Genomic DNA, 72,089 nt, shown 5'->3' with positions numbered 1-72,089 from the left:
TTACAGCTAGCCATCATGGCTGAACACACCACTGTGTGTCACTGAGGATCATTCAAAAAATAAGAATTCAGTCACTATCTGTCTCTGTAGTTAAAGTCACCTCGGCCTTTATTATAATGCTGTTTCACCAAACATTTTACAAAACAAATGAAATTCAAATATGTTAAACAATGTACTTATGTTTTCACCTACAAACTGTTATGCTCCTTCAGTTGCCCTTGTTTATCTACAACAGATGGCTGGCAGAGACCTCTGTCATGAATTCTTGGTATTTGAAGGTAGATGACCTCACATTGCATACACAAAAATAGATTACCAATGCAAAGAGGGAACCTTGAAATATTGAATCTGGAATACCCCCCAAACACAATGACAGTGAAAGGAATGAACATCTCTAAACGAGACAGTCAAGTACACACACACACACACACACACACACACACACACACACACACACACACACACACACACACACACACACACACACACACAACATAACTGGCCATGTAGCCCTGACATTCTCTACATTGTGCAACCTTTCTGAACATTTCTATTCCTTATCTTTAATGTCATCTATACTGTGGACATTAACACTTTATTAAACTGACTTTTTATGACAGACGTATTTGGGATGTCCTTGAGTGGTCATCATCTCTCTGATATTGCTGGATAGGTAAACACAACAAATGCTTCTTGCTTATCAAATTTTAAATAAAAAATCAGTGTATGCCAAGATTATATAATTCTTGTTCTAGAGGACGTATGGGTCTTCTCAAAATTGATTACATGTACAGAACTGCAGCTGTGGGACTGCATATATATCTATTGACCTCATCAGATTCAAACATAGCAAAAGTTTAAAAACATGAGCAGAAGTCATCTACAATTACCTCTCTGCATAGTATACCAGAAACATTCCAGTAACAAGCGGGAACTGACATCAGACCAGAAGTAGATAACAATCAGACAGCAACTGAATGTGCCATAAAACAAAAGAAAGAAAATAAGGAGAATGATCAAATGAGAAGAAAAGAAATGTGGAAAAGGCATAGATATTGCAGCAAGTACAGAGATCTCCTGGAATAACCTCACGTCGATCAGGATTTGACACAGGAATGGTAAGAAGAGGTGAACTGAAACCAAAAGATGAACGCTTAATAACGGTGACCCAGTATCGTGGACTACATGCACATTGGTTTGCAAAATCCACAGAACATGTAGGAGAAATAAACAAATGCAGGTTCTATAACAAAAAAGAACGGGAAGCAGTCGCACATCTTGTTGCTGAGTGTAATACACTATTCACAGTGAGCCTATATACTGAAAGTTTGTATCACATGGATCACCTATTACCAACAGTTAAAAAAATAGATGTGAGAAAACCAAATACAGGACTAAAAAAAAAATAAATAAAAAAGAAACAAAAAGACAAAAGTAGCACTGATCATTGAAATTGCTACACCCCATGACTGCAGTGTTGTATATATACAGACATGCACAGAGTCATAAAATACCAGGATTTGCATGGAGAAATAAGAGCAATGTGGAAGAAAGATACCTTGGCAGTTCCAATAGTAGTAGGAGCAATAGGTCTAATAAAGAATTTACAATCATACTATGATAATGACATGTACCTCTGTATGAATTGCAGGAGTCGTCAATTCTGATCACATAGCAGGTGCTGCAAAGAGCACCTTTGTCTAATATCAAATACTGAAATAATACTAACTTTGTGAACTTTTTATCACACCCTAACTTAGGAACAGGGTGAATTTCCAACATGGTATTAGAAACCCAAAAGACATGGAGGAATGAAACCTACAACTTGTACATACTGTAAATTATGTAACATCTTTTCAACTGGTCATCCTGTCTGCTACAGTATTTAATCTAAGCAGCTAATTTTGTATCAGTTCACTTCATTTACTCTCCTATGTAGCTGCATGACTTACTGACTTCTCATTCACTGTTTGGTTTGTAAATTGTATTTTATTATCATTTCTTTGCTTTGCCTGAAGTATTTATACCTGCAATTACAGTTGGAATGCGACTTGCTATTTGTATATTCCTGGTTAACAAATGCAGTAAAAAAAAAGTACACAAATTCTTCACCTTTTGAGTTCCTTGTCGGACTGCATCTGGAACATTGTACCAAGTTCTGGTGGCTTAATACAATAATGGATGTTTGACTAAAAATGGCTTAATGATGGACCACCGTGATGGCATGAGACTACAGAAGATAAATATATGGTTGTTCTTCTTTCAGCTTTTCCTGGTTAGGGGTCGCCAGAGTGGAACTCCAGTCCGCTAATGATTGGCAGTAGATTTTTATGGTGCTGAGGTGCCAGCCCGACGCCCAACCTTCAACGAAGGCACGCCCATTCACGCATGCCTTTTGAATGCCACTCGACCGTGGGGAGGACATGCAGACTCCACACAGAAGGCGCTCCAGCCGAGAATCGAACGGGAGAACCTCTTGTTGTGAGGCAACAATGCTACCTCTGCACCACCGCGGCTTAAGATAAATATATGGTGTGAGGTTCATTTTCTCAACATCTGCCCCTCGAAAAAACCAAAGGAATGCAAAAACACTGACTGAAATGCACAGTTATGTCCAATGCTTCATTTTCTCAACATCTGCCCCTCGAAAAACCAAAGGAATTCAAAAACACTGACTGAAATGCACAATTTATGTCCAGTGTTTGAATGGTAGCCACTTTTGTAATTTGCACAGCTGGCACTAATATTTTTATGCATGATTTTAGAAATTAAAGTCATCTCAGTGGCACAGCTTTGAAACAGCCCTCTTATCTCAGGTGAGGCTCTGGAGTGAAATGCCGCCAACGTCATGATGCCTAGAAGTGATGTCAGCAGACATGATCATTACAAGCCATTGACAGGTATATCTCAACTGTTTGGTTCACCTTCCAAGTTTGTTGACTTAACGGCTACAAAAGGTGAAACAGAAGAGAAAATTCACAAGATTAAAGTTAAACGTGAGAATTTTGAACAGAACATTAAGAAAAGAAAAGAACAAAATGTTGAGAGGGACTGAAAAGTTTATGTTGTTTAAAAGGATAATTCCAGCTTAATCGAGAAGGAGAGGAATGTGATTACATCAGATGTTTCAGAAGGAACAGCTGAGGTGAAAAGATGAGCATTTTTGGCAGAAGTGAACAGTGTTTTTTTTCAAGGGCAAGAAATCACTGATACAGAAGGATCGCAGAGAGAGAAAGGAGCAAGAAAAAAGGATACATGATAGAACAAAATCCATAAAAGGGAAGTCACCCCTGATCATTATTAGTAAAAAAATACGAGCACTCATAAAATCAACTAAGGCCAATTTTGAGAGAAAAATTGCCATGGATTCAAAGGACAATCATAAGGCCTTTTTCAGCTATGTTAGGAACCTGGGTGGAAACTCCCAGATATGCTCAGAATTAGTCCAAAATGATACAAAAATCACTGAACCCACAGACATTGCCAACATACTGGCAGACAGGTCCAATGCAAACTTCACCCCCATCTCCCCCCCTAAAGGAGAGATAACTATCCCAGCCGAGTGTAGCCTCCCGGACATCTCAAATGCGCAGGTGAAAGCTGCTCTCTCTAAAGCTAAAAACACAGCATCAGTGGGACCGGATGGTGTCCCCGGCTGTGTGCTACACGAGCTAAATGAGGAATTAAACCCGCACATAAGGCAGCTGTTTAATCTCAGCCTTACCACAGGATACGTGCCCAAGGAGTGGCGTACGGCAACTGTGGTCCCACTCCACAAAGGCGGCCTCTACGGACCCTGGTAATTACCGCCCCATAAGCTTAACAAGTCTAGTCTGCAAAGCTATGGAGAGGATCATAATGGAGCTCATAAACAAAGATATAGGGACTTGCAGACATTGGACCCGACCCAGGTTGGCTTTGACAAGGGAAGACCCTGCCTTTTGAACCTGGTCGACTTCTTCGAAACAGTCACCAAGGCCATTGATGAGGGAAAGGCAGTCCATACAGCCTACCTTGACCTTGCAAAGGCTTTCGACACAATACCCCACTCGGGTATTGTAGAAAAACTTACCATCTTAAATGTAAACCCATATGTCACAAGATGGGTTGCAAACTGGCTTAAGGACAGAACCCACAGGGTTAGAGTTGCTGGCGCTGTGTCAGACTCCAAGCCGGTCACAAGTGGTGTCCCACAGGGCTCGGTCCTTGGCCCCTATTGTTTGGCATCTACTTCTCAGAAGTACAGGCCAACATGGGAGGACTTTGGCTGACAAAGTTTGCAGACGACTGCAAACTGGGCGCCATAGTGGAAAGTGCATCGGACACGGATATCCTTCAGAAGGGACTCACGGAAACAGATAGCTGGTGCCAGAGCCATGGCCTGAAGTTAAACGCCAAAAATGTATAGTCATACCCTTCGGGAAAAACAAGGTAACCCCAAGCTACCATATAGGTGGCAATCCACTAAGCACAGAAGAGGTTATCAGGGACCTGGGGACCCAGGTTGACAGTGGCCTTTCTTTGACACTCACATTGCTAAAGTGGTTAGAAAGACCTTCTACATTGCCCACCTGATCATGAAGGGATTCACATCCAGATCTAGTGAGGTCATTGTTCCCCTGTACTCTTCACTTATCAGACCAATGATCGAGTACAATGCCCCATTCGGGATGTATCTCACCCATCTGCAGCAATTGGAGAGACCCCAAAAGTTCCTCACCAAAAGGATAAAGGGACTCCAAAATCTGTCATATGCTGCCAGATTGAAGAAACTCCAGCTCTATTCAGTCGCATACCGTCTGCTCAGAGGTGACATGTGCCTGACATAAAAGGCCATGTCCAACCCGGAATTAATGGACATGCTCCATCTCAAAAAATCCAAATCCACCAAAACCACTAGAGCAAGCGACTTAAACCTTAGCACGGATATAAATAGGACGTGCTGGAGGGATAGATTTATCACTCAGAGACTCCCTATGCTGTGGAATAAAATCCCGGTCCATATGAGGCAGAGCACCTCGCTGACTCTGTTCAAGAGAAATCTAGACCTGTGGATGGGAGATCGTAGGTTTACCTCGGGAATCATATCTGTGTCACTGCTGGACAGAGGCACAACAAACTAATGGGCACAGTATTTTTTCATATAAGGGGTGGCGTAAGCCACAAAAATTTGGGCTAGGCTTATAAATGCCTTAGGGCAGATAGCCTAGTATAAACCTATGAACCTATGAACCTATAACAGTTCCATGGTGCCATATGAAATCAGAAGGTGAACCAATCGGTCGCGATATAACAGTCAACGGCACCAGAGCACCTGAAACCTTGGGCGGAAGTGGTTGTTTGTATATTCAGTGATATAGAGATAAACAGAGAAATTACAACATACGAAAGGGGAATTACAGATAACACAGGTAACTCCCTTGAACTTTAATATATATTTTATCAGACAGAATGTTAAATGATAGTGACATCAAATTACTGCAAAAGGGTTTTTCTTTTATTCCAGCAGCAAGACCTGAAGTATGTCAAACTGTCATTGATTTAAAGGGTTATACACAGAAGCATAACTCTCAACATCTGAGAGCAAGAAATCTGGACAAAGCCATAAATAATTGGGGGGGGGGGCACAAGCTCCAAAATAGGGACACTTTTTAAATACTGCTCTTACACACGTAGAAAGTTGATAAAAATAACAGGTTTTGCATTAGCATGTATTTTCTGAATTATATGAATTCTGAAACGCAATTGTCTGTCATCATTTTCTGACTTTAACCTTCAAGGATTTGCCAGTTATTTGCTAAAAAAACAAAATTGTTTGAGAAACAGGCAAAAAATATGAGGAAAAATTTGGGCATTCTGCAAAAATCTGTACAGTTGAGAGGTATGCATAGAAGGTAAATTTAAATGTGTTATGTAATGGGAAATGTAACACTAATAAGGGGGATTCTGTTGTGCCTAGCATTTTTAATCCCCCATTACATCCAGTGACTAAGGCATTTGAAGAAATTTGTGATAGGGATATCTGAGAAGTATTATCTAATCCAGTAAAAAAGAAGTACTTTAATTTAACAATGAATGAAAGGAAGGCTTTAAATAAATTGATCAATGACACCACTATACAAATCATGAAAGCAAATAAATGGAGTTGTGGGGTTATTATGATCACAAATGATAACACTGCATTATGCAATAGGTTAGAACACATACATTTTTATGAAAAAGTCAGTTTGAGTAAAGTTAAAAAATCTTACAGCTGTATCGATGGTTCTATGAAGTTTTTGTAATGGTGTTATCACTGACACAGTGTACAAGTTTTTCGGTATAGAAATGCCACGTAGAGGCAAGTTTTTCAGGATACTGAAAATTCATAAAAATCAAGAATGTCCTCCTTTTAGACCTATAGTTTCAGCATCAGCATCCAAGACAAAATCCATTTCCAAATTTGTGGACAGGGCATTATTTAAGTTAGCAGAAAGTTATCCTTCCTTTAGCAGAGATGCATTTATTTATTTATTTATTTTAGAGAAAATTGAAGGGGATGCAGTAGGAGAAGAGGAATGGTTAGTCACTGCTGATGTTCAATCTCTCTATACGGTTATTTCTCATGATGTTGGAATTGAATGGGTAGCACATATTCTATATAGGAATGAAGAGTATACGGTGGGAGAAGTCAAATTTACAATAGAAAGTATTGAACAGGTGTCATACAATATATTTTTAAATTGTTTAGAACAACATTAGAAACAAAAGAAGAGTGTGGCAATGGGTACTGGGATGGCACCGAATTTTGCATCTTGATCATGTCATATTGAGAAACATTTATTTTGAGAGAAATTCCTGGGTATGTTTATATATTAATGCTTTTATTGACTATATATTTTTATTTGGGCAGGAGATGAAGACAGTTTGAGATCATTTATTAATCAGATGTACACTAGTTCAACATTTTTGAAATTTACATGTTATAACAATGTTAGTAAAGTATGCTTTCTGATGTGGAGATTTTTAAGAAAGAGGAAAATGTAAGAACACAGCAAGTAACACTATTTTGCACTATAACAGTATGCATCCTACTTATTTAAAAATAATTTAACTAAGGGGCAAATGCAAGAATAAAAAAACTTAGTACTGATCTTGATATGGTAGGCAGTGTGATACAGAATTTGCATGAATGAGTTTTTATTAAGAGGGTACCCAAAAAAAGTGAAACTCAGGTATTAATTGAATTTGAAAATAAAGATAGTTGGATATAAAAGGGTAGCTGAACATGTGCATAGAGAATGATCTGTCACTATGCCATTAGTTTTGTGATAGACAATCAGGTATAAGAAACATCAAGATAAATAATTGCCATACTTTAGTTGGGAATGAAGAGGTAGCCAGTTTAGTTGTGAAGGAACTATTCCTTATAAAAAAGGAAGAAATATAAAAATATGTTTGAATATAAAGAACTCTGGCAATATTAGTAATAATATAAATAAAATAGGGACATATAAATGTTTGAACTGTTCTATATGTAGATATATATCTGACAGTCCTGGTTTTTATTGTGAGGCAACAAACAGTTCTTATGGTATACCTGGATGTTTCACTTGTAATGCTGTTTTTGTGGTATATTATGCACAGTGTCTTTCTTGTAATTTGTTTTATATTCATAAAACAGGCAGCTTAAAAAGAGAATATATGAACATCAATATGCCATTAAAAAAATTAAACGGCAAGAATACATTGAAGCACTCTATGGAATGTGAATATTTTAAAAGGTTTATTTTTTTATGTAACACACTTTGTTCCTAATAATGTTAATGGTAACAAAGATGATGAACTTGATTTTCTGGAAATGAAATGCCAAACTGTGTTAAATGCTTATGTTAGTCCAGGACTAAATGAAGTAGTAAATCATGTAAATGTTTTAAAGAGGAACAGAAATAAGAAAAAGTATAAATAATGTAGTCACATGATAGCATCATGTGATAATGGTCAAGTGTTTTAAAAATTTTGATTGTGTTCAATTAGTTTATTCTGATGAAGACCTATTCAAGGTCAAAAGCACTAAATTCTTGTGAAGAGAGGTTTTAATAAATTTTGATTCCAAGTGCACTGGGTGTCTTATGCTTCATGTTTGTTTTTACAACCTTTAAGCCTTTTTTTGGACTTTGCAAAGGTTTTACAATTACATGTAGGCCACTTCATCAGCTAATGAAACAAATATGGAGGCTACACAGTCACCACCTTTTTTTAAAAGAACAAACCTTGGCCACAATAGTCCTCCCATTTAGAAAAATGTGACATAGGGTAGGTAGTAAACACAGAAAAAGGGCCAGAAGTGGCACAGTTGTTCCAGCAACTGATGAGTCTAGAAAAGTAATTTGTATACCTCAAATTGTCCATTTCTCATTCTGACAGAGCTCTACCAAAGTGCTGCAACATAAAGATGTGCAGCACTGTGGTGGGCTGTCTCTGCAGCCATGCTAATGCTAATGAGGTATTCCAGGGGATAGGCATATGCTAATTGGCCATGTGGTCTCCCTTGAAACGACCTGTAGGAAGGCATTTATGCTGCTGAATGATTTACAGAATTATTTGGCTGTGTACGGTTGTATGCTGTGTGTTAACGAACACAGCCAAAAGCTTGTGTTCATCCATAGCAGCAGAAATAATTGCCGGTGAGTTTAATGGATAGGTATCTAAGCCTCTTGAGAATTGTATTCATTCTCAAGTCATGCAATACCTGAACACACACAATCTTTTCTCCCCCACCCAACATGGTTTCAGTCCACAGCACAGCACAACTACTGCTCTTCTCTCTTTTACAGATCAGGTTAATCATCATAGAAAGAATAACAACTTAATGTCTGCTATTTTCTTAGATCTCGCCAAAGCATTTGATATGGTCTCACACCCAAAACTAATAGATGCTCTAACCTCCCGATCCTTTGCCCCCTCTACTATATCCTGGTTTAACAGTTACCTACAGGACAGACCGCAATCAGTCCAATGGCAAGATGTACTATCTCTACTACTTCCCAATTCCACTGGCGTACCTCAAGGCTCAATACTGGGCCCACTACTTTTCTCTATCTTCACAAACAACCTGCATACTTCCACCCAACAAGCCACGCTCTTACAGTACGCAAATGACTCAACACTCATCTGCACAGCCCCATCTCTTCCTACCCTACAGCAGTTAGCCCAAGAAACTTTTTCTGCTGTTGAAAACTGAGTCACTGACATCCAACTCATTCTTAACCCCAACAAAACTAAATTACTCTTGTTCACCCCAAATAAATCTAAATCCACTCCCCTAACTTTCTCTATCTCATCCAGAAATGGCACTCTAATCACTCCTTCAACCCATACTAAACTCCTTGGGGTAGAAATAGACATAAATCTCTTCTTTGATGTCCATATAGCCCAAACAATCCAAAAGGTACACAAAAAATAGGTACACATTATAGACACAAGAATTTTCTCACCGATAAAACAAGAATTTTCTTACCAATAAAGCAAGAATCACTCTAGCCCAAACTCACCTTCTATCCGCACTTATGTACGCAGCCCCACTATTCATCCATATTAGAAAAAACTGATCTTGACAAAATTGAATCATGCTACAACAAAATTGCTAAATTTGCCAACACTTCTACCTTCAAACCCCATCATTTCCAAGTACTAAGAAATATTGAATGGCTTGAATTTCCCCAATTACTCACCTACCAACAGCTAACAACTGCTTTTAATATCCTGAACTACCCTGCAAAAACACCATCTCTAAAACAACTTCTCACTCACTACTCTACTAGTCGTCCCCTCCGTTCAACCACTACATTTCTCCATTGTACCACTAGGGCAAACAATACTGCAGGCAAATCTGTATACTCTCATATCATAGCTAAAACCTGGAATATCCTCCCCCCTCCATAACCTCCACAACAAATACCACACAATTCAAACAATTACTCAGATCACATCTTATGAAAACCTGGATCTGCCCATGTATAATATGACTAACACCTCATTACTAATCCACCCTGTTTCTCTTTCCTTTGCCACTTATAATTAATCCAATACACAATATAGGTCTTGACCTGTACACAGATAACCTGGTAGACATAATATCTCATCTCTCTATACCAAGCATCTCTTCTATTTTTCTTTTAAAACCTTATCTGTAGTTTTTTATATTGTTTCCCCCACAAAAACTGCTGTTCAGCATTTCGATTGTTTGTTTCTACTTTGAAAATATGTGTTAAAATGTGTTTAAATATGTTTTTATACTATTGTACTATTATAATGCTGATTTATTGTTGTTTCTTGTGGAGCTTTTCTCCACGGGCCTCCACTGAAAATGGACCCAGTCCAGTTGGATTATCCCGGTTAACAAATGTAAAATAAATAAAATATTGTTGGAGGGTGTCCACACACACATACACACACACACACACACACACACACATATATATATATGTGTATACATATATATATATATATATATATATATATATATATATATATATATACACACACACACACACACACACACACACACACACACACACACACACACACACACACGTGTGTGAGGGGCTGTATGTGTGAGTGTATGTGTAAGTGTGTACCTGTCTGAGAGGTTACATTAGGAGGGGGTTGCTGAGGGGGGTAGAGGGCATATGTGTGTGTGTGTGTGTGTGCTTGTACATTAGGTTGGGGTCACCACAATACACCAGGGCTAACACTTTCATCCAATGCCTTAACGACACTTAAAGATGTGGATGGGAAGGAAACCACCAGACACCAGCGATTACACTTAAAGTTGTGGCTGAATGGCATTTAGGGGGTGGGGAGCCTCTAGATACGAGGAATACTTTATATGTCATGCCTTAAAGGCACTTAATACAAAAAGAAGCACAATACTGATCGGCAGGAACGCTTTACTAGCATTGCCATAATGACACAGTGTTGGAAGGTAACACTAACCACCAGGGATAAATATTTAACAAAGGCACTTGTTAACAAAAATTGTGGGTCAGAGGGACTACAAGACATCAGGGATACTACAAACACCGTAATTTAAAAGCACTAAAAAGGATTCAAACGCTGTACCCTTCCACCCATCACAAGGAATATTAGTCCTCTGCGGCTCTCACTAGACACCACAGATAAAAATGGAAACAAAAAACAAAACTAAAAAAAAAACTGAAATTACAAAGGAGGAGGAAATGCTTCAACCCCTGCACCTTCCAAATGTAAACAGCAGCATTAACCTGCTGCACTAACTGATACACTTGTGCAGTAATTTTTTTTACCATAGAATTACACAGTTCATGAGGTATGAGGTAGAGGGGAAGGCCACATCTAAGCATATCTCTCAACCTCATTATGCAAGAAATCTAGATAAAGACAAACAGGGATGATTTTTATCATTCCAGTTATAAACTTAGAAAGTCACTGGAACAACAGCTTTTGCATTAGCATGCAGTTACTGAAGGTTATCAATACTGAAACTGTTATGTCTGGCATTAATGACTGAGTATAGTGATCCATGATTTACAGCAGCAGTGAAAGCATAGGAAGAGACAATGGGGATGCTGTGTCAACTCTGGAACAAATACGGGGTATGTGCTCTGTGTGTGTGTGTGTGTGTGTGTGTGTGTGTGTGTGTGTGTGTGTGTGTGTGTGTGAGTGAGTGAATTGGAGTAGCTGCCTGTGCCAATGCGCTGCATAGGCCATGTGTGTTAACTACCTTCAGGAAAGTGCTGTGTGTGTGTGTCTGTGAGCGAGTGAATTGGAGTAGCTGCCTGTGCCAATGCGCTGCACAGGCCATGTGTGTTAACTACCTTCAGGAAAGTGCTGATCTGCACTTACAGTAAACAGCTGGTAATGAGGTCTTTCCTCATTGAGACTAATGTGTCTCTGAATCACAAAATATCTCATCCATGAAATAGCCCTTATCATAGCTCTTAACATGTCCTGTGCTATTGTTTTTGAATCCTTAAGACTGTGCTGATATGTTTTGGAGGGATTTAAAAAAATAACATTTTGTCTCAGAGCAAATCAGTTTGGTAATTTTGATTAATTTCCAATGTGTTTGACACTGCAGCAATAAGCTGGTATATAAGATATCAGAATGGCTGCATCAAAGACTTAGAACATTACACTGTTACAATTTAGTTAATATTGCACTGTTACAATGTAATCCATTCAACAATAAGCTGCTATAAAAGACATCACAGTGCACTTCAGAAAATGACTGCATCAGAAACTTAAAACATTACACTGTTACAATGTTGTCCGTTTCAGATTTTGCATACAGTTTAAGTAGCATGTCAACAATGCAACAAAACCTAAACATCTTAAAAAGGAAGACTGGCCATTCAAATACAGTACTTTACAAAACAGTCCATAACACAGAGGAATGCAAACACAAGTCATGAAAGTGTAGTATTAAACAGAGTAATTACCTTGCCAGAGCTGGAGTAGACATGCTAGATTGCACACCAATTCCCATAGGAACACCTCCACAATGGATATTGCCTAGTTCTTCTGCAATAGCCACAGTATATGTGAAATCCAGGCCAAGTCCTCCATATTCTGCAATTAAAATATATAATTAAGCTTCATTTATATTTTCTAGAAAATATGATTTGCTTTTCGTTAGAAAAATACACTACTGAAAGAGATAAGTCCTCGCAACATCAAGCAGTTTGCTAAACCTTCTTCATAAAAGTGCATAAAAAATTAATTTACAGTGCCATTTCCACTCATATAAAGGGACAAAGTTGGAGGCTGGCATACTGGTTATGGTGTTTACCTTGCAGACACAGGGTGCATGGTTTGATTCTTGCATGGGGTAATTGACTAGGCTTAAAATGGCCCATAGGGGCAGTTAGCTTAGTACTAATCTATGAACCTATGACTATGATCCATGTCCATTAAGACTGATTAGCAGATTGGTCCTCTCCTGGACTTGGCAGGGGCACATGTTTCTCCTATAATTCCTCAGACTAGTATTTACTTATTTATCCTGTGTTGACCAGGTTTGTCCATCTAGGCCAGTAGCCTCTTTTCATGGGAGACCCAAGGTTTTATTAAACTGCTTGGGGAAATTTGACCAGGGTATTGGGGAACTTCCCCAACTCTCAGTAACAGGTGTCCTGGGATCATTAACATCCACCTGCACTACCATCAACTCAAAGAGATGGGACCTTGGTTTAACATGTCAGTCAAAGCATGATAAACTCAGGAGTATAGCACCCCCTTATGCTGCACTGCAGTATCAGCAATCAATCTGCCCAGTGCGGGAATAGAACCCAAAGCCTACTGCACCAAAGGTGAGTATGCCATCTGTTGCACTGCTGACACCACTAATAACTTTTCTCCTAATTGTACTCTTTACATCCTGCTAACATCCACTGCCCTTACAATTCCAATAAAACTCTTTTATGCTATATCCTCCAAGCAAAACACTTCTGAACCTCATGTTCCATTCATAGGTTCATACTAGGCTATCTGCCCTAGGGCATTTATAAGCCTAGCCAGAGTGTGTGTGGCTTTCACCACCCCTTAGGATGAGAATACTATACCCATTAATTTGCTGTGCCTCTGTCCAGCAGTGATACAGAGATGATTCCCGGGGTAAACCTACGATCTCCCATCCACTCGTCAAGATTTCTCTTGAACAGAGTCAGTGAGGGGCTCTGCCTCACATGGACTGGGATTCTGTTCCATAGTGTAGGGAGTCTCTGGGTGATGAATCTGTCCCTCCAGCACGTCCTATTTATATCCGTGTTGAGGTTTAAGTCTCTTGCTCGTGGCTCTGGTGGACTTGGATATTTTGAGGTGGAGCATGTCCATTAATTCCGGGTTGGACATGGCCTTGTATGTCAGGCACAGATCACCTCTGAGCAGACGGTATGCGACTGAATAGAGCTGGAGTTTCTTCAGTTGGGCATCGTATGACATATGTTTGAGCCCCTTTATCCTTTTGGTGAGGAACTTTTGGGGTCTTTCCAACTGCTGCAGGTGTCGGGTAAGGTAAATTCCGAATGGGGCGTTGTACTCAATCATTGGTCTGATAAGTGAAGAGTACAGGGGTACAATGACCTCTCCTGATCTGGATGTGAATCCCTTCATGATCAGGTGGGCAATGTAGAAGGTCTTCCTAACCACTTTGGCAATGTGAGTGTCAAAAGAGAGGTTACTGTCAACTTGGGTCCCCAGGTCCCTGATAACTTCTTCCATGTTTAATGGATTACCACCTATGTGGTAATTAGGGGTTACCTTGTTTTTCCCAAAGGGTATGACTATACATTTTTTGGCATTTAGCTTAAGGCCATGGCTCTGGCACCAGTTATCCATTTCTATGAGACCTTTCTGGAGGATGTCTGTGTCTGATGGAGTGTCAATTATGGTGCCCAGTTTGCAGTCATCTGCAAATTTTGTCAATCACAATCCCCCTATGTTTGCCTGCACTTCAGAAAAATAAATGCCGAACAAGAGGGGGCCCAGGACTGAGCCCTGTGGGACACCGCTCGTGACCGGCTTAGAGTCTGACATGGCACCAGCAACTCTAACCCTGTGTGTTCTGTCCTTGAGCCAGTTTGCAACCCATCTTGTGACATATGGGTTTACATCTAAGCTGGTGAGCTTTTCTATGATGCCCGAGTGGGGTATTGTGTCGAACGCTTTTGCTAGGCCAAGGTAGGCTGTGTGAACTGCCTTATCCTCATCAATGGCCTTAGTGACTGTTTCGAAAAAGTCGACCAAGTTCAAGAGGCAGGATCTGCCCTTGACAAAGCCAAATTGGGTAGGATCCAGTGTCTGTAGGTCCCCAATGTCTTTATTTATGAGTTCCATTATGATCCTCTCCATAGCTTTGCAGACAAGGCTCGTCAAGCTTATGGGGCAGTAATTTCCAGGGTCCGTAGAAGCACCGCCTTTGTGGAGTGGGACCACAGTTGCCGTACGCCATTCTTTGGGTACGTATCCTGTAGTAAGGCTAAGATTAAACAGCAGCCTTATGTGTGGGTTTAGTTCCTCATTGAGTTCGTGTAGCACACATCTGGGGACACCGTCCGGTCCCATTGATGCTGTGTTTTTTGCTTTAGAGAGAGCAGCTCTCACCTGGGCATCTGAGATGTTTGGGAGGCTAGACTCTGGTGGGATAGATATTTCTCCTTTGTGGGGAGGGAGGGAGAAATTTGCACTGAACCTGTCTGCCAGTATGTTGGCAATGTCTGTGGGTTCAGTGATTTTTTTTATCATTTTGGACTAATTCTGAGCATATCTGGGAGTTTCCACCCAGGTTTCTAACATAGCTAAAGGCGGCTTTATGATTGTCTTTTGTGTCAAGAGCGATTTTTCTCTCAAAGTTGGCCTTGGATGATTTTATGAGTGATCGTAGTTTTTTGCTAGTATTGATCAGAGATGCCTTCCCATTTAAGGATTTTGCTCTGTCATGTAGTAGCTTTCTCCTCTTGTTGTAGAGTTTGTTTATGTCTGGAGTCCACCAGACCGGGCGCCTGCCTTTGGTGGAAAGGGTCTTGATTTTATTAGGGATTGCTTGATCCATACATTCCTGGAGGTGCTCGTAGAAGGCATTTGTAAGGGTTTCAGCAGCGTGGGTTGTGGTTTCCACCGGCTCGGGGGCCTTGAAGGATACCACTCCAGTCTTAAGAAGTGTGAAGTTTGCTTTTGAGAAGTTCTTCACTGTGGTCTTTTTTGCTGGGGGTGGGGGCGGGATGTGGATCTCCAGTGAGATTAATTTATGGTCTGATCTCACCAATGAGGGATATACTTCCGGTGTGGAGCATTTTGTCCCCATGTTTGTGATGATCAGGTCTAGTATATTTTCTCCTCTTGTGGGAATGGTGACTAGTTGTTCCATAGCATTTGAGTTTATGAACTCAAGGAACCTTTGGGCTAGGGTGTTGGGTCCTGAGTAATGTTCCCAGTCTATGTTTGGGTAGTTGAAGTCACCCAATATGATGGTGTTTGGAGAGACATTTATACTCTCCAGTGTCTTCAGGAAGGCTGTGTGGGTTTCCTGAGTTTGAGAAGGTGGTCTGTAGCATGTTACAAACTGTAGGGCAGTTTCACCTATGGTTAATTGCACCTGGATGGTCTCCGATGCTTCGTGCATTGCCACTAACCTGGAGGTGTGGGTATCCTTTATGAATATGGATACTCCCCCTCCTTTTGTGGTTCGGTCCGGATTTTGGGGCCGGAACGCATGATATGAGGTATAACCTGATAGTGCTGGGGTGCACTCAGGAGCCTTGAACCAGGTTTCAGTCACAGCACAAACATCGATGTTCTCCATACTGAGGAGGGCTTTGAGGGCGTGCAACTTGAGGTTTAGACTTCTGGCATTGAGCAGTATTACCCTTAGTTTTTCTCCATTTTTGTTTTCCAGGGCGGTAGGTTTATCATTTGAGCCTTGCCTAAAAAAGGCACTATGGGGGTGGCAAGAGCCTTTGCCAATATCCGGAAGCCCAGGGGTGACAGGTGCAAGCCGTCCCTTGCGAAGCAGCGTGGCTTGTCAAGCATGTCATCCCAGGCAGACAGACATTGGATCCCCTTAGAATGACACCAGTAATTAAGCCAATTATTAAAGTTGATCATTTTGTCTCTGTATTGTGGCATCATTCTTGGTGAGGGTAGGATACTGCTCAGGGTCAGGGTCATACCGGCCTGGGCTACATAATCTGAGAGCTCCTCTATGTCTCTTTTCATGTAGTCCAGGGAGGTATGCGTCTCAGGTCGTTCACACCGGCATGGACAATGACTGAGTCATACTTGTACTTGCTGTGGAGTGACCTGAGTGCTTGTGTTATGTGGCGGATTCTAGCGCCTGACAGGCAGCTAACTGTGATCTTTTCCTTGTTCAGTCTGGTGAGAGGGACGTCAGTGTGTCTGACTATGGAGTCACCTATAACAAGTGTGTCTGGCATTGTGTTTGGCCTTAAGGGCTGTGACTGTTTAGCACACTGACTTTGAGAACTATGTGTTGCATGTCTTATGTCTTGAGGTGCCAGTTGCTTGGGTGTCTGCTTTGGAGGCCTCTGTAGTTTTGGTAGATTTTTGATCAGTGCCTCCGAGTATGTCTTTGTGTGTTTATGTGTTTGTTTTGCAGTTGTGATAGTTCTATGTGAAACTGGGTTTGTGGTGTGCGTGGTTTCCTTCTCCTCCTGTCTGGTCTTGCCAGTCCTGAGTTGAGAGAGCTCATACCCTAACTATATCAGCACTCAATCATCCAAAGCAAGAGCAAACTGTGTATTAAACAAAAATCAAGGAAAAATGCCTCTACTCATATTATTATACTTCACAAGCATAAAACTTAGTGATCACATCTACCCAAACCCCGGCCCAGCTCAGCATATTCAAGCATCACTCAACATATTTCCATCAGCTCCTTTATGACTACCATCTTATTCACAGTCCCACCCTGGCCTTCATACATATCTTTCCAATTTATTAAGTTCTTAGAACAAACTCCCTGAAGTGCATGCATGGATAGCACTACACACTGCAGACTTCTTAGCTGCCAGAGAAACCTGGCTCCACCAAGAAGCAAAAATGAGGAAATTGCCAAGCTAGACTATAATATTATCAGACTAGAAAGAGTAAAAAACTGTCAATGTTGCTATTTTCTACAAAAGCACACCAGAAATTGCCCTTCCCCCACATCCTGCTAACATTCTCTATCTTAGTAATCCTACTAATCATACCAAAAGGAAACATTCATAAGACAATCGCAATCACAGGCATATAGACACTCCCCAGGTTTGTTTGTTTGTCTTTCGGCTTTTTCCCGGTAAGGGGTCGCCACAGTGGAACTCTGGTCCGCTAATGATTGGCAGTAGATTTTTATGAAATGCTGAGGTACCAGCTCAATGCCCAACCTTCAATGAAGGCACGCCCATTTACGCATGCATGTCTTTCGAAGACTACCCAACCGCAGGAAGGACATGCAGACTCCACACAGAAGGCACTCCCAAGCTCAGCGGAGAATCGAACGGGAGAACCTCTTGCTGTGAGGTAACAATGCTACCGCCATACCACCGCATATGATACAATGCTTAAACACACAGGAAGATATTCTCTGGTGGGTCTCCTCAAAAATCCCTCATGAAACCATAATATTGGTTGATGTTAGTACAGATTGGCAAGCCATACAGTCTGAAAATTCGACCATCTTATAATCATACCAACTAGATACAACAAAGCCACAGCCAGATGAGCAACCCTTGACTGGATCCTAACATACTCTCCAAATATATTTCATAGGTTCATAGGTAGGTTACTAGACTATTGGCCCTAGGGCATAATTAACCCTAGCCAAAATGTTTTGGCTTGCGCCTCCCATGTGATTTAGTTACCTGCGCCTCTGTCGAGCAGGGCCACAGAAGTGATTCCCGGGGTGAATTTCCTGTTCCCCATCCACTAATTAAGATTCTTCTTGAAGAGCGCTAATGAAGAGCTCTGCCTCACATATATGGGGACCTTATTCTAGAGCAAGGGGAGTCTCTGGGACATGAATCTGTCCCTCCAACAAGTCCTGTTTATTGTAGAGGTCAGGTTAAGGCCCCTAGAGTGTGTAGCTTGGGTGATTGGGTTTTCCTTAGGTGGAGCATTTCCAGCAATTCGGGGTTTGACGTAGCCTTGTATGTCAGGCAGAGATCACCTCTGAGTAGCCAGTATGCAACTGAGTACAGTTGAAGGTTTTTTAGTCTGGTGGCATAGGCCATCTGTTTTAGGCCCGTTATCCTCTTGGTGAGGTATTTTTGAGGCCTCTCTAGTTGTTGCAGGTGTCTAGTAAAGTACATCCCAAATGGGGCATTCTACTCAATAATGGGTCTAATGAGTGATGAGTAGAGGGGGACAATAACTTCCTTTTTTCTAGATGCAAACCCCTTTGTGATAATGTGGGCCATGTAGAAGGCTTTTCTAAACACCTTAGTGATGTGGTTATCGAAGGAGAGGTTGCTGTCTACCTGGGTCCCTAGGTCTCTTATCACACTCTCTGTGCTGAGTGAGCTGCCACCTATGTGGTAATTTGTAGGTACTTGTTTTTTTCCGAAGGGGATGACAATGCACTTTTTGGCATTTAGCTTGAGGCCATGATTTTGGCACCATGTATCTGTTTCAGTGAGACCCTTTTGAAGGATGTCTACGTCAGTAGGAGTCGTGACTTTGGCACCCAGTTTGCAGTTGTCTGTGAACTTTGTTAGCCGTAGTCCCCCTGTGTTTGCTTGTACCTCGGATAAGTAAATACCAAACAGGAGAGGTCCCAAGACTGAGCCCTGGGGTACTCCACTTGTCACCGGTTTGAAGTCAGACCTAGCATTTCCTATTTTCACTATATACATATATATATTTATATATATTTATATATATATATATATATATATATATATATATATATATATATATATATATATATATATATATATATATATATCAACAGCTTCTGTGCTCAACCCAGCATGGCTTCCGTCCTCATCAGAACACAACTGCTGCTTTGCTGAATTTTATTAATACTTTCAACACCCATGTAAATGTCAAGCATAATCTTCACTATCTTTCTAGACTTATCAAAAGCTTTTGATACTGTCTCTCCCCAGAAACCCTTAGATAAACTTTCATCTTTAGGGCTCCATAGCTACCTCTCAAACAAGAGTACAAGCAGTGAAATGGAAAAATGATTTTTCTACAGTCTTGCAAGTACTGATGCCGCACAAGGTTCTAGGCTAGGCCCCATACATTTCAACATATTCATTAATGACCTCTACACTGCTACAAAAATGCTATCCTAATTCAGAACGTTGATGATTTAACCTTAAGTCACTCTACCAAATGACTCTAAACTCCAAGATCTTTCCCAGCTGTCCTTACTGAGTGAAACTCAGTCCTTCTTATGGACTAAAACATGGCTAAATAACTCACAACTACTTGTAAACCCTAAAAAAAGAACATTACTGCTCTTTGTCCTAAAATACATATGTACCAAGAGAACAATACTCACTATTGTCTTTGTCAACAAAAGAAGAAGTACACCACACAAAATTACCGCGTGTCATCACAGATTACCAGTTGAAATTTAACCATGTATCATATACACAGTTAAAAGAACTACAGAAAGCCAAAAACTACATACATTATACAAAGTAAACACCTGTCTCACTGACACTGCCAGAAGATGTACAGCTTCTACTTTCATATTACCATCTCTCCTCTATGCTTCATTAACCTTCAAGTCTCACAACTGTCCAAAATTGAATAAAGTTTTAACAGCCAAACTTGCAGTAAACTATAACAGAGCACCCCACTGCCGAGCCCTCAGACAATTAAACTGGTTAAAACTACCACATCACCTAGCCCTCTCTCGGCTAACTACAATTCACAGATTTCTCTATAAGCCAGAAAACTGTCCAGTCCTAAGCAATTTAATACAGTCATTAACCTTTATATTCAAACAGTGTAGGTAAACTATGGAACCCAATCTGACTACCACTGAAATGTATTTAGAATGCAAACTCACTTAAAACACAACTAAAACTTCACCTATCAAATCAACGGATCTGCTCATGCATATCTCCAGGATAAATGCCTCTGTTATCTTTAGTTTACCGTATCATCAAATCATTTCTCTCCATTCAGAATCCTATTCTCCACAAACAGTTCCCACCAATACCTGAACACTTCAACTAGCATCTCCCAGCCATGAATATACTTTTGTGACAGTGCTCACCCCCATCTCTGTACTTCTAATATAAAGTAAATCAGTCCAGTAAATACAGCTAAGAGGCAAACACGGCACACCTGAGAATCCAGTACAGGCAAGGATAATCCAAATACAATGTGTTTCCGTTAGGAAATACAAAATATTCTGTTTGCAAATGATACTCCGTTCATAAAAAAATCTGGTTTATTAGCATGCAAAAAGTAAGCGGTTTCACATAAGCTTCATCAGACCATTAAAATTCAAATGCTTGTCAATTACAACGCTTTTATGAAACAACCTTCAATTAATTATTTAAAGGTATATATGCATCAGTACACTGAACCACCTTCTATTATTTTAAATATAAACATTCAACATCAATTCATGTAAATGTATATAAACTACTCACATACAAGGAATAATTTAAAATACTAATCATATTACTATCAAGTTTATAGTATATGTTAAAAATGATTGCGGGTAATTGTACATACCTAATGACACAATGTGCTGTGCTTATAACTTACTAATTGCTGCTCAGGGCTCTAATAATTGCATATGATTTATCAATTATAAATCTATATAAGTTACCTAATACCTAAGCACGCCCAGCATCTAAAACTTTTGGTACCAGCTAAAACTGCTCGACTATGCATGCCTAAAAACAAACTTATTAGGTGCTTAATCCTATGCTTACGTACATGCTGCTATCTAAATTGTATAGCATCCCGATGCAGTGAAAATGTCTTTTTAAAACTGCTATATACTTCTGTTGACAAACCATTATGTACAATGTATACCTAATGCATTCCACACAGCTTAGCATTTATTCTCATAATAATGATCTTGCTGTGACTTATAAAAGACTTTTCCATTGCTTGCTATTAGGGGCTACATGTACAAGAGCTAGAATGTACACTAGCTGATAATAGCCTGATAAAAATTTTTTTTAAGATACAGGTGCACGAAAATGATCAAGCATTCCTACCTAATATAGCACTACTGAAGCATAACAACATTCCAATAATGGGAGCATTTCAGACGTAAAATCAATACGCCGGCATTAGCCGATTATCACGGCATTAATGCTGGTTATAGTATGTTATGACATAGAATCCTACAATCAATATGAATTCCGATCTGAAATGTTTTTAAACTTCTTCTTGATAAATTCATTATGGTACAGTAAAAACTAAATCAAGAATCAAAATTCAAGCACTGATTATTACCGCTGCACTAAACATACATATAGAGACCTGCCACGAAGTCCACCACACTGACTACAGGGTATCTTCTCAAATGTATATGAAACCTAGCATAAAACATGAACTTAATTGATAACTAAAATTAATATGCATAGAACCGACTCTAAACAGAAACAACTCAATCGTCGAACTGATGTTCCAGCATAAGCCGATTTTCACAGCACTACTACTAATTAAGGAATACTGCTACACTTTGCTCCTATGATTTAAAAAAAAAAATTTAAGACTATAAAAGTCTTCAGACTCACTTTAGTAAGATAAAAACTTAACAGATAACAAAATTCAAGCACTAGTTAATGTCACAGCACTAGAACTAAATAGAGAATATTATAGAATCCACAATAACAATGGATTATGTCTCAAGTGTATCTAATACCTTATATAGAACACAGACTTAGTAAATAACTAGATGTAAAGGCTATGTCTGGAAGTAGGTGTGTGAGAGAGAAAAATAAACTTAAATGGTAGATTTAAGTAATTGCAAAGCACATCCTTAATCAACAATAATATATATAAGTATAGAATTGAATGCGACTAACCTATGTCACAATACTAAAACTAAATGTTGTATCCTATTGCCACAGGACACATATAGTGTGCTGTGGACATTGACTTGAACTTTGTCAGTCACGATAATTAAACATACGTATATGTGATATACATATATAGATTGAAACCAAAAAGGTGCAAAGTGCATAAAAAACATGAAAACATGAATATCACCACTTCTTTAAGCTCTTCCAGTACAGGCCCTAAGTCATTCTAATACTGCGGAGGCAGATTTAATCTATTTAATAACGCCATTACCAGGAACAAGTATAGAGATTTAAAATACATATACTTTATACAAAAAGTATTAGGAAATAGAATATGTAACCATTTCATATATTATGTTGCTACTTCTAATATAAACCTTATGATAGCCATACATAATTATCTATGAACCTGTTTATATCCCACCTCAACTAGAATATTAACATTTTTATCCTACATATTTCCTTTTTTTCACCTCCACTACTCTGAGTTTCTAAACACTAATTGCATGAGTTATCTACTTGACAAAACCAATAATACTCCTTTTCAAATGCTCAATGTTCAACATCTACTAATGCATAAATATCCTTTATACTACAATAGCTGCCTTTATTTCAAATGAATGTAATCTAGTTAGCAAATGTATATCTATTTTTTAAATTAATGTATGCATAATTATTAATGTATACTTCTTAACATGTCTGCTCATGTATATTATTGAATGTTGGTTTAAAACTGTTTGCAAAATGCTGGAGCTTTTTTCCCCTGGGACTCCTCTGAAAAGGGTTTTTTGACCAAACTCAGTCGGGCACAGCTGTTAAAAAAAAAAAAAAAAAAAAAAGCAAAATACATAATGTAAATACTCTGTATTGTGATATTTTATATTGTGTATTGTTTAATCATGTGGAGCTTTTCTCCCCGGGCCTCCAATGAAAATGGGTTTACCTAGGCCAAGTGGACCTTCCTGGTAAACAAATGCAAATAAATAAATAAAAGTAAAACGGGTCTATGTTCAGCCATTGAATGGGCTAACCATCGAATGGCTGAACATCGAACAATAAACATTGAAAGTTCACTCACCAAACTTTCATTTCATCAACAGGGTAAGTAACTACTTGTCCAACACTTCCCTATCTGACACAGGCAAGGAAATGAAATCAAGTCAAACAACTTGTCAAACATAACAAACATGACAAAGGGGGTTGGGACGGTGGCCTAATGGTTAAGGTGTTTGCCTTACAAAAACAAGGTGCAGGGTTTGAGTCTCACAAAGGATAATTGGGTAGGCTTAAAATGGCTCGCAAGGGCAGTTAGCTTAGTACTAATCTATGAACCTATAACCTATAATGCAGCAAGGACGGGAGGTATATAGTCATCCCTGACTGATGTGATGTGACTAAGTACAAGTAATGAAGTTGGGTGAGATAGACAGAGAAGAAAGACGAGATCATTGTGGTGTTGCAGACTAAGAATTTTGAAGGTAATATTGAGAGAACAAACACAAGATTAAGAATACCGACTTAGAACTCAGAATTTGTTGTAGTTGCTGTCCTATCTAGGATTGAAAAACTGCTACCACACTTTTGTATAGAGCTACTTGACAGTATTGGTTTAGTGTCGAAGTAATGTAAATGGATGGAGGACTTCAGTTTTCTTCAAGAAGTCAAGTTTTGCTTATAGACTGCCATGTGGTGCTGTTAATTATGGAACTATCATTGTTCTGCCATACAAACTCCAGACTCGTATGTCGAGACCTGTAGCATTTTCTTCATGACGACTAAAACTGAATGTGAATATGCAGAGCAAGACACAAGCATCATTACCATGGTCAGGAGGGGAGTGGAGAAGAGAAATTCAATCAGTACATCTGGTGAAGAAGATGGGCACTAATTATAGATTAGCACTCACTCTCTACTAGCTGTTCACATCCCAAGAAATGAGCTGTCTTTGATAATTAGATACTGCTTACAATACTAGTCAATATTCCTAGGTTACACATATATGACACTGAATGCAAGAAAGGAAGGCAAAGCAACATGATAATGTTAATACTATGAACATTCACGACTGATGTATGAAAAGACAAGGAAAGCAAGGAAGGAGGATGAAGAACACGTGCTGCATGTCACTTTTCATGCATGCTTCTGTGCAAGGCTAAGTAAGCCAGGAATGAAGCAATATTGCCTAAAGTCTATGAATGAATTGTAAAAGGACGGCTTTGGGTGCTAACTTGTCCTACGCAGCTGGACAAGAACCGCTATCTGCATGTTCAAGCTATTTCGTTGTGTGGTTACTCTGATGTTACTTAGTCAAGGTCAGACTTATAAAGTGGTTAAATGCAAGTACAACACAGAAGTGAAGATGCAGTCAGAACGTATTCCAGATTGCTGGATGTTGTACATGATGGAAAGGAAAGAGGAGGAAAATGAAGTTACTTGCACATACTTACATGCAGTGTCGTGGCATTGGTATTGAGCTGAAGTCATAACCAAAAGCTACAGTGGACAAGAAAAGGGACAAAATGCACTAATACTAGCAGTCTTGTATTCTTGAGTATGACTGTCTGCACTGATATTGTGAGTCCTTTATGAGTCTATAGTTTGATGACAGCCAATATCTGCATGGAGTCGCTGACTACTGAAAATATAACATTAATGTATGGAATGATAGTTAAAATAAATAGCTTACTATATATATTCGTAGTGGCACTGGCAGTTGCCTACAGCTTATATTAGAAAAACTGACATTTGTGCAGCAAAGTTATATTAAACACCTCGTATATACAGCTAATCACACAACCACTGAAGAAATGGATGGAAATTTCTGGATGTATATTCACTGCTTTTAGTACAACTAGTTAAGACTTTGATTTTCATTTTTTACTAATTGCTTTTTTGGCAGCCACCATAATTAGAATCAGCAATGCCTTACTATGTCTATGCACTCCCCAGTCTGCATCATAGCTCACAAAACTAATTTCCCTAGTTATACCAATTTGCTCACCCAGTACTTCCAACAGAGTAGTCAGCAAGGAAACTTCCAGGACTCATTATACTCCCCAAAAAATGTATGTTCCCAATTATCTCTTTCTTCTCAATCACACTTCCAACATTTGCTATCTACCCGAGGGAAAATTCTTTGGAGTCTACCTGGAGTATAAAAATACCTATGTAAACTACCTATGTAAATACTTCCAAGCACAGATCCTAAATCTTCCAGACTTTGTTGCATATTTGGGAGACATACATGTATCTCCCCCCCATCGTTTCTTTGTGAATTGCTTATCCAGTCTCTCTTTCCACTCCTTTCTAAATTCCTCCAATAGATTCTTATAGTTATCATGCAATATTTTATATCTTCTACTAATTATCATTTTTTTAGCAGTAGCTTCTGATCTAGATTCTACAAAAACTCTACCAGTGCTGGTCTTTCACTTAGGATTCCCCTATTTTTTCCTCTTTACCATTATTATGATATTAATCCTTGACAGGGAAGGCAATCTAGTCTGCAGTCCAAATAAATTCTTGGCCTCTTTCCATTCTATTACCTTTCCATCTCTAGTTATCCGCACCCAATACCTTGATTCCTTTACCAATTTTCTCTAATAAATTCCGGCCCCTCTTGCCTATTGTCTGTATCCCTACTTGCAGTCATCCCCATCAGCAGAATCACCTTTCTTGTGCTGTCTTAGCTCTTAGGTTCATAGGTTCATAGATTAGTACTAGGCTAACTGCCCTTGAGGGCTATTTTAAGGCTAGCCAATTACCCCCATGTGAGAATCAAACCCTGCACCTTGTATCTGTAAGGTAATCACCTTAACCATTATGTCTTAACCATTATGCCAATCTCCCACCCATTCTTAGAATACTTTCTGTTGCTTTATGAATATAATATTCTCTATGGTTATTGTTATTCGTCTTAAGGATCTGCATCCAAAATCCTAGTCTTTCCATGTTTCTTAAGCTTCCCCATTTTATCATCCATTTCCACTTTGAATTACAGCTTTCTGCTTGTGCTGTGTATAGCACCCTTAACTGTGTAGTGCTGAAATATCCCTTCAAATCAGGTAATCCCTAACCACCTTGTTCTATTGGAAAAATCAGCTTATTCCACTTGACACTTGCCATCTTCTCTGCCCAGATAAAATCTTTCAGCTCTTTATTAATTGCTATCCACAACTTCTCGTCTGGATGATAACAATATGCCTGACCTGTGTATACAACTAAAGGGACTAAAAACATTTTGACTACTTGTATCTTGCTATCCATGTCCATAAAACAAAGCTTCCAGTTTCTCAGTTTTTGTATTATCTTTTGTTTAGTCTCTTCCCACATATCTTTAGTTGCCACAACAGAATCAGTTTTAATCCATACTCCTAAGTACTTCATTTTATCATGCCCCCATAAATATGGATATTGCTGAACCAATTTGTGTGTGGGTATACAGTTTACATCTACTGCCTTTGTTTTAGTTTCATTAACTTTGTATCCCAAAAAGACTTGAAACTGTCTCAAAATATTCTGCAACACTGAAATGTCCTTTTCTGATTTTATCCGGTATAAAATAGTAGTATCTGCAGACAAAGCCAATTTTTCCTGACTACCATACCAATTATATCCTTGAATTTCTCAGTCCCTTGTTTTCTTTACCAGTGGTTCTAAACATAATGTAAATATCAAAGAGAGAAGACACCCCTGTCTGGTTCCTCTGCTCAAACAGAAATTATCATAGAGGAACCCACACACTTTAATTTTCGCCTCTGATCCCTCATATGTCCCCCTAACTAATCTTATAATTTTATCAGGGAATGCAAATGCTTTCATTGCCTTGCTCATAAAATCCCAGCTTACTCTGCTGAATGCATTGTCTGCATCAAGACCCATCAATAACAGTGGTATATGCTTACATTCTGCTTCCCTCTGGATCATTATTGTTCTGTTGATGTTTACAAATATTAGCCTCCCTCCGCAAAACCACATCGATCCATATTTATCAATTTCTGCATGACCTTTGCCATTCTTTAGACATATACACTTTATAATCATGGTTTAGTATTGAAATGGGCCTGTATGAAGCTGGATCTGATGGATCCTTACCCTCTTTAGGTATTACAGCCACCACCGCTTTCTTCCAGGAGGTTGATGCTTCTCCCCCTCTTAAAATGCTATTAAAAACTTCCAGATCATTATCAGTTTTTCCCTCCTAGTTTCCAAACTTCCAAAGGAATACCATCTACTCCTGGGGACTTTCCTGTAGATTTGTTATACATCAACATTTTTCTCTCACCTCCTGTTCTGTTAGTGATTGAGCCTCATCTACCTCTAATCGTGGCATATTTAATTCTTCCATAAACATTTTCATTTGCACCTTTTCTTGATTTCCATATTTCTCTGCTTTACACAGATTTTCATAAACTTTCTGAACTATTTCTAGTACTTCTAAAGGATCTCTTCTTTTTTTTTTTGTTAGTTTGGTGACAACCCTTTCTACTTTCTGTTAGACGAGTCGTGCTAAAAGTTTTTGTGCTCTGGACTTACAGTTGATTAACAGCAATCTTCTAAACTCATGCATATTATCAAGGTGTTCCCTTATTTTCTGTTTAGCATTCTGCAATTGCTCCTCTTCTTGTTCTGTGAGATTTCCCCTATTCTGCTAAACTTTTAACATTTGTTAGTCCCTCTAAATAATTCTTGTTACTTCTTTACCATATCTGTTGTTCTTTTATTGCAACCCTGTTTTTAAACTCCACTTTATTTTTTATCCCACTCCTTAGCTATATTTTCAGAAGAAATTTCTACCTTCTCTAATAACTCCCGAATAATTTCTACTACCCATTCCTTAAAATCTTCTCTTTTCTACAGATAGGTGGGAAAGCACCAGTGTCTTACTTTTATTTCATTAGACTGCATTTTTATTTTAGTTATTATTGGTGCATGATCTAAAATAGTTATTGAATGCTTATAAAAACTTTCAATTAAATGCACATATTCATGTGAAATACAAGTTCTGTCTAGCATAGCCCAGTTTCTGTATCTTGGAGAATAATACATAAATTCACTCTGAACTCCTAACTACTGCATTCACATCTTCCATGCCAAATATTTTAATACATTTCTTCAACAATTGACCTTCTTTTGTTATATATGGCCTTCCAGATACAGCCTCACTGCTGCAAATCAAATTCCAGTCCCCACTTAGAATATTCCCTGCTGAAAGCTGATCATTTCTCCCTGAATTTTCTTAAGCTCCTTTATAGCAGCTTTAGGTGGAATATAAATACATGTCAGTATAATCCTCCTCCCTTGCCAATAGCCCCTTAATACTACAAATCTACCATTATTATATACCATACCCGACTTTTCGCTCCTTCTCCCTGCCTCGTGCTAAACTATCCTAAGTGGCACTCACTTATCACCAGATTACATACCTCTACCCATTACTGCTGGACTCTACTCTCTTTCTTGCATCTAAACCTACTGAGATTTTTTTTTCCAAATAAGGAACTATAAATATGTTTCATTTTAAATGTGTTATGTTGAATGTGCTACCACAAAGGTACATCATGTGCAAATGTTTATTTAAATGTTCTATGTTGAATGTACTACCACAATGGTATATAATGTACAAATGTTTTTTTTTTTTCTTTTTTTCTTTTTCTGAATGTACTACCGTGGAGCTTTTCTCCCTGGGGGCCTCCACTGAAAATGGGTCAATGGCCCAGTGGACTTTCCCGGTCAACATATGTCAATAAATAATTAAATAAATGATCTTTGGAGCACCGCTGGCAATTAATACAAGTACTTCCCTTTTCCTTTATCCCACATTTTCTGCAGAATAACCATCCCTACATGCTCTGTCTTTCAATTCTTATTTTTTGAAGCATCTCTTCTTGAGCAGTCTTATATTTAAGCCAGCCTTTTCTTCATTTTGACCTCTGGTTTTTGCAGTTTTATCACCTCATCTGAATATCTGTTTAAAGCTTATTCCATTTTGTCCAGCCTTTTGTTATTTGAGTTGATACATTCCATCAGTGTTTCGTTTATTTTAATCAGCTCTGAGTACATTTGACTTATTTTTTCCTCTAGGCTATTGGAAGTTGTGCCTTGCACCCAAGCTGGAGCTTAGCTGCAGCATTCTACCCAGTATGTATTTTCTCCTCTCTTTTTCTGGCTGATTTTCTTTCAGGTTCTCTGAATTTGTTTTTGCTGGCATCTAGGCAGTGCACTTACTAGCCAGTTACCGACATTTACCCAAAAAGGCAAGTTTACTGGCAGTCTTTTCTGAGTTTCTGTTCTCACACTGGAAGGGTTTAAATTAAGGTGTTGTTACTCAATGCACAGCCATATTAAAAGTCCCCAGGTGTCCAGGTTTAATCTGAAGAAAGACACAGAATCATACTGTCTAACCTGCAGAGAAAGCTTATTCCATGGAAGGAGGAGGTAGTGCGTTATGACTCTGTCGTTCAACCAAGTTCTGTTTATAAGCTGACGAAGGTTTAGGTCTCTGGTTATAATGTTAGCTGAGTTATTTGTCATATTGAGATACAAGAGGTCAAGGACCAATGACTCCCTAATGGAGTCTATAAAATATAAAAATAAAATATAAAGTACAGGGGCAGGGCTTTCAGTCTCTTAAGACCAGTGATAGTTTTGTTAGGAGCCTCTAAGCGCTTTTTGAGTTCATAGGTAGGTAACTATGCTATCTGCCCAAAGGCATTTATAAGCCTAGCTGGAATGTGTCGGCTTTCGCCGCCCCCTTAGATTAGTTCCCTGTGCCTCTGTCCAGCAGAGGCATTGAAGTGATCCCTGGGGTAAATTTTCTGTTTCCCATCCACTAGTCAAGGTTTCTCTTGAAGAGGGTTAGCGAGGAGCTCTGCCTAATGTAGATTGGAATCTTGTTCCAGAGCATGGGAAGTCTCTGGGACAGGAATCTATCCCTCCAGCACGTCCTATTTATTGTTGTGGTTAGGTTTAGATCCCTGGAGCGTGTGGCTCGAGGGGATATGGTTTTCTTTAGGTGGAGCATGTCCATCAATTCTAGGTTGGACATGGCCTTGTAAGTCAGGCAGAGATCACCTCTGAGTAGGCGGTATGCAACAGAGTACAGCTGGAGTTTCTTCAGTCAGGCTGCATAGGGCATCTGCTTGAGGCCAGTGATCCTCTTGGTGAGGTACTTCTGTGGTCTTACCAGTTGTTGCAGGTACATCCCAAATGGGGCATTGTACTCTATGATGGGTCTGATGAGTGATGCGTAGAGGGGCCCAATGACCTCTTTCGATCTGGATGCAAACCCTTTTGTGATTAGGTGGGCCACATAGAAGGATTTTCTAACCACTCTGGCAATGTGATTATCAAAGGAGAGGTTACTATCTACTTCGGCCCCCAGATCTCTTATTACGTCTTCCATATTTAGGGGGCTACCACCTATATGGTAGTTTGTGGGTACTTGTTTTTTTCCAAAGGGGATGACTACGCACTTTTTGGCATTTAGCTTGAGGCCACGGTTTGGACACCAGGTATCTGTCTCAGTGAGACCCTTTTGGAGGATGTCTGTGTCAGCCAGAGAATCAATTATAGCCCCTAGTTTGCAGTCGTCTGTGAACTTGGTCAGCCATAGTCCTTCTGTGCTTGCCTGTACCTCTGAGAAGTATATGCTGAACAGGAGGGATCCTAGGACTGAGCCCTGGGGAATGCCACTTGTAACCGGTTTAGAGTCAGACCTAGCTCCTGCAACTCTTACTGGGTTCTGTCCGTGATCCAGGTGGCAACCCATCTTGTGACATAGGGGTTTATGTTCAGGCTGGTGAGCTTGTCTATAATACCTGAGTGGGGAATGGTGTCAAAGGCCTTTGCAAGGTCTAGGTAGGATGTGTAGGCCACCTTACCTCGTCTACAGTCTTGGTAACTGTGTCAAAGAAGTCCACCAGGTTTAGGAGGCATGATCTGCCCTTAACAAAGTCGAACTGTTTAGGGTCTAGTGTTTGGAGGTTTCCAATGTCTCTGTTAATGAAATCCATGACGATGCGTTCCATAGCTTTGCAGACCAAGCTAGTCAGGCTTATAGGGCGAATGTTCCCGGGGTCTGTTGTGGCTCCACCTTTGTGGAGTGGAATAACTGTTGTTGTGCGCCACTCTGTGGGCACGTAGCCTGTGGAGAGGCTGAGTTTAAACAGTGTGTTTAGGTGAGGGGTTAGTTCATCTTTGAGTTCATGTAGGACACAGCCTGGGACACCATCTGGTCCCACTGATGCCGTGTTTTTGGCTTTGGAGAGGGCTGTTTTAACATGAGTGTCTGTGATTTCAGGGGTACTACATTCTTCTGGTATAGTTATGGGCCCTTTTGGGGGTGAGAGGGGGGGGGTGAAGTTTGCACTGAACCTGTCTGCCAGGATGTTGGCTATATCGGTCGGTTCAGTGTATTTTGTGTCATTCTTGCACTAACTCTGAGCAGATCTGAGAACTGCCACTTAGACTCTTGACATAGCTAAAGAATGCATTGTGGTTATCTTTGGGGTCCATGGCAATTTTTCTTTGAAAGCTAGCCTTGGATGATTTTATGAGGGAACGTAGTTTCTTGCCGATACTGATCAGGGATGTCTTCCCTTCTTGGGATTTTACTCTTTTCTGTACTAGTTTCTCCTTCTATTGTATAGTTTGCTTATGGCAGGGGTCCACCAGACTGGTTTCCTTTTCTTGGAGGAGTGAGTCTTGGTTTTGTCTGGGATAGCACGATCCATGCATTGTTGTAGGTGCCCGTAGAGTGCATTAGTAAAGGATTTTGCGGTTTGGACAGGGTTATCCTTTAGCATAGGGACTTTGAAACTTCCCACCTCGGTCTTAAGTAACGTGAAGTTTGCTTTTGAAAAGTTTTTCACGGTGGTTTCTTTGACCGGGGGTGGTGGCGGAATGTGGATATCCAGAGTGATTAGTTTATGGTCAGATCTAACCAGCGAGGGGTGGACCACCGGTGTGGAACATCGGTCGCCCATGTTGGTGATGACCAGGTCCAATATGTTGTCACCTCTGGTGGAGGTGTTGACCAGTTGATCCAGGGCGTTTGAGTTTATAAATTCTAGGAAATGTTGAGCAAGGGAGTTTGTACTTGAGTAGTTCTCCCAGTTAATGTTTGGGTAATTGAAATCACCCAATATCAGGGTGTTTGGTAGGACCTCTATGTTTCCCAGTGTTTCCAGGAATGAGGAGTGGGGGTCCTGGGACATGGTGGGTGATCTGTAGCAAGCTATAACTTGAAAAGCAGTTTTGCCCGTTGTTAGTTGCATGTGAATGATCTCTGAAGCATCGTGCTGTGCCACTAACCTAAAGGTGTGGGCATCCTTGAAGAATATGGATACTCCCCCACCTTTTGTATTTCAGTCCGGGTTTTGTGGCCGAAATGTATGATATGAGTTGTAGCCTGGTAGTGCTGGGGTGCTCTCTCGAGCCTTAAACCAGGTTTCTGTTACTGCACATATATCGATTTTCTCCATACTGAGGAGTGCCTCGAGTGCATGCATTTTGAGGTTTAGACTTCAGGCATTGAGTAGCATTACCCTCAGTTTTTTGTTACTTGTGCTATTTACGGCGGTGGGTTTGTCTTTTGAGCCTTCAAGGCACTATAGGGGTGGCAAGAGCCTTGGCCAGTATTCAAAAGCCTAAGGGTGACAGGTGCAAGCCATCTCTAGGGAAGCAGCGTGGCTTGTTGAGCGTGTCAGCCCAGGCTGACAGACACTGGATCCCCTTTGAATGACACCAGAAGCTTAGCCAATTGTTGAAATTGATAATTTTTTCTCTATACTGTGATATCATTCTTGGTGAGGGCAGGATGCTACTCAGGGTCAGGGTCATACCGGCCTGGGCTATGTGATCAGAGAGCTCCTCTATGTCTCTTTTGATGTAGTCCAGGGGGGTACAGCTTAGGTCATTCACACCAACATGGATAATGACAGAGTCATATTTGTACTTGTTCTGGAGTGACCTGAGCGCTTGTGTTATGTGGTGGATCCTGGCACCCAACAGACAGCTAACAGTAACCTTCTCCTTGTTCAGCCTAGTGAGTGGGACGTCAGTGTGCCTGACTATAGAGTCGCCTATTACTAGTGTGTTGGGTATGTTATTTTGCCTTTAGGGCTATGATTGTGTGGCACACTGGTTTTGCGAAGTATGTGTTTCATGGTTTGTGTTGGGGGGTGGAGGTTGCTTGGATGACTACTTTGGAGGTCTCTGTTGCTTTTGCAGATTTTTATTTAGAGCCTCTGAGTATGTTTTCATGTATTTATGTGTGTTTTTTGCCAGTGCTGGTTTCATAGGTCTATGTGAGACTGGTGGTGTTGTTGTGTCTTTCGGCTTTTCCCGGTTAGGGGTCGCCACAGCAGAACTCCAGTCCACTAATGATCGGCAGTAGATTTTTACATGCTGAGTTGCCGGCCCTGACGCACAACCTTCAACCAAGGTACGCCCATTCCCGCATGTCTCCACACAGAAGACGCTCTAGCTGAGAATCGAACAGGACAACGTCTTACTGTGAGGTGACAACGCTACATAAACCTTTTAATATTATTTTTCTTAACTATGACCCTATGGTTGTTGAAATTATGCCAGATCGAGCAATCCTTTTGTAGATGTTGTGGCCCCAGGCAATAAACAGTGTGTGGGCATCTGACAGCAGTAGCCTGTGCCCACACCTGACACTTTAAACCCATAGGAGCCTTTTTCTGCCATTACAGTAATAACTATAGAAACGGGAAAAAGTTACTTTTTTTTTGTTTGTTTAGAATAGAGAAGGCAGGGAAAAATACCAACTACAGTACTAAGGACTATACAAGAGTGTAGAAGGTAGAGAGACAGACATCACCAATGACAAACTGTATGACAGAGACAGGAGATAAGAAAACCTATGAGGGTAAGGGAAGAGTAATATGAGAAGATATTATAAAATAAAGTTTTAGAAGATGTAAATTGAAAAAAAACTATCACTCATCTCTGAAAGCTTGAGAGCTAGGGTGACCACATCTTTTTGTGAAAAGCGGCAAATAAGACCTTGGGTAGCTTATGGTTGTTGCATTATGGGTAAGGGAGAAGCTTTTTGATTACCACATGCTTTAGTAACAGCAGAGTTAGATCAGAGGATAGGATCTGAACCCATCAGTTGAGGACAGAATGAAAACTGACATCAGATGGTAGGTTTTTCCTCAAGAAGAAACTGTAGATAAAACATTACTCATACTTAGACAATTTGTCAGAACAAATTAATATACAAGCCTGACAATTCAAACTTCTGAAAATCAAAGTTGCAGAAGTTAGCACTATTTTTCCCATACCTATCAATTTTCCCACCCTTATCATAAAGGGTAGGATTGGAATTAACTAAGTCGTTTGCAGCAGTGGGATCAACTAAAGCTATGGCTGCTGGATCATGGTTGGGAATAGTGTATACCAGCAATTTTCAACTGCTGTGCCGCAAGAGGTTGACAGGTGTGCCACAGGATTTTTTTTAAAAAGAAATTAGATACTTCTTTAAAGAAATAAGACACAAGTCTACAACACAAATTTTATACCATTTTATATGATTTATACAGCATTATTTTAATAATATACATATACTATATGTGAAATACAAACCAATAAATGTATAATTTCATGCATTTATAACCAGTTTAATAGTTCAATTTATAACCAAAGATAACGCCTGGCATCAGTGGCACAAACCTAAACCCAAAGTCGCTAAACAAAACTACCATGAGCTTAGAAACAAATTAGGCAAGACAAAAACTACTACACCAATATTCAGATAATACCAAACCCACAAATTCTGGTCAGCAATTAATCTACAACAACCAGGTAAAGCTAGCACTCTCCAACCCACTACCCCAAATAATGGAAGTAGTGCTACCCAATTCAATCAACACTTTACCAAAACCATATTAGCCCTATCCAGAAAACAGCCAACCTCCCCAAACCTGGACATACCAAGTAAAGATGATTACAGCTTCTCTCTTCAGCCAGTCTCAATTTCAATAAAAAACTGTGATGCAAGTAATTCCCTCCTCCTCTTGACTGCCTGGTCCAGTCTTGGGGTGAGAGAGCTTAGCCTCCAGTTTGGCTGTATAATTGCATCTTTCACATGTATTAGTGTTTGGTGGAAGGAGGAGAGGGTTGTCTGTGTACATCAGGCAATTGTAACATTGCCTCAAAATGCCCAGATTCACCAGTTGAACCGGAGAGTACACCTGAAACTGCCCTTTGGACATGCCTGGATAGGTATAGTGAACTGTTTTACTGATTGGAAGGTACGGTCATGTCCTTCTGTACATTACAGCGGGGTCTAGTGCTAAGGTTTATTAGTGCTTGCTATGAGTTTTGAGCAAGTGCCGGGATGAGAAGTTTGTTGAGATGCCATGTAAGCTATGGTAGTAGAAAGTTTTATCAATGTGTCTTTTTATCAACCGATGAAAAAAATGGTACAGCTGATCGAACAGCACAGACATTCTCAGTATGACTTGACTGTACTGTGGAGGTCGGGAAATATGGCCTTTCCCCACTCCAGTGCAATCTCACAGTAAGTATATTTAATTAGTAGGGGATGTAAGCGGATTCAGTTTTATTTTTTTTCAGTCATTGCAGGTTCTACATTTTGCATTCAATGATTGTTGGTATAATGCTTTGCATTGTCAAGGAATGATTCTTCTTCCACAAGATGTACACCGACTAGACCAATGCCCTCTACAATGGGCCTGATCAGTGCTAATTATAGGAGTGTGAAATCATCTTTGGAGCTAGAAGAAATACGTTTGGCTACTAGTTGTGGTAAGTCGAAGAATTCTTTGCCACATGACGATCAAAGGAAAGGGAAGTGTCGACCGAAGTGCCCAGGTCCCCAATTACCTTTTTGCTTTGTTAATGGTGTGTTACCTGTATTGTACATTGTGGGCAACTTGTGTTTTCCAAAATAAATACTATAACTTTTAGCATTCAGTTAAAGCCCATTTGCTGTACATCAGGTAATAATTAAGATTAATGAAGGGTGAAAATATCTGAACAGACTTTAACAATTACACCCAATCTGCAGTCTTCTGTAAATTTGGTTATTTAAAGGTCCTGATTATAGGTTTATATGCGATGAGTAGGCTAAAAACCCCAGGGGGCCTTGTTAAGTCTAGCCATGGCTTCCAAATCTGACAAGTTTTGATATCCCAGGGTTATTTTAAGGGCTATACAAATGCTAGGGCATGGGTGGTCAAACTGTTACAGTCTGCTTCTTCCTACTAGAGACATGGATGACAGACCAGTGGTAAATTTCCAATTCCCCATCCACTGGTCCAAGTTACACTTGAATTAGGTTAGGGAAGAACTCTGCTACCATGGTTTGTAAGCCTATAGAAGAAAAGGGGTAGTATCTGAGACACATGCGTTTCCCTCCAACATGTTCTATTTATGTTGCAGACGAGGCAACTGTTTGTGCTATGTAGAATTCTGATGATATTTGTTTTGTAGATGTGCAACATGTCCATCAGAGTAGGATCAGAGGATGCTTTGTAGGCCAGGCATGGACGCCTCCCCACAATCTGTAAGAAAATGAGTACAGGGATAGGGTTTTAAGAAGGCCACGCAGAATACGTTGCTCAGGACATGTATTCTTTTTGAGAGGAACCTCTATGAATGTTCCAGTTGTTGCACATGCCTAGTCAGGTACATACCAAATGGGCATCGTACTCAGTGACTGCGGTGGTGGTGCTGCGATAGCGTTGTCGCCTCACATTAAGACGTTGTCCTGTTCGATTCTCAGCTAGAGCGTCTTCTGTGTGGAGACATGCGTGAATGGGTGCACCTTCACTGAAGGTTGTGTGTCAGGGCCGGCAACTCGGCACGTAAAAATCTACTGCCAATCTTTAGCAGACCGGAGTTCTGCTGTGGTGACCCCTAACCGGGAAAAGCTGAAAGACACAACAATTCAGTGATTGGTTTGATGAGGGCCAAGTACTGTGGAACCATGACATACAATGGACCTAGATGACATACCCTTGCTTATAAGTTGCACGATATAGAATGGCTTCCTTACTACCATACACACACGATGGTTAAGACCAGGATACTTTCTACATGTGTTCACAAATCTCTGACGGATGTGTCTACTCTTAGGGGTGCATTATCAATGTAGTAGTTTCCAGGGATGCCTGTCTTCCCAAAGGATTCTATTACGTATTTCTTGGCATTGAGGTTTAGACAGTAGCTCTGACACCAGTTATTTAGTCTGTGTCAGGCCTTCTTGGAGTGCATTTGTGTCACTGAGGGATTCTATGACTATATCTAATTTCAAACTATCTACAAACTTGGTCAGTCTGAGGCTCTTGACATTGGCCTTGACTTCAGAAGTAGATTCCAAAAAAGGAGAGGCCCCAGCAATGAGCCTTGAGGGACGCCTCTAGTGACTGGCCTCTTTGTGGAGGTAGACTCCCCTATCCTACCTTCATGGGTCCTAACTGTGAGCCAGCTGGCTATCCAGTGGTGGTTTATACCTAACTTCTTGTGTTTGTCAACAATGTCAGAGTGGGGTACTGTACCAAATTCTTTAGCCAGGTCAAAGTACCCAGTATGTATGGTTTTGCCCTTGTCCATTGCTTTGGCAATCTTCTCAAAGAAGTCCACCAGACTGAGTAGGCATGACCTGCCCCTGACAAAACTGAACTAGGTTGGATCCAGTGCCTGAAGGTTTTCTGTATCCCCGTTTATGATTCCCATGATAATTCTTTCCTTAATTCTGCATATTAATCTAGTCAGACGTATGGGTCTGTAGTTACCTGGGTTTGTACAAGGCCTGGCCTTGTGCAAACAGATGACAGCTGCAATCTTTCATTCGCTTGGCAAGAAGCCTGTCTAAAGTCGGTGGTTAAAAAGTGATTCTACTGGTCCTCACATTTCATACAAAAAGGAGGCATTCTGAGACATTAACAGGACCCAATGATGTGGCATTCTTGGTCTTGGAGAGTATATTGAGGATCTAAAAGTTCTAAAGTTCTAAAAGAGTTAAAAGTGGAGCTAAGTTTGTCAGTCAGAATTATCATTTTTGACATCAGACAAGTAGATACTAAACAGGAAATCATCCAGCACAGACTCTTGAAAGACTCTATTGGTTAGTTTAGCACTAATTGAAGAGGTACCTTCCTCATGAACTATAGTTGTTCTGTTTTAAAGCCAAGTGGTAATTTATCTTGCCATGTATGGCTCTGTGTTTCAGAATGCAAGCTGCACTACAATTCTAGCATGAGGTATAGTGGCAAATGCTTTTGCTAGATCAAAGTAGGCTATAAGAACAGCATAACCATTGTTAACAGCCTGCATAACCCTCTCCAAAAAATACCAAGTCTAACAGGCATGATCTTACTTTGATGAAGTCAAATTGTTGCAGGACAGCCTTAGCAAGATTTTTAATATCATAATTAATGAGAGTGTTTTTTATATACTCCATAGCTTTACAAGTTAGACTCGTAAAGCTGACTGATCTGTAATTCCCAGGATCAGTAATAGATCCACCCTTGTGGAAGGATATCACTGCAGCAGTGCATCAGAATTCCAGGACATAAATTACTTAAACTAAGCTTAACCATAGGCTAAGGACAGGTTTCGCAAGATGCTATTTGATGATACTTTAAGCACCCAGATATGTTATTAGGATCCATAGAGGAAGTGCATTTTGGTTTTAGATAACATCTTAAGAACATGTTCTTTAGTAAAGATTAGGGATTACAGAATCTGGGATGAATGGTGCTGGTACAAGTGTTCTGTGGGACAAGTTTTCAAAGGATTTGTTTGCAAGAATATTTGAGATGTCATTTTGGTTGGACTTGGGGGCACCCATTAAGGAGAAGTCAAGAGCAATGTTGAATGTTATTCCTTAGTTTACAGACATAGGTAAGGAAGGATTTGTAGTTATCCTTTGCTTCAAAAGTTAATCTCCATTCATGGGTTGATTTATTTGTCGTTACAGTGTTTTTTTTTTTTTTTTTTTTTTTTTTAACAAAAAAAAAATCTTTATTGAATTATCACTTATGACATATGCAATCATATATTTATACAAATGAAAACAAACCATACTGACATTTTCAGTTGTAAACATAATACATCATATATAAAACATAAGACATCATATATAATCTTCTATACAGTCATTATCAATTGAACATTACATAGTTCTTTCAATTCCTGCCTTTCCTTAAACCTCATTCTTCCTCCAAAGCATTATTCTGCATGTATTGATCCTGCAATTTCAGGTTTTTCCTATGCAAGTCGCTCCTGCCCTGGTAATATGTTTATACTATCCTATATCTGAGTACTTCCTGCTTAATATAGAGCTTTTTCTTTTGATATAGTTTATGCTGGTTGACCACTGGGGAGAGAGGGTCATTTCTTAGATCTAGCTGGTACTGCTAAGATCTAGGTGTTCATCTAAGTGGACAAAAAACTCCTTTGTGACGTTGGGTGCTACGTTGGCATCAATGGTAGTGATGTCATAGGTAAACCTGGAGACTTCATCATATAATTATGTAAGGTTTGTAATTATAAAAGGCAAAACCTGGAATTCGCTCCCATCTGACCTTACTCTGAACCCCTCTCTTAATCAGTTCAAAAAAAAATCTAACTCAGTATTTTAAAACTCACTGGTTATGCCCTTGCTCTAACCCTGACTAAAGCCTCATTTACTTCCATATAGTACAGTTGTGTACACTTACCATAAATGTAGATGTTCGAGTGTATTCACTGTTGCAGTCATTACATTTGGGTTATCTGCTTGCAAAGGAAAGTCTACTGCAACAGTGAAACATGAAGAACATCCCCTGCAATTGCTTATTCATAGCAACTAACCTCTTACACTAAAAGGTTTGAAAAGAGAAACTGTAATATCTTTGCAGATACTCTGTATATAAGCTGCACCTATAGGTTTGATAAGAGAAACTAGCATATTTGTATATATTTCTGTATATAAACTGTACTCTTCATAAGCTTGAAATGTGAGACTGTAATTTGTATGTTAATACGTTTGTGCATATACTGTAACTTGCTTGTCTTTATCTGTTTGTAAGTTTGGAGCTTTTCTCTCCGTGCCTCCGCTGAAAATGGACATGTATCCAGTCGAACTACCCCGATCAACAAATGTAAAATAAAATAAATAAAAATAAATTGTCCTTCTGAAGTCATTAAATACGGAGACATTGCTTATGGTTCTAATAGTAAGTATCACAAGTTTATGTTTAGATACTTAACCTCAAAAAATAGGAAGACTTTCATGCACTCAACTCTCAGAAGATGATATGATACTGAGAACCATGACAATTCTTAACTTAAGATTCCAAGCCCATCAGTCCTCTTAATAATGAATCAATAAATCTCGTCAGAAGCACGCAAGCAGAAGAATTGTACTGAATGAATGATCATGCCATTCAGGGTCAGAAGGTAGACTAGCATCCCTACAAAAACTATCAGTCCATCTGAGTATCATACGAGCCACACCAAAAGTCCTTCTTACAATGGCACTTTTTATTCCTTGCTGTACTTTAATCAGTTTTTTTTATTCCTTCCTGTACTTTAATCAGTTTTTTTTATTCCTTCCTGTACTTTAATCAGTTTTTTTTATTCCTTCCTGTACTTTTTTCAATTTGTTCTTAATGACCATCTAAGCCACCAATGTGATATGCCCAGAATGTACTCAAATGGAGAGCATGCAACTCCCAGCAATCCTTGCCCACTGAGTCTGAGTAGAGGTGCAAGTGCCCGTACCAGCTGACCAAGAAGGATGGGGTAAGCGGCTGATGCTTGCTCAACCATCTTGTAGGAAGGGAAGTATTTCTGGCTCACTACAAGGGTGACATTCAAAGAGAAGCACTAGGTGTTTGCTCATGGAATTTGTGCCTGCTAAATCTATACTGTCATGGTGCATTCACACCAGGCAACCACAGTAAATTTGGCGTACTGAGACAAACTTCCCCTTGGGAAGCAGTGATGGCAGAACTTTGCGAAAGTGCTTTGGCAAAAGAGAGAGTAGAATGCCACCCAGACCCTGCCAGCTGGTCTGCTCCTTACTGCCCAAATTACAACAGGGAAATGGAGGGTTGATTGGGATTCCCTGCCAGAAACAAATGGATTATAGGGATGTCACGTACACTGAGGATGTCAAGCTCCTTTACTCAAAAGGAAATAGGTAGTAGGTCACCAGTCAACAAATAGGTAAATAAATAAAATAAATAAAAAAACTTCCAATACATACATTCACATATACACACACAAGCATGTGTATGTGTCAGATTTCCTAAAATAAAAAAAATTGGCATCCACATTAATCTAAAAAAATCACATGAAATGCAATAAGTTACTATCAAGTTATGATGTAAACTGAATGCAAGACTTACTTATAAGAACAATGTGATAACTTCTACTGAAGAACATTCATTTCACTGGAATGCAAAACATTATTTCTGCAGCCTCCTCTTGGCTCTGGATTATTACTAGTAAACTCACTCAGGCCATGGATGAGATCAGCTGCCAGCTCAGGCTGCCAAAAAAAAATCTCTCCAGTCAAGAAAATAAGTCTGCATTCTTTCCTCTCTGAGAATGGCTTACGCTCTTCATAATACAAAATATAAATTTCTTAAAACTTTGACATTGCATGAAATGGTTGTATAACGCATTATAAAACTTTTTTTTCCCTTTTATAACACTTAACATGGTCTACAACATTTGCTGGTTTTCTGTCATTCTGTCAACATTAAAAAAAAAAATCTTACAAAGATCCATGCAATTACATAACCAGCATTTTTACTGCCACATTTAAATTGTCGTTCATTACTGTATTTTTTTCCTGTTCTCTCAACACAATAATATGGGTGATTAGCAATTAACCTGCAAGTGCCACAGGTATATATTCACTTCCTTTTTGTGAATCACTTTCACTCCATGGTCTTCATTTCTTTTTTAATAAATTTTTCATAACGTCACTGTGACGGTTATAAAAGTAAGGGCTCTCACGCATGACCCCAAGAAGGCTACAAGCCTTTTAAGAACCTTGCAAAAGCTTCTAATTAAGCTTTAAACAGTACAATAATAACAGCAAAAAAGTTTATTCCAAATACACAAGAAACACAAAGAGAAAAAAGAGTTCATAAAAAGGAGAGAAAACAGAGACATGTGGCTTCTATGGCAGATGCAGGTTCACTGCTAACAGCCTATACAACTATATTGAGGAAAAAGGAAAAATATGGAGCGAAGGAATATTTAAATTAAAATCGTAGCTAGGTCAAGGAGAAGTATGTAGCTGCCCTGGGAGCAAGCTGTTAGGGACAGCACTCGCACTGTTAAAGAGAGAGGTTATGTGTGTACGTTTGTGAGACTGTGTGCACGTGCATGCCAGGAAATGTAGAAAGGAGCTACTATACCTCTTTGCTATCTTTCTGAATGGTGTTTTAAAGAATGTAGGAAAGAGAGCAAAGCATTAATGAGCCGTTATGTAGAAACGTATTATCATTTTGCTTACAATTTGAGGAATTTATTTGTTTAGTTCCTCAACTCTGGAGGAACCTTTTTTGGGGTTATGAACTCTGCTTGAGGGGGCCACCAACTGGGGGACTGCTCAGGGTAGAAAATGACTTAACTACAGCTCTGATTTTACTGACAGTAAGAACATTTACGCAACTGCATGCGAATCTTGCAACGTCTTTTATATTGGCAAAATGGCAGAGAACTTCTGCAAACGATTCAAGACCATGCAAATGGTATAAGAAGGGAAGGAATGTTATAATGTATTACAGAAACATTCCACACACTGTAAAAGGTTTACGAAATTTCTGTTTTATGTTATGGATAGTATGAGTCATTCTCAAAGTGAAGGGGGTGTTGAGTTATTTTCTTGACCGGACAGATCTTTTTTGGCAGCCTAAGCTGGCAGTTACTTCCTCCCTGGCTAAAGTGAAGTTATTAGTAAAAAGCCAGAACTAAAGAAGAAAAGGTTGAATAAATAAAATTTTGCATTCCAAAGAAATGAATATTCTGCTATATAGTATTTATTATACTGGCTTTACAAGTAGAGGGTCTTGTGATCAATTCCCAGCCTTAATTGGGAAGTTAGTGTTATCACACTATATATGATTCTTAGAAAACTATTTAATGTATGAAATTATAGGTTCATAGGTTGATACTAGGCTATCTGCCCTAGGGCATTTATAAGCCTAGCCAGAGTGTGTTTGGCTTTCGCCACCCTTTTAGATTAGTTGACTGTGCCTCTGTATAGTAGGTCACAGTAGGTAGCCCTTTTAAGGTTAGTTTACTGTACCTCTGTCAAGCAGGGACACAGAAGCAATCCCAGGGGTAAACTTACGATCTCCCATCCACTCGTCAAGATTTCTCTTGAAGAGGGTCAGTGAGGGGCTCTGCCTAACATGGATTGGGATTTTGTTCCGGAGTGAGGGGAGCCTCTGGGATATGAATCTGTCCCTCCAGCATGTTCTATTTATTTCTGTGCTGAGGTTCAAGTCCCTGGAGCGTGTAGCTCTAAGGGATTTGGATTTCCTGAGGTGAAGCATGTCCATTAATTCTAGGTTGGACATGGCTTTATATGTCAGACACAGATCGCCTCTGAGTAGGCGGTACGCAACTGAGTAGAGCTGGAGTTTCTTTAGCTGAGCTGCATAGGGCATCTGTTTGAGCCCCTTGATCCTCTTGGTGAGGTACTTTTTGGGTCTTTCCAGTTGCTACATGTGTCGGGTAAGGTACATCCCAAATGGGGCATTGTATTCAATTATGGGCCTGATAAGTGATGAGTAGAGGGGCACAATGACCTCTCTTGATCTAGATGTGAATCCTTTCACGATAAGGTGGGCTATATAGAAGGTCTTTCTAGCCACTTTGGCAACGTGATTGTCAAAGGAGAGATTGCTATCTACTTGGGTCCCCAAGTCCCTAATTACTTCTTCCGTACTTAATGGATTACCACCTATTTGGCAATTTGTGGGCACTCTTTTTCCCAAAGGGGATGACTATGCACTTTTTGGCATTTAGCTTTAGGCCATGGCTCTGGCACCAGTTATCTGTCTCTGTGAGACCGTATTGGAGGATGATTGTGTCAGCCGGAGAGTCGATTACGGCACCCAGTTTGCAGTCATCTGCGAACTTGGTCAGCCATAGTCCACCCGTGTTAGCCTGTACCTCTGAGAAATATATACCGAACAAGAGAGGTCCCAGGACTGAGCCTTGTGGGACGCCACTTGTAACTGGTTTAGAGTCTGACATGGCACCTGCTATTTTGATTATGTGGGTTCTATACCTGAGCCAGTTTGCAACCCATCTTGTGACACAGGGGTTGATATTTAAGCTGGTGAGCTTATTTATGATGCCCGAGTGGGGTATTGTGTCGAAGGCTTTTGCGAGGTCCAGGTAGGCTGTGTGGACTACCTTCCCTTCATCTATGGCTTTGGTAACTGTTTCAAAGAAGTCGACCAGGTTCAAGAGGCAAGGTCTGCCCTTAAAGCCAAATTGGGTAGGATCCAGTGTCAGGAGGTTCCCAATGTCTTTGTTTATGATTTCCATGATGATACGCTCCATAGCTTTGCAGACCAGGCTAGTCAGGCTTATAGGGTGATAGTTTCCGGGGTCTGTTGTGGCACCACCTTTGTGGAGTGGGACCACTGTTTCTGTACGCCATTCCTTGGGTACATATCCTGTAGTAAGGCTGAGACTGAACAGTGACTTTATATGAGGGTTTAAGTTCTTCTTGGAGCTCGTGTAAGACGCAGCCCGGGACTCTGTCTGGTCCCATTGATGCTGTTTTTTTTGCTTTGGAGAGGACAGCTCTCACCTGTGCATCTGTGATCTCAGGAAGGCTACACTCTGTTGGGAAAGACATTTGCTCTTTTGGGGGGGAAAGGGGGGAGAAGTTTGCACTGAACCTTTCTGCCAGGATGTTGGCAATGTCTGTGGGTTCAGTGTATTTTTTGTCATTTTGCACTAACTCAGAGCATATCTGGGAGTTGCCTCCCAGGTATCTGACATAACTTAAAGAAGGCCTTGTGATTATCCTTAGTGTCTTGTGCAATTTTTCTTTCGAAGCTGGCCTTAGATGATTTTATGAGGGATCATAGTTTCTTGCTAGTACTGATCAGGGATGCCTTCCCTTTTTGGGATTTTGCTCTATCATGTAGTAGCTTTCTCCTTCTGTTGTATAGCTTACTTATGGCCGGGGTCCACCAGACAGGTCTCCTGCCTTTGGAGAAGTGAGTCTTGGTTTTATTTGGGATAGCATGCTCCATGCATTCCTGTAGGTGTCCATAGAATGCTTCTGTAAAGGATTCTGCATTTTGGGCCATATTTTCCACTGGCCCGGGGGCTTTGAAGGATTCCACCTCGGTTTTGAGAAGTGTGAAGTTTGCTTTTGAGAAGGTTATAGGAAGTAGTGTTGTGAACTGGAATGAGTGGTGAATGGTGTGATTATGTGATTTGTACCACATTTTTTAAAGGTGTTTCTGTTTAAATAAGTTATTAATCTGATGGAATCCATTGGGAGAATAAGGGCAACAACATTAACTAATAAAAACGGTCTTTTTTGGAGTACTCTTCTGAACTGGACAGTTTTTTTATATAGATAGACACACACAGACACACATAAAATATAAGGGTGCATCATGAAATCAGGCAGTACACTGACTAAGGCATACTGCATTGTAACAAGCTACTCAAGTGCACAGCCATCAAAAATTCCTGTTTAACTGATTGCATATATGCATAAACCACAACAAACGTAACCTGTTATATACAATTGCCCTCAAACATCATACCTTTCTACACAGCAACACCACACTCACTTCTAACATACATACATACACACACACACACACACACACACACACACTGTAGCACTCAGTCACTTGCAGTCATGTCCACCTAGAACAAGCACATGTGCACTCGACCACTTCAGCAGAATATAACCCATATACATATATATATATATATATATATATATATATATATATATATATATATATATATCTATGCACACATATGTGCATACATTGTAACATGTTGGTTCAATGCTGGTTCTGGAAAATTGCTAATGTGTCTTTAGATGTATGCCAGGGTGAGTGTAAGCAGACTGTCAGTCAAACAACCTGTATTAAATAGCAATAAGGCACTAATTGCCAACTAATGTGCTATAAAAGGAAATGGTCTGAAAGCAGTAAAGAAGTTCACTCCTCAGTTGCAGGTACTGTTGTAGGCACTGTTGTACTTTGTTTCAAGTTAAGTGAACTATTACTATAGTAAATCTGAACTTTATGCAAGCCTCGTCTCCAGTGTCTCCTTGTGTGACACTGGAAAAGGAGGTTGACATAATGGTTAAGGCATTTACCTTACAGACACAAGGTGCAGGGTTTGATTCTCACATGGGACAATTAGCTAGGCTTAAAATGCCCACACAGTTAGCCTAGTATTAATCTATGAACCTATGAATCTATGGGCTTACAGCATACATGTACTGAGTCCTCACAAGGGGCTGTGGAGACAGCCTGACACCAGTGCTGAAAGGAGGCATAAAGCACTTGGGGAGAAGTCTACAGCAAAAGGAAAGTCTACTGCAAATGGAGGTAAAGTCTTCAATAAGGGTTTATAAGTTGGGCAGACACAACAAGGCTGCAGAATGTGGAAGATCATTATGTATTAGAAGCAAGAAATCCCTATCAGAATTTTGTTAAGTCTGTGCATGTACACCAATTATTATGAAGTTCTAAAATTCTTTTACTTGTAAAAATATACTCTAAGAAAAGCCACCTCTAAGTTTGAAAGGTTGCAATAACGGACTTTTTCTTAAACGTCAAGCTGATTACTTAAGTCTGAAGGATACCATATGATGGGGAAACATGGCTGAAATGCATATGCTATTTGAGTTAACAACAAAAGATACCACAATAAACACGTACATGCAGCTATCCTCACCTTGGATCCCAGACACAGAATGAGAGTGAGAGAAAAGCACGCACATGGCATACTGCATAGACATCTTGAAAAATCTATAGGTTAGAAACATCAACAGAAAGTTCATCTCTAGATGAAGATTACATGAACATCAACAGAAAGTTTTATCTATAGACAAAGATGCATCAAACATTGAGCTATATCCCTGACATTTCAGTAATCCCATAAACCCACATGTATATGCTTGTTTAAAATAAAAGTTGACATACCTTACACACAAAACATAGATAGTGAATCCCCCTACAAATACCCTGATCTACATACAATAATCCCCTAACCCAAAAGCTGCACTATGTTTTATTGAATAAAGCTAGACAAAAAACAAACTAAAACAGTAAAATTACACATAGGCTACCTTTCCCATCCACTACAATGCACTGTAATGAATGAATGAACACATAAATAAACTGTACACTTTGCTCACAAAATCCACATGTAGACTCCTAAGAAAATAACACTGCCATTTCCTAAATCTATCCTCCAAGAATAAACTCTACTCTTGATGGAACAAAAAATAAAAAAAAAATAAAAAGAATTAAAAAAATACAAACACAACATGCAGCTATCCAATTACTGCATTACTGTCAAAAGGAACTTAATTTTTACTAAACTAGATAAACATTCACTAAATAAAATGCAATTAACTATACAACTATAGAAAACCCTCACAAACTATTACAATACAGAAATCATATGATGTGTCCCTGCAAAAATGCCTTTCCTCTACAGTATGAAGCTGTTCATGTAATGCTCCCATCATACAAATTACTTAAAACCCTGTTCAGTAAAAACTAGGGTAAATAATGTAGTCCAATGAAAACAACGGGAAACATCATAGTAACACACTAACAAAAAAACAGATAAACAGAATATATGGGGTTCTATTTTGTGTGACAGATGATCTTGTACTGTAAGATTAGTGAACTTAGATCATGACAAATTGTAAGTGACAAGAAATGGGGTGTGCCGCTGACTGCTACAATTTCAATGCTTAAAGCATTATGCCATAGAAGAAGTACAGAAACACCTGGTTCAGAATTATCGGTTACCAGCTTCTGGTTAAGGCACTTAATCTTCTGCTGGAATTCACTGACTGAAAAGAGAAAAATTCTTTAAAAGGCATGGGCAACTAAAAGATTAAGTTGACAGAGGGGCATGGCATGGATTAGGACTACTCCATCAGTGTAATAAGACATCCTGATAAAATTCTATCCATAAAAATAAAATACTGACTACAAAGACATTTACAGAAAATATCACTGTCTGAGCTATCAGAGGTTGCCCAAGAGGAACTATGAAAGCTGGGGTTATGTTCTAACATGCCTAAGCTATCAAGTTTGAGCCACTTTGGAATAAATTATAACCGAAGAGGATACCCAAAAAGATAACATTTATTTTTATTTATTTTACATTTGTTAACCGGGCTAGTCTAGCTGGATGTATGTCCATTTTCAGTAGAGGCCCGGGGAGAAAAGCTCCACAGATACTAAATTACAAGGAGACAAATTATAAAATAAATTCAGTACAAAAAGAATATACATTTAGTAACACGAAAAATAAAATACCTAAGGAACACACTTAAAATATGGTTGGTCAGAAGAAGCATTACAAAACATCAAGATTAGCAACATATTTTTGATAATCCGTTGGAGACAAAAAGTAGAATGGGAGATAAGAAGGGAATTACAGAAGAAATACAAAGGAGGAAGAGAGAAAGAAGCAAAAGTCTAGTGAGGAAAAGGGTAAGAAGATGGAAAAAAGGACAGGGGAGAGAAAAAGGAGGAGTGGGTAGGAGCATAGGAGGAGAGTAACAGGGCAAAAGGAAGAAGGAATAAGTATAGTGTAAAGATTCTAGTAGTGTAGGGGGAAAGAAGAAGGTCAGTCAGGAGTCCTACAGGAGCAGAGCCAGTGATCCAAGCACAACAAACTGGAAAGCCCAGGAGCAGCTGAACAATTTCAAAGACAAGTTCTAAGATTTTGCATTAATATATATATACATATATATATATATATATATATATATATACATATATATATATATATATATACATATATATATATATATATATATATATACACACACACATATATATATATATATATATATATATATATATATATATATACACACACACATATATATATATATATATATATATATATATATATATATATATATATATATATATATATATATATATATACACATATACATATATACATGTATATCCTACAGAGGTAAGTGCTGAGGAAGAGGATCAGGGCTTCTCGGTACTATGAGATTTCTATTGTGTTTCTGTGTGTGCGTGTGTGTATATATCTATATAAATATATATATATATATATATATATATATATATATATATATATATATACATGCATTCATACATACAGATAAACGTGCGCGCACACACACACACTCACACACACACACACACACATATATATATATATATATATATATATATATATATATATATATATATATATATATATATATATATACATACATACATACATACATACACACACACATACCCGCAGTGGTGGTGCTGCGGTAGCGTTGTCGCCTCACAGTAAGACGCTGTCCGGTTTGATTCTCAGCTACAGCGTCTTCTGCGTGGAGACATGCGTGAATGGGCGTACCTTCGTTGAAGGTTGTGCGTCAGGGCTGGTAACTCGGCATGCAAAAATCAACTACCAATCATTAGCGGACCGGAGTTCCACTGTGGCAACCCCTAACCGGGAAAAGCTGAAAGACTCAACAACAACATATACATACACACACACACACATACGTATTTGGGTGGTAAGAAAACTGAACTACCAAGACTGCTCTGGGCACTGCTTTTGAATGTACTGACTACAGGGGGCATGTTATTAAGTTGCAGATTGATGTAAGTGAACATGGCAGTTGATGTGAGTGAGTCTGGCAATTGGCAAAGAGGATTAAGGCTGTGAGCTATTAACAAGCTATTTTTTTATTTTACAGGGTTTGATTCCCCGACCTTCACTTGCGTAATGTGTGAACTTTAACATCTCACTTAACCAGACAGTGCTTTGGGCAACTGGGAATTTGGGCTACACTTCACAATGGTCTCTTGGTCTGCATGCCTTGTAGATAACTATGAACCTATTAACACAATGTGGATGGCCCTGAAGGAGTCCTTTAAAAACTGTTTACTAGAACTAGTACAGGAAAGTCAGAGAGATGAATGATAAGATCCACACATAACAGTTAATAAGTTGATGAAATTAGGCAAGGCTGGTAATATATTAAAGCAGAGAAAGAAATTACTTGAGATAGAAAATGACTGATGTGAGTTTTTTCTATGTTATACACTAAAGACAAGTTCAGTTCTACAAACTCAAATGAATATTACAAACACAGAACTGAAGAGAGAGAGACTTAGCACATGCAGCTTGCTAGGAGGGGGTTATTCATAACAGTATATTGTTAATTTGATGTCCCAAAAAAAGATCAGTATACAAAAGATGCATCCACATATGAATAAAGCCTAAAATGATCGTAAACAGAAAGCCTTGAAGTTTTGCATTCTAATACTTAATGCTGCAAAACTGACATTAAGGTATACTGAAGATTTTTTTTCCATCCTTTCTGAATGCTATGAAATGAAAGGAATTATTAGTGCTACAAGTATAATTTATTCAGCACTGTTATAAATTCACAGAATTTAACTGTTGTTGGTAAATAGAGAGGATGCACACATTAGAAGAATGTTTGGGGAATTTAAGTATGTAAACAAGTAAATTCTGTTTAGAGAAGAGCAAATTAATGAGATATCTTAAAGAACAGAAATAAAATAAAGTATATAAAAGATTAAAGGCATCTCTAACATGTTAAATAAACAGAGAATGAAGTGCACGGGTATTAAAATATATAGACATGAGATACGAGATAAACTGGGAAGCAAGCTGCTAAGATAATCAGAATAACAGAAATAAATGGATCAGTAATTACAACAGCTTGTACAGAAATATTACTATAAAATAGAGAAAAAGATGATAAAAAAATTTAGCTACATATAACAAGAAAATAGGGACGTACTGGGAAATGGATAACCACAGCAGAGTGGAGTACAGGAAAGACCCATTTGTAATATGACATTTAAAAAGAAATATGACTGGGAAATGGATAACCACAGCAGAGTGGAGTACAGGAAAGACCCATTTGTAATATGACATTTAAAAAGAAATATGGCTAACAGACTAGAAAGCAAGGAATGTAGAAATGTCCGTGGGGTAGACTATGTGACTAGGGAAACATACCTGTGTTGGTGGTGACGGAAATTCATATGGTGCTGAGGGGGTTCAGTGAATCTAATCCGAAAAAGTACTTGTGTTGGTGGTGATGGGATTTTTCTTGGAGCTGAGAGGTTCACAGAATTTAAACACTAAGCTCTGTATGCTTAGCCAAGAGACAAAGCAATTCAGTCACTGCATGTCTGCTGAAAAGGGACCAGGTGGCTGTGGACTGCCTCCATCCTGACTGACATCAGCAAGGCAATTGGGAATCCAGTGTGTGATGATGGCTCTTGGACACAAAGATGTAAATATGATATATGAGACAGGAAATACTAAACTAATGTGGAACTATTTTGTTGCAAGGGGATGGTAAGCCAGTCAAAAAAAAGTGTACTTGACTTCATATTTTAAGTAGAAGACTTGGGGTCCCCCAGACATGCAAGACGTGTACAGTTCAGATGACAGAAGAAACTGGTACATTACTGAAGGGCATAAATCTATCATCATGAAATGTAACACTGGCATCCCTCAGTTAAGCAAAGGACAGTGCTAACAGAAGTGAAGGAGTTTAACTCTGATACATTGCAAGAAATACACAAATCAGAACATGCAAATTTAACCACAGAAGATACAATGTTTCAATTTCAGCAACATATAAAACACAACAGGATCAGATAATTTATGCTAGGTAAGAAATGGATGTTCAGCTGATAAGAGAATGAAAGCAGGTTTAAATTTCCAGCTGGAAAATAGAGCAGTATAGCTATGACATTGTTTTCTATAGGTAGTATGTCAAGCACAGGTAGTGGGTTTCGACAGGGGACATTTTACAAAAGAAATGAGGTAAAATCTAGGGAATCTATGGTTCAGGTAGAGGAGGGCATTTCACTCACTCTGGTGTGGAGGACAGCTTTCCATGTGAGGGGTTGGGAGGGTGACCTAATGGTTAAGGTGTTTGCCTTACAAACACAAGGTGCAGGGTTTGAGTCTCACATGGGATAATTGGCTAGGCTAAAAAAAAAGGCTCACAAGGGCAGTTAGCTTAGTACTAATCTATGAACCTATGAACTAGAGGTCCCAGGTAAGAAAGTGGGTGATGTTGATGAGGAAGTGTAACTTACTAGCAATGCAAGCTCTCTCAGTACAGCTGTACTATGTTTCTTTAAGAAAGCCTCCTGCATCAACATCAGACTTTTGCAATATCACAGGCAGGATTCATTCCTGAACATGGTATTACTGACTCATAATAAATGCAAGGCAACTGGGCCATGTGGCCATTCACTCCTTACCAATCCCCACCTTTAGACATTATTTCTTTTTTACAGAGCAATGGGACAGTCATGCCAGGGGGTGAATTTATAAATACCCATCCAATTGTCTAATTCTTTTAGAAAAAAAGAGAGGGTGTCAGATTGCTTGATCTGAAGTGGCAGTTTGTCCCAGAGAAGCGGTAGCCATTGTGTGACAGACCTTTCTCTCCACTGTCGTACTTTTATTGTCTGAAGCAGGTTCAGATCTTCGGTCCTAGTGTTCACTGGACTGTTTGATTTGTGGAGACAGATGAAGTCCTGGATGGCTGGATTCTTAATGGTCCTAAAGGCAAGGCAGAGATTACCCTTAAGGAGTCTACAGGACACTGAATACATAGACAAAGCTTCCAGTCTTTCTCGGTAGCTCAGGTCTTTTGGGACCATGGTCTTTTTTGTCAGCAAGATGCATCTCAAATGGGACAATGTATTTGATGATGGGCCCAGTACACAATGGGTAGGGACCTATCTGGATCTAGAGGAGATATCACTTGTGATCAGCTGTGCCAGATAGAAGGGTTTCCTAACTAATTGCGCACTGTAATGATAACAGGAGAGGGAATTGTCAACTCATGTTGCAAGGTCTCACCTAATTTTGGAGTGGGGAGTTTTCTATATTATAAGCTGGTGGGGGCAGGCTGTTTACCATCTGCAACATTTTTAGTATTAGCTTTAGCCCATTTTCTGAGTACCAGCTATTAACACATGCAAGTTGATGCTGTAGCTGCTGCATGTTGGGGGGGGGGGGTTGACACCCAGTTTACAAAAATCTACAAACCTGATTAACCACAGATCTACTTTTTTTTTTTTTGGGGGGGGGGGGGTCCATGCATCATCCTACTGCAGTCCTACAAAGTGCCCCAAATCCACACTGGGTCTACCCATTACACCTGATCCACCAGATTTTCTCTGATATTAGCTGGGGCCAGTAATAGAACCTAAGAACATCTGGAAGTCGTGGCTGTCATTATTCCACCACTTTTTTTTCATTATCCCCTATTCACCAATCTCCCTTCCCAATGCAGTAACGTGGAGATGCTCGAGGGGATGGCATGTAATGGGTGTATGACGTATTGTCCCAACTCAGTAGCAGCTCAGTCATGCCCACCCATCCTCAACCCTCCTTGAGCTGTACTTGCTCAATGCAGTAACCCCAGACTCCACCAGGGATCACTGCAGGGAATTTGCACATAAGTAACCAACTGTCCTATGGTGCTCCTTCTGTCACCTGAGCTGCTTTTCAAACATGGGTCTGCTGGACTGTAGTCAGGGCTTTAATCCTCTATGCTAGCAGAATGGCAGACATCTCTTGTTTCTGGTTTGGAAATCTGAGAAATATATACTGAATAGCACAGTTCCTAGCACAGACCAAAGAGGGAATTGCACTGGTTGCCTTCATGCTCTCTGAGGATGCATCTTCTATCCTCACTATGTAGGTTCTATCCCTCATCCAATTAGATATTAAATGCCTTGGTGAGGAAACTGAATGTTGAAATGTTCCTGCTGCAGTGCACCCTTGAGAAATACCTTAACAAAAGTATTCATAAATCGTTGTGACATAAATAGAACATGCTGGATAGACTAATACGTTCTGTATATAATGTATATACCTACATAGCAAAGAAACCTAAAGGTGATACTCAATAGTAGGAGCATAAACAAGAAGCACAACACCCTACAAGCTCTTCTCACTCTGAAGAATGTAAACATCTGTGCTGTTACCAAAATTTGGTTTAAAGCCACAGAAAGTACTCTGGCTGTGCAAGGCATCAGTGTCTTTCATACATTTAGATGAATAGCAGCATAGACAGGGGCTAAAGCTGGGGGTGTCTCGATCTACTTTAGCAACAAATACAACTCCAGGTTGGTTAAATAGGATGATGCCCAGGAATTTATCCACATCCAAATCACCACAGACAAATTTCCTTACCATGTCTTGGCCAGCTACAGTTCATCCTCTATGACCCACAAAGCTCACAACTCTTATCTAGGCCTACTAGAGGCAGACACCATCCAACCAAATACCCTATGTATGGGAGAATTTAACTACCCCTCTACTTCTCTATAGACTGGGAAATGTACAATGCCTCTAACTCACAGGCACAACAACATTTCCTGCACTTTATCAACACAAACACCCTAGACCAGATAGTAGGCACTCCAACCAAAATATCAATCATACTGGACCTAGTACTCACAGCATGGGACAGCATGCACCCCCACCCTCTCATATCACATCCTTGCAGGTGAGGTAGGAGGAAAAAACTCAAAAAGGTATCTCCTTCTAAACAAAAATCAACCTGGAAAAAACCCTAATGGTTAGGAACTATTCCAAGGAAAATCACATCCTATTATTTTGACAGTTTGTCAAAATTTACAGGACCACCAAATCCACAAGAACACAGCAACCTATGCAGAATTATTCACCGAAACCCTGTACAAATGTAAATATCTGTACTGAAGCTGCCATACCTACAAGAAGTAAGTCCAGATCTAACACCAAAAACAAACCCCACTGATGGCATCCTTACCTTAATAGAGTATATAACAAAAGAAAAAAAAGCCACAGTCAAAGTCAGAAAGAGCAGCTCTCAGACACAAGATCTCTCTGATTCAACTAAACAAGAAACAAAGAGGTTTGATAAAGTCTAACGAGGCCAGTTATGAGTTCAGGATACCCTCACAGGCTAATGCAATCATGACAACCACAAGACCTTCTTCAGCTATGTCAAGAACCTTAAAGGTAACACTCAACAGTGTGCAGTAATGGTGGAAATGACATGACCTTCACTGACCAGGGAGACATAACAAATGTACTGGCAGATACATTTAGTTCTAAATTCACCCTTCCCTCTCCCCTCACTACCCCCTGTAAAACATCCATTCTAACACATCTCCCCAACTATCAAAAGGAAGCAAGTCCTGGAGCTGCTCACTAAGGTCAAAAACACAGTTTTAACAGGGGTCCTGACAATATCCCTTGCTGCCTCCTAAACAGTCTAAACATGACCAAGAACCACTTGAGATACCCTTCAACTACAGCCTCAAATCAGATTACAAGTCAGATGAATGGAAGGCTGCAATGGTCATCCATGTTTATAAGGGTGGACCATCAACCGACCCCAGTAACTGTAGACCCATCAGTCTGACAAGTCTTAACATGCAAAGTTATGACACAATATAGCAAGGAAATGATCAAGAAGGATTCCAGTACTTATTATTAATGCCCACCCCTCCAGGCATGTCTAAAGGTCAGTTCCCTGTGCTTTCTCCTATTAACCTGGTGAACTTGGGCATCCTGAGGCAATGTAGCAACTGCCTCATGTACACCGACAACCCTCTCCTCTTACCTCCCAACATTCAGACTTGCGAGAGGTGCACTTATATATCCAAGTTGGAAGCCACGCACTCTCCAGCCAAGACCGGAATAGCTGGTCAAGAGGAGAAGCACACCAGCACTACCTTCACATAAAAACACAAACCACACACCCACTTTTGTGGAGGCTCTCAATAAAAATCTACCCAAACAGCAGAGACCTCCAAGGCAGAAATGCACTCGACCACCACAACACAACACTAATCATGGGACACATAACTTTCCCAGAGTGCCACTCAACCAAAGCCCCTAAGGCAAAACAGCATGCACAACACACTAGTCATAAGTCGCTCGATAGTGATGCACACTGATGTCCCACTCACTAGGTTGAATAAGGAGAAAGTAACACAGCATGCCCAACACACTAGTCATAAGTGACTCGATAGTGACGCACACTGATGTCCCACTCACTAGGTTGAATAAGGAGAAAGTAACAGTCAGCTGCCTGTCAGATGCCAGGATCCGCCACATAACGCATGCACTCAGGTACCTCAACAACAAGTACAAATATGACTCTGTCATTGTACATGTGGGTGTGAATGACCTGTGATGTACCTCCCTGGACTACATGAAAAGACATGGAGAGGCTCTTAGATTATGTAGCCCAGGTGGGTATGACCCTAGCCCTGAGCAGCATCCTACCATCATCCAGAATGATACTGCAGTATATGCAGAAAATGATTGACTTCAACAACTGGCTAAGTTCTGGTGTCATTCTAAGGGGATCCAGTATCTGTCTGCTTGGGATGACATGACTGACTGACCTCGATGCTCTGCCAGAAATGGCCTGCATTTGTCACCTCTGGGTTTCCGGATACTGGCTCTTACCACCCCTATAGTGCCTTTTTTAGGCGGTGTTCCAAAGACCAAATTACCACCATAACAGCTACACACAAATGTAATCTGAGGGTCATGCTGCTCAATGCTAGAAGTCTAAATCTCAAAATGCACTCGCTTGAAGCACTCCTTAAAATGGAGAACATTGACATTTGTGCTGTAACAGAGACCTGGTTCCAGGCAGCAGAAAGCACCCCTACACTACTAGGCTATAACTATAAAACACCTTTTGGCCACAGAACTTGGACCAAAGCTCCAAAGGTGGTGGCGTTTCTATATTCATAAAGGATGCACACACCTGCAGACTGGTAGCCCAACATAACGCATCAGACATACTTCAGGTGCAGATAACACTGGGTTTTGACAGTGACTCAGGTCGTAGCCTGCTACAGGTCCCCAACCATGTCGCAAGACTCTCACTCCACATTCCTAAGCACCCTGCAGAATCTTAGGGTCCAACCTAACACTCTCATACTAGGCGACTTCAACTACCCCTCCATTAACTGGGAAAACTACCCATGTGCCAATACACTTGCCCAACGTTTCCTGGAGTTCATTAATTCCAATGCCCTGGACCAGCTCATTCTTACCCCCACTAGAGGTAGCAACATCCTTGACATGGTCATTACTAACATGGGCAACTGTTGCTCTATACCAGTAGTCAACTCCTCCCTGGTTAGATCCGACCACAAATTAATCACCTTGGAAATCCACACCCCCTCCAAAGGTAACCACCATGAAAAACTTCTCCAAAGCTAACTTTGCGCTCCTAAAAACAGAGGTGGCTAACTTCACTGCACCCATGCAAATGGAGAATAGTTGCAAGACTGCCGAATCATACACCAATGCACTGTACGAACACGTACACAAATGCGTGGCTCTTGCCATACCCAAAAGAACAGAGATGCTCTCCTCCAAAAAAAAGGATGCCAATCTGGTGGTCCCATGCCATAAACAAACTCTACAACAGAAGGAGGAAACTGATGCAGAATAAGGTGAAGTCCCAAGACTGGAAAAATTCCCTTATCAGCCTCAACAAAAAGTTGAGATCCCTCATCAAATTCTCTAAAGCTAGCTATGAAAGCAGAATTGCAGCAGACAGTAAATACAACCACAAGGCCTTCTATAGTTATGTAAAGAATCGCCACAGCAATACCCAGATTTGCACTGAACTACTGCTCAATGGTGCCTCCTATACTGAGTCAACAGATATTGCTAATATACTGGCCAACAGATTCAGTGCCAACTTTACCCCTCCCACTCACCCTAAAGGACCAATCACAATACCATTAGATTATCAGGCATCCAGTACTACTGCTGCACAGGCTAAAACAGCACTGTTCAAGGCTAAGAATACAGCTTCTATGGGACCTTACAATATCCCTGGCTGTGTTCTACATGAACTACAGAGTGAACTGGCACCTCAGCTGTGTGCCCTGTTCAATCACAGCCTCACCTCAGGCTTAGTCCCTACCAAATGGTGCAATGCTACAGTGATCCCTCTCCACAAAGGAGGAGTGACTACAGACCTTGGGAACTATCGCCCCATTACCCTGATGAGTCTGATATGCAAAGCTATGGAACGCATCATCATGGACCTAATAAACAAGGATATAGGGAATCTCCAAACTCTGGATCCCACACAGTTTGGTTTTGTGAAGGGTAGATTATGCCTGCTTAACTTGGTCGACTTCTTTGAGTCAGTCACCAGAGCTGTGGATGAAGGCAAGGTGGTTCATACAGCCAACATTGATCAGGCCAAGGCCTTTGATACCGTTCCCCACTCAGGAATCATAGAAAAACTTACTAAGCTAGGCATCAACCCCTATATCACTAGGTGGGTTGCAAACTGACTCACAGATAGAACCGACAGAGTGAAAGTAGCTGACTCCAAGTCAGACTGCTGACTAGTCATGCGTGGAGTCCCACAGGGTTCGGTCCTGGGTTCTCTCCTGTTTGGTATCTACTTCTCTGAAGTCCAGGCACACAAAAGGACTCTGGCTGACAAAGTTCACAGACAGTTGCAAGTTGGGTGCTATTATTAACTCCCCAAGTGATGTTGACATCCTACAGAATGGCCTCCCTGAGACCAATGGCTGGTGTAAGAACCACGGCCTTAAGCTCAATGCCAAAAATGCATTGTCATCTCCTTTGGGAAAAACCCAGTTCTCATGAATTACCACATCGATGGTAGTCCACTGAACACAGAAGATGTTATAAGAGATCTGGGAACACAGGTTGACAGCAACCTCTCTTTTAAACACCACATTGCCACTGTAGTCAGAAAATTATTCTATGTAGCACATTTCATTACTAAGGGTTTTGCATCCAGGAAGAAAGAGGTCATTGTCTCCCTCTACTCTTCCCTCATTAGGCCAATTATTGAGTACAATGCCCCATTTGGCATGTACCTCACTAGACATCTGCAACAACTGGAGAGGCCTCAAAAGTACCTCACAAAGAGGATCCTAGGCTTTAAAAACTTGTCCTATGTGGACAGACCCAGAAAACTTTTAACTATTCTCGGTCTCATATCACCTACTTAGAGGCGATCTCTGCTTGACTTACAAAGCCATGTCTGACCCAGCTCTGTTAGAAATGCTACATCTAAAGAAATCCCAATCCCTCCACACCACATGCTCCAGCGACTTCAATCTCATTACCACAATCAACAGAACATACTGGAGGGACAGGTTCATAACCCAGAGACTGCCTATGCTATGGAACAGACTTCCCATACATGTCAAGCAGAGCACCTCGCTGACCCTCTTCAAAAGAAATCTTGATGAGTGGATGGGAAATAGAAAATTCACCCCGGGGATAGCTCCAGTGGCTCTACTCGTCAGAGGCACTGGGACCTAAGGTCGGGTGGCACGATGCCAGGCTAATCCTATGGCTAGGCTTGTAAAGGCCCCAGGGCCATTAGCCTAGTACACACCTATGAACCTATGAAAGGATTCTTGTGCAATGGAACAAGCTCCCCATCTGCAAGAAGCAGAGTTCTTCCCTGTCCTTATTCAAACAAAACCTTGATCATTGGATGGGAAATCACAAATTCACCACTGGTCTGGCCGTCATGTCTCTGATCGACAGAGGTTGCCAGTAAGCACATTAATCCCCAACTAAGATACCTCTCCCCATATAACCCTTAGCTACCTCCAACTAACATTCCCCACCATATAGACATCCAAGGAACTCAGGGTCAAAAAGTGTATTAGGTTGTACTGCTAGGCTTGTAAAGACCCTGGCGGTCATTCACCAAGTATAAAACTATGAACCTGTATGCCCATTCTTCTCACCACAGTCAAAAAAGTTGATGTTTCAAATACATTCAAAAAAATTTCAAAAATGATAAAGTAAAAGGTTAGAAAGTAATTCAGGGCACAGAGTTTTCCAAGAGCCTCCAACTTCTTACATCACTTAAATGTATTAAAACTTACTACGGATAATTCCCTATCAAGCAATTCCACCAATCCTCCTAAGTTCAAACTTTTCATCCTGCACTCCCACTCCTATTGTTTACAAATTCTTGATCACTTTTCCTGTTGAGCTGCATATCTTTTTCTGTGCGAAGGACTATCTTCCAGTTGTTCACTTTATTGTGCCAACCTAATAACTTCCTCATTCGATATTTTTTTGTTCATGTTCTTTGATATCCCCAGGCCATTCCCATTTCTCATGCCTGTGCTTGCATTCCACCATGACATTAAACATTTCCTTCACCCTCTTTACACTAGGTGACTTCACTGAGAATGTCACCTACGCAACACATCTGCATCTGAACTACTGCACTCCAGCTTCATCTTCTTACCATTATCAGGTGTCTGCTCCTGCACCACCTGGCTTTACAAATTCCCTTCTGCATGTTTCCCACCTATGACTCCCTCCACCACTGTGCCAAACATAGCCATCTTGATGTCGCCACTCAAGTCTATGACCAATAAGTAGGCCTAACACCTCTTTCCATATTTGCTGATTCACTATATGATCTTCACTGCATGAGCACAGCTGTGTGTAATAATCTGATCCCAGCTGTAACAGTGTGAATGCAACCTGACAGTAATCTTCAAGCAGCCACACTTCTAAACAAGCAACTGACTTGCGTGTTGCGCTACATATATATATATATATATATATATATATATATATATATATATATATATATATATATATATATTTATATATATATTTATATACACACGTATGCCTATATATATATATATATATATATATATATATATATATATATATATATATATATATATATATATATACATACGTATGCCTATACATATACATATCTATATATATATATATATATATATATATATTTTTTTTTTTTTTTTAAGTCTGAAAAAAAAAAACAAACAAAAGTGCTTTATTTCACAGGACAAAAAATTAAAAATTATATACCTCAAATGGGCTACTGCACCACCTGCCTTACCCACATTACTTTTTCAGATGCTGGGAGCCCACTCTTTGTTCACCATTACTTTTTCAGATGCTGGGAGCCCACTCTTTGTTCACCATTACATCATCAGAAAAGTTCGTGCATTTCATTAACTTTGGGTGAAAACCTAGCTGTGCACTGCACCTGTAGTGCTTTGGGACATGTGGACAAAGCACATTTTATTGTACTCCACATTATTCAACAGCTCTTTTACTTTCTTCTTCTTTTTTCAGCTTTTTCCAGTTAGGGGTCGCCACAGCTGATCATCTGTCCGCTCATGATTGGCAGTGGAGTTTTACGGTGTCGCGTTGCCAGCCCGGTGCCCAACCTTCCACAGAAGGCACACACATGCATGCACTCACGCCTAGGGCCAATTTAGGGTGTCCAATCCACCTACAGCATGTCTTTGGGATGTGGGAGGAAAACAGAGCACCAGGAGGAAACCCACGCAACCACAATGAGGATATGCAGACTCCGCACAGAAGGCACCCCAGCTGAGGATCAAACCGTAGAAATCCATGAAAAAAAGAAGTTATGTACACACCATAATGTTCCATCTGAGTAGTTATACTTCATTTTTCTGCCACCTGTGGGTATTCGGATCTATATCGGAACCGAGCCAGCAACTTTTTTTCTAGCATCTGCTCCAAGCTCCGAGCTCCTCCCCCTACCCATAACGCACTACCATCTCCTACCTTCCCTCAGATCGAGTTTGCTGCAACTAAATACATTAGTAACTCAGCCCAATGAACCAAACCTGTATATGGACATGACAAGGTCCGGGGGATGGAGGGAGGGAAGGTTGCAGTAAAATGAAGTATAATTACTCAGATGGAACATTATGGTGAGTACATAACTTCTTTATCTGAAGTAGTTAACTTCATTTTATCTGCAACCTGTGGGACAGAGTCCCCAGCTATTCCAATCCTGGGAGGCCCTTATGGAAGGATATTCCTGAGCACCGCAGAGCCAAAGGATGCTCTACCTCTAGAAATCAGGTCTAACTTATAATGAGAAATGAAGGTATGTGAATTGGCCCAGGTTGCTGCTGAACAAATGTCGCCCAAAGGAACCCTAGACCAAAAGGCAGCAGAAGTTGCCATGGACCTGGTAAAATGAGCTTTAACAATACCAGGAGGAGATAAATCTTTTGCTTTGTAGACATGTGAAATGCAAAGAGTGATCCATCTAACCAAAGAAACCTTAGAAATAGCTTTTCCCAAAAAGGATTTGGAAAAGGAAACAAACAACTGGTCAGACTTGTGGAATGATTTTGTTCTATGAAGACAGAAGCGAAGTTGCCTATGAACATCTAACAAATGAAGTTTGTATCCACCCTTGTTTTGGAAATTAGGAAAGAAAACAGGCAGATTAATGGACTGGTTTATGTTTGCTTCAGATGACACTTTAGGTAAAAAAGAAGGATTAGTACAGAGAGAGACCCTATCCTTATGGAAGACCAAATAAGGAGGCACAGCAGACAGAGCTTGAAGCTCAGAAACCCTCCTAGCTGATGTAATGGCGACTAGGAAAGAGGTCTTCCAGGATAAAAATTTTAAATCCATCGATGCTGCAGGTTCGAATGGGGGAGCCACCAATGCCTGTAGGACAAAGGTAAGGTCCCAAGGAGGCACTGGATCCTTGACAGGAGGGCGCAAAAGAGAAGTGCCTTTAAGAATAGCCTTACACAGCCTAGAAGAGGCTAAGATGATGTTGTCTTCACCAACATGAAAATTAGAAATAGCTGCCAATTGTACTTTCTCTGTGGAGGAGCTAGCTCCTTGCTGAAAAATGCCAGACAAGAAATCCAACACAGCTGGAACAGGGGCTGTAAAGGTATCTAGACTTCTCTGTGAGGCCCAAATGGAAAAACGGTTCCATTTACTACGATAAAATTTCCTAGTGGAATCTTTAAGAGAAGCCACCAGTATGGATTTTACATGGGATGAAAGACTGGGAGTCCTGGCAATCAACGAAGCTGGAGCAACCAAGCTGTCAGCTTGAGGCTGCCCAGGTCGGGCAGGCGAACACCCGAAGGATGGGAGATTAGATCCGGGCAGGGATCCAGAACCCACGGAGGAGCTAAGAGATGAGACCAAAGGAATAGGAACCAAACCTAGCGAGGCCAGAATGGGACAATGAGGATAACTTTGCACCGCAGATGGCAAGCTTTCTGAAGAAACTTCGGAATGAGTGGCAATGGTGGGTAAGCATACAGAAGCCTGGGGGGCCAAGCATGGACTAGAGTGTCTTTGGGGGCATCCCCTGCTGAGGGAATCAGAGCTAAGAACTCGCTGCACTTCACGTTGGAAGGAGATGCGAAGAGATTGCAGCAAGGCTGACCCCATGCAAGGAATATATCCTCCGCTACTGACTGTTTCAGAGACCACTCGTACGGCATCAGAATAGCCCAACTCAATCTGTCCGCTAAAATGTTGGAGCGCCCCGGGATGTGTGTTGTTATCAGAAACCGACTGGTGGAAATCGCCCACTCCCACACTCTCATGGCCTTGCGACACAGGGGGTAGGATCTGGTTCCCCTCTGCTTGTTGATATACCAGACAACCAACATGTTGTCTGACTGAATTGCAATCAATCCGAGAGGGAGGACAGTGTGAAAGGCTTCCAATGCTAAAAGCACTACCCTCAATTTATATGCAACTTGGTCTCTGTTTGGGACCACGTGCCTTGGACTGTCCTTCCCGAACAGTGTCCCCCCCTACTTAGTTGGGAGGCATCTGTGGTCACTGTGGCTTGGACTGGAGATGACGCGAAGGGGCGTCCTTCTAAAACATCCGGTGAATTTAACCACCAAAGAAGGGCCGTCCTGCAGACGTGACTGATCCTGATCGGAAATTCCATAGGCAGTTCTAGCCAAGACCATTGAACAGACACAGTCCATTGAAGAATCCGCATATGAAGGCGCGCATAAGGGAGAATTGATATAGAGGCAGCCCTGGAGCCCAGTGCCCAGAGAACCTCGCTTGCCTTTGGACACTTGAAGTTCGCTATTTGAGCTATGTGGCACCTGAGGTGTAAGATCCTGTCTGGAGTTAAAAATACGTTCATCTGCAAAGTGTCTAGCCATGCCCCAATGAAGTCTAATACTTGTACTGGTTGCAACTGGGATTTTTGAACATTGACTGTAATCTCCAATAGATCTGCAAACCGAATAAAGTAGTCTCGGGCCAGACGAAGCAGATGCTTGTTGGGCGCTGCAAAGAGCCAATCGTCCAGGTAAGGAAATACCTGAATACCCTGAAGCCTCAGATGAGCCGCTACAACTGCCATTACCTTGGTGAACACACCCTGGGGGCTGTGGTGAGACCAAAGGGTAGGGCTCTGAACTGAAAGAGACTGGCTCCCAGCCGGAAGCGCAGAAACCTCCTGGAGCTTCTGTGGATCTTGATGTGGTAGTAAGCATCCTGGAGGTCTAACGAGCACATCCAGTTCCACTCTCGGGATAAGGTAGAATGGACTGTAAGGTGACCATCCGGAACTTCTGTTTGGCGACAGGTTCAAAGTTGACAGGTCTAGAATGGGCCTGAGGTCCCCTGTCTTTTTTGGAACTAAAAAGAACATTGAGTAAGCACCTGATCTGGACTGGTCTGGGGGGGACCTGTTTGACGGCTCATTTGAGAAGCAGCTTTGAAACCTCTAGAGCTGTGGCCTCCCTGTGAGCAGGTGGAACACCCAGGAGGTATTTTGGAACATTTGGAGGGGCAACAAATAGGATAGTGCAACATCTGGATATGATCTGTTGTTATAGACTCCCATGCCGCTGGGTGTAAGGACAATCTGCCCCCAACTGCCTCCAGAGTAGGACAGCCGGGCAACCTCTCAGGGCTGCTGAGCAGGTCTATCAGAAAAAGGTTCCCAAGGCTCAAAATTCCTGGGTCCCCTCTACCTCTGGGTTGGTATCGATCCTGTCTACCTCTGTCTCTGGGGGAATAGTTGTCCTGAGAATCCTGGGAAAACTGAGATTTTCGGAACCCCATCCTCTTTTGCCATCTTTGACTTCTAGAGAAGGACCACTGAGGTTAGAGAAGCGGATCCCGATGGCAGAAAAAATCTTCCAGTCTTTTTTGCTCTGTACAAGTGTGTCAAGTACTGTCTTCTCGAAAATTGAAGAACCGTCGTAGGGAGCATTAATAAACAATGTCTTGAAAGGGTCCACGAACTGACACAACCTGAGCCAGGCGTGACGCCTCATGGCTACGCCTGTCCCGGCCACCCTAGCTGCTCCTTCCTTGGCATGGGAAAGGAGCCGCATAGACGTGTTCAATACTGACTTCAGAGTCGACATTTTCGCAGAGAACACCTGTTTGTCCTGCAGTGATAAGGACTCTGGGGAGCGACTCAGCGAATTCCGATACAAGGTCTTGCTGAAGCCGGATCACATGTGCCAAATAGTTCAAAGCACGGATTGAAAAGGTCGCTGAGGAATAAACGCGCTTCCCAAACCTATCCACCAACCTGGACTCCTTGTCTGGAGGGTGGACTGAGGAACTCTCCTGCTCTAGTTCCTTCGTGGTGGCTGCTGCGACCAACATAGCATCAACTGGGGCTCCTTTTGACCAAGGCTGTCTGCCAGTAGGAGGAGATAAAAGTTTGCCGGGGCGTTTGGGGATGGGCTCTACTGTGTCTGGCTCCTTCCATGCCCACGTGGTGATAAGGTCCACCGAGGGGTCCGCTGGCGGAGACACCCAGGAAGTAGATGGGCCCATGCCAAAGGCCTCCAGGAACACTGACTCATCCACAGAAGGTCTTGGGGCTGACCAACCTCCCCTCTGGTGGAGGATCTCCATGATGTCTCCGAAGGAGACGTCGGGAGGTGACTTGGGGGAACCTTCTCCTTCCTCTAAGTCAGTGTCCATGGTGAGGGACTCAGGGGAGTCCAAGTGCCTCATTTTGCACTTGTGCTTATGGTGGCCCTCTTCAGTGGGACTCTCTGGAGAGGACTCATGAGCCGCAGGGGTTCCTCAGGGGGAATAACCTGGGGCTCCTCTGGCACGGGTTGTCCTCAAGACAGGATGAAGGGAGTCGTCGCCATATCCACAGGGGTCTGGGTGCAATCCGAGGGGATGGGCTGGGATCTTAATCCCTCAGAGAGAACCCTCTCCACCACTTCGAAGGCCGAAGGAGAGCGTACCTCCTTGGCACCAAGCAAGGTGGAAGCCCTCCCTGGATCAGAAGCAGGGACCGGAGCCGAAGCAAGGGTAGTCTGAGGTCCAAGGAAACGGGTCGGATCCGAAAGATGTGGAGCCAAAAAATCCATTCCCTCGGATCTGACTCCCTGTCCACAGCTCCGAGAGTCACTCGGCTCTGAACTCATCGGATCTGAGGAGCTCAAGGTAACAGGTGGAGTCAATGTTGGGGAAACCGTCTGTGCCGAGCTACCAGCTCCAAAAAATCTCAGATCCAAGAACCCAGAAGCCGACGTATGGATCGTGGAAGGAGAGATGGGGCAGAAAAAAGGCATGGAGGTCCCCCCTCCAGAGGGAGAGGGGCCTGGCAAGACTCCCATCTGTATTTGGGTCTGAATGAATCTCCGCATCATCCTGTCCATGTCTAAGTCTGATAAGTTCTGAGTCGATTGCCACCGACTCAGATCTGGCTGGTCTGTGCTGTAAGGGCGAGGAAGGCCTCGAATCTGAAGGTTCCAGCGGCTCCGGTGAAAAATGAGGAGACCGGAGCCATGGAGAAACTGGCCTCATGGAATTAGGAGGTAGACTAAGAAAGAGCTCCCTGTCCGGGGAACTCTTGTGAGGTCTGTCCCTTTTCTTGTCCCTGTCCTCCTTGTGCCTTTCTCTGCTACACTGACTGTAGCTTTTTCCTTGTCTGACCCAGCACCAGAAGAAATGGGAGTTTGAGTCCCTGTCTGGGTGGGAGGTTGGGTGGGAGTAATGGGTACTGAGGCCATGGCAGATTCCAGCATAGATGCAGGGAGAAGGCCAATTTGGCCTTCCGATCCCTGAGGGCTCTAGGGTTGAACCCAGTGCAGATTGCACATTGTGTCAACAAATGGGACACTCCCAAACAAATAACACACAGACTGTGACCATCAGCCGGGGAGAGCTTATGGCCACACTCTGTGCATTTTTTAAACACTGATTTTAGCTGATCAGCCATGGTCCTGCACCAAACACCACTCCCTGCAAAGATCACCACACAGAAACACACATAGGGGAAGGGCAGGCCTAACAATTACTCTACAGAGTTTTATAACAAAACTTTTTTTTTTTTTAACTAACCGACGGACAAGCAATACACTAGTGGGGGAGGAAGGGAAACAATTAACTTCGACACACTAAACACTAAGTATTAATAAACTTACTATCCCTGAGCGAAGGCGACCACGATGCACACTACTGGAGCGGCAAACGAGATCTAGGAGATGGTAGTGCATTATGGGTAGGGGAGGAGCTCGGAGCTTGGAGCAGATGCTAGAAAAAAAGTTGCCGGCTCGAATCCGATGTGGATCCGAATACCCACAGGTTGCAGATAAAATGAAGTTAACTACTTCAGATTTCTCTGTATTTTCGCTTGGTGTAGGATCAGTTTTAACAAATTTATGTTAGTAAACATTAGTTTATTGAATACAAATTCAATTAATACATTCCATTTGCAAAAAGAAAAGTTGGATGCTATAGGGGCAGACTTTCAAATGTAAATGCACAAACTCTAATGTCACCCCAGCCTAAGAAAAAGGGGAAAATATTTGGTTTAACACATACTTTCCAATTTCTCTGATGCTGCACAACTCTTTCAACAAATATTCTTTTGCAGAAATGCTGACCTGCAAAGGGCAGATTCCCAGGTGACAAGGATTCAACTAGTTGTCAACACACTGAAGGAGTCACAGTGGGAGAAGTAGAAGTGAAAGGGTGTGGCCTGTTCACCTCTCCCTGGGTGGAGGGAGGGGCTGCAGACACCCCAGAGCACTCAGTGTGCTGCTAACTTTCTGGTGGAGACCATGAAGCTCGCTGATCATGCCGCAGGAGGTGGGACAGGAATATCTGTAGGGACCACCCTTGCAGAAGTAATGAAACATCATCCAATGACATCTAACTGCACACCCCTACCCTATGCCTTGCCAACTGCATATAATAGGGACAGGAGAGAAAAAAAAAGAAGAAAATCCTGAACCACCCTTGACAGCTATATGAATAAGAGCCCCTCTTGGCAAACCCTCACCCTTGTAATGAGGAACAAATGACATCTGGCTGTGGAGGGGTTCAAGATTAACAAACAGCTGGAACAAAGAATGCAAAAAAAAAAAAAAAGAACTACTCATATCTCTCAAATGTTCCACATTTCGTGGAGCACACCAGTTTTGCTTCCTAAATCTGTGTCTGCTCCACCATTCTACTTTGATGCAGAATAGCTCAAATTTCTTCTCTTTCACTGGTTTGATTGAAGAGCCAATGAGAATATGACTTCTGGAGTTTATTGAGATCAGAAGGGAACTGTAGTGGACAAGGTCATTAACACCGTACAATCTTTTTTAAACAAAAACAGTTCAGTGCTGTGGATATGCTGAACAGAAGATGGTGCACTGTGGATCTGGAAAGTGTCCTGAGTGCATTTGAAAAGACAGAGTATGCGTGTATGTGTGTGTGACAGAGAATTAAAGACAACATAGCACTGCTTGTTAGCTGTCTCCAACTTTGCAGAATTTCACACATTCTTTGTTCATGTTTCACTATGTCTCTTGCAAGAGTTCATTTTCTGGTAAATCACTGATGATGACAGCCAATAATTTCACTAATTAAGAGTTTCAAACTTTTACTGTTTGGAAAATGCACACAGACACAGTACTTGTTGTTCTATTAAATTTTTAAGTGACTTAGATTAATATGTAAAAATGTTTGCTTTTTTTTAGGTCTTCTGTCCCCTATTGTCCAGAATTATTAGGTAAGCAAGTTAGCAGTATTTTCGTCTGTTCATCACAAAATGGGTAGCTTTCTGGCAAATTGTTGTGGGTTGCTAACACTATATAATGACAAACACGAGTTTCAGACTTCACATCCTTCATAAAATGCTTGTTAAAGTTGTAAATTGATTTTTAATGCAGTCACCAAATAATGACAGACATGAGTTTTGGCTTCAAATCTTTCACAAAATGGTTGCTAGTGCAAAACCTTTTATACTTGCTCCTAAGTATCTAAAAGTACTATTTAAAATCTGTCCCTGATTTTGGGGCTTTGCTCCTGATTTGAGAGCTAAGTGGTTGAAAAGGCATGGGGGCTCTAACAGGTTGCACTGTATGGTTCCAGTAACAACAAGCTAAAATATATTTCTCGGGAATTATTTATGTATTTACTCATTCATTTGATTGTAAATAAACATTAAGGTGAGGTCAGCCATACAGGCTGTAGTGTGTGTGCGTGTGTGTGTGTGTGTGTGTGTGTGTGTGTGTGTGTGTGTGTGTGTGTGTGTAAAAATGTGTAATCTGTTTTACCCCAAAAATGGGAGAGCTTATAAAGAATATTTTGGACAAGTAGCCGAACCCTTACGTAAAATGTTCTACACAATACATGAAACTAAAATGAGCAAAATCATTTCGTTTTTCTAGAGAAGGGAGGAATCACATCAAAAATAGCCCAGATGGGCAAGAAAATGTGCAGTGTGGCAATGTTAAAAATGATTGGAGCTCAGGTACAGTTCTAGGCAGAGCTATGTTATGCATTTTTATTAATTTGTAACACATAGGTATAGTTAGGGGAATGTTGCACAACCATGTTGTGTCAAATAAAAATAAAAATATACAAAGTTTATACCAATTCGACTAACTAAATTATAGTTATGACTAGCGCATCTACCAAGCCAAAGAAACAGGCATGTGTATCTTTTTAGAGTGCAATAAGGATGGGTTGTTCTGGTACCGCTATGTAGGTGGGCATCTGTTAGCACCAAAAAGTTTCTCATTTTATAGGCTGTACCTGGTAAAAGGATACATTTACACACTTATTCTCTCACACTGTGAGGTGCAAATTTACATGCAAGTAAATCTAGAGTGCTATGACTTTGAACCCACTGCTAAGATTTTTGATTTCAAAGGCTGAGGTGTGGAAATGATGAACTGAAATATTTCATTCTGTGGGTCAACAGTACAGTGAACAGGTGTTGTTGAACCATAACTGCAACAAATGAGAGAGGTTTAGGCGCAGTGTGTAAAAAGGCAAGTGCATGTTCACGTTCCTCCTTTACTACCTTAACATCAAGTAAAAGGATCTTTATTGTCCCACCATACACTAGCTGATCTACTGCTGTAAGCATTTTAACTAATAGGCCCTCAACCAGCAGGAGCAGCCATTCAATTTTCTTTTCTATTTTAAGGGCACTTATGGTCTTCCTACTGCTTTGCCATGTACCTTGAAGAATCCACACACACCTACTATTGATTGCAAATGTAACTTCTGAGTCTATGAGATGCAGTGCCATTGCCTGTCATATGCTCTTCAGCCTGCCAGTTTTGATTGTGCCTTCACAGTATGCATAAGGTGTTAATGAGCCGCTTCCCATAGCTCAGGATACAGGGTTTGATTCCTTTTACCTCCATTTCCCTAATGTGTAACTGAGGAATTAACAATCGGAGAGAGTACTCCTAGCTCATCCATGAAAAAGGAGACTTCTGTCCTGTCGGCTTAACTAGGAAACAATGTATTAAACGGGGAAAAAAAAGAAAATTCCAGTTACTGCCTGATTTAAACTGATGGGACAAATGCTACATTTTGGAAATGACCAGTCAGTAATCCCTATGGTGCAAGCAAAGTTGGAAAAGGTAACAAAAGAGACTGTAAAAGCTGTCGACTTTATAGCAAGATTTGTCTGCTGGTTACTGGCATCTTTCCACGGCTAATCAAGTAAACTATGCTTTGCAATAATAAAAACAGACGTGTCAGTTACATTGTTGATAAAAGCATTATTATACCATGATCCCCCCAAAACGTGCACGCTGATTGGCCAGCGTGCCCGTTGTAAATCGAGTTATACTAATGGAAAAAGGTCCGGTCGCCCGGACTTTTTTCCATTAGTATAACTCGTTTTTTTTAAACACTGTCTCGCTATGTTAAATGGGTTTAACATAGCGAGACAGCTTTAAAATAAGCAACGGAGATCTCCGTTGCTTATTTTAAAGCTGTCTCGCTATGTTAAACCCATTTAACATAGCGACAGTGTTAAAACGGAGAAAGCAAGATCTCCGTTGCTTTTTTGATGTCTCGCTATGTTAAATGAGTTTAACATAGCGAGACAGTTTTAAAATAAACGGACATCTCCGTTGCTTATTTTAAACTGTCTCGCCATGTTAAACTCATTTAACA

The sequence above is a fragment of the Protopterus annectens genome, chromosome 3.part1, assembly GCF_019279795.1.
Source record: "Protopterus annectens isolate FY-2018-M chromosome 3.part1, PAN1.0, whole genome shotgun sequence".
Taxonomy (NCBI): Eukaryota; Metazoa; Chordata; order Ceratodontiformes; family Protopteridae; genus Protopterus; species Protopterus annectens.
The sequence above is the reverse complement of the archived record's forward strand: the minus strand, read 5'-3'. Positions refer to the sequence as shown.